The 72,089-nt window shown below is 31.2% G+C and overlaps 5 protein-coding genes across 5 annotated transcripts in view; 3 read left to right on the top strand and 2 right to left on the bottom strand.

The window, feature by feature from the left end:
• Window positions 1–49, bottom strand: part of LOC109359520 (homocysteine S-methyltransferase 1-like) — a 2,595-nt gene extending 2,546 nt beyond the window's left edge. The window contains exon 1 of the mRNA XM_019604217.1: window positions 1–49. This exon is cut by the window's left edge and continues 230 nt beyond it. The gene's annotated coding sequence lies outside the window, so the exon portion shown is untranslated.
• On the top strand, window positions 4,521–7,708 carry LOC109359079 (tetraketide alpha-pyrone reductase 2-like). Its single transcript, XM_019603597.1, has 6 exons — window positions 4,521–4,750; window positions 5,116–5,288; window positions 5,799–5,984; window positions 6,088–6,250; window positions 7,012–7,201; window positions 7,347–7,708. The coding sequence occupies exons 1-6, from the start codon at window positions 4,645–4,647 to the stop codon at window positions 7,486–7,488; spliced, it is 960 nt and encodes a 319-aa protein (XP_019459142.1). The 5' UTR covers window positions 4,521–4,644; the 3' UTR covers window positions 7,489–7,708.
• Window positions 10,901–13,082, top strand: LOC109360118 (zinc finger protein JAGGED-like). Its single transcript, XM_019604849.1, has 5 exons — window positions 10,901–10,981; window positions 11,094–11,185; window positions 11,686–11,820; window positions 12,114–12,201; window positions 12,570–13,082. Coding segments are annotated over exons 1-5 (729 nt in total). The 5' UTR covers window positions 10,901–10,979; the 3' UTR covers window positions 12,982–13,082.
• On the bottom strand, window positions 43,233–44,293 carry LOC109361212. The gene has a single exon (XM_019606587.1). The coding sequence runs from the start codon at window positions 44,227–44,229 to the stop codon at window positions 43,318–43,320; it is 912 nt and encodes a 303-aa protein (XP_019462132.1). The 5' UTR covers window positions 44,230–44,293; the 3' UTR covers window positions 43,233–43,317.
• LOC109359194 (endonuclease 2-like) lies at window positions 66,701–69,719 on the top strand. The gene is made up of 9 exons (XM_019603764.1): window positions 66,701–66,933; window positions 67,044–67,215; window positions 67,955–68,062; window positions 68,177–68,232; window positions 68,324–68,407; window positions 68,499–68,591; window positions 68,884–68,951; window positions 69,228–69,301; window positions 69,388–69,719. Exons 1-9 carry the CDS (start codon window positions 66,823–66,825, stop codon window positions 69,501–69,503), a joined length of 882 nt encoding a protein of 293 aa, XP_019459309.1. The 5' UTR covers window positions 66,701–66,822; the 3' UTR covers window positions 69,504–69,719.

The raw sequence follows: 72,089 nt of genomic DNA, 5'->3' as shown, positions 1-72,089 counted from the left end.
CAAGTTATACCGTTGTAGACTATGACAGTTGAAGTTGTGAATATGGACGAAATGACATTGAGATTCTTTTTGTAAGGATTGAATAAGATAGATATTGCCACATATTAGTTTATGGGTTAATCAATAAATATATTAATAGAAAAATAGTGTATAAATTTTATATGCTGTCATCAAATTATCTTTTCATCGTACTTAATTATTATTATCTTTTAAAAAATATAAATAAATGGTATATTGATTATGTGAAAAAAATTATACTAATAATATATAGATATTATACTCATATATTAATTAGGAAAAAGTAAAATATTAATGGACAATGAAAATAAAGGAGTAAGTTTTTAATTGGAAAATTGACCTGATTTTAGATGGTCCATTTTTGTTTTGAGCTATACATTTTTCTAAAAATATTGTCTAAAACTAATTATTGGGAAAGTATGGAGAGGAGAGTGTATAAAAAAGTAAAGACAAAGTCACTGTGATATGATCTTATTATCTCTTTAAATATTATAATAAGACATTATTATTCTTCAAGACACACAAAAATTATAACTTGTCTTTTCCTAATTATTATAAACACTTTTCCAAATAATTATGATAGGAAAATGCCAAATCAAGCTAAATGAAATTAATACAAATTTATAACTCGAATGTTGATACCTATAGGGCTTAAAGAATTCTTAATTATAACAAAAGAAAAAGAATTCTTAATTGGAATTAAAAGATTTCTTTTAATAAGATTCTGAAATATGTTTTTGAGTTATATTAATATATTAGCACTATTTAATTACTACATTTTTTAAATTTTTATATAAAGAAAAGTCATAAAAAACTACCATTCTCAAAATGAAGAATGGTTAAGGATGAATAATTTAATGAATATAATATCTATGTATTATTACCTTAAATAATTATTTAGTCAATATATCATTAATTAACACAATTTAAGATGCCTGTTTATTTAGTATGTTCCTATCTCCCTAGGGAGTAGGGAGTAATGAATGATGTATGAATAACATAAAAAACTATTATAGTGTGAGTATTTTTTGTTTTTTTTATATTTTATCATAATGTTCTATATTAGAAGTAATTAAAAAACAATATTTTTATAATAATTAATTAATAATATACCTCTAACTAATTAATAAAAAAGTATTTATAATAAAATGTAGCTGATCTCAATTAATTAATAAAAAATATTAACTATAAGTAATAATTAATAATATATCTCATGTAACTGATAATTTTTTTATATAAATAATGAGTAATGAACAAAGATTATTACAAATAAAAACATATTTTTAAGAATAATAATTAATTATAATATCACATAATAAATTCATAATAATGGAAAGTTAATAATAAAATTATCAACGATAAATATAAATAAAAAATAACAATTAATTTAAAACATGAATATCTTTTTTCAATAAGGAATTATCTTAAGGTTAAAAAAGATGATTATGTCTTTTATGAAATCTTGTTTTTTTAAGTTGAGAAACAATTGTGGTTATTACTTATTATTAATCTTCTATTTCTGCTCATATATAATAAATGCAATAATTTTTTTTAATAATAAGTTATCTTAATGATAAGAGGAGGGTCAAAACTCAAAACTCATTTCACACCTTTCTTTATTCCTGGATCTCATGAATGATTACAATCATCAGTATTATTTTTTTCATCTCTCTAAATGAGTAACTTCATAATGAATGTTGTCTACTTTTTAGCCTTTTATTATCTTTTATTATTAACTAGTGTGTATAGCCACTTCGTATCTGTTAGTGAATATGACATGATATTACATATTTCATTTTTATATTTCGTTTTTTAAAATTAAAATGTATTTGTTGTGTTCAGTGTGCTTTATATTATATTTTCTGTATGTTTATGATAATATTTAATTTAATAATTAATGTGTTGGTAGTCAGTAGCGGATATTGAACTAAAGTTTAGAGGAGACGACAATATTTAATTAAAATTAATCGAGTAACAATAAAATATATATAATTGTTTGAGAGTTTTAAAATAACATGTTAATTCTAAATAACATTTTAATAACTAAACATGTTAAATAATTATAATACACATTCATTTAAAGTGTTGTTTTTCGTTCTTTTAAGGATTTAAATCCATTGATGACTGAAATAGATATAAAAAAATTCGTTATTTCATGTAAATCTATCATTAGTATATTTTGTAATACATTCTACTTGTTACATTTCTTATGATAGGGGATTTGTAAAAGAATATACCATTTTTCTTTTAATAAATTAAACAAATTTAATATCTTAATAAAAATTTAAAAAACTCAAGGGGGCCCACCTGCCTCTGAGAAGCTCCGCCACTATTGGTGGTGGTAGCTTAAGATTATATGATTTTTTTGTAAAAATTAGATATTAATGACAAAACAGTTTTTGCTTTATATCGTATAAAATTATAAATAAAATAACAGTTTTTTTAATAGTATGGCTAAAGGAAAAATTGTCATAAGTTACTAATGACCTTAAGCCTTTGAGATATCATGATGTTGTGTCAGTTATGTTCTTTAAACTATTAAAATAACTAAACATTTTTTTATCAAATAACTACCAGATGAGTTAAGTGAAACTGGACAAAATTGCTTGATTTGTAAGTTGAAGAAATCTATGCGTAGGTTAAAGTAATGTCTCCTATAGTGGTGTAATCATTTTGATTCTTTTATGTTAAAGATTAGTTCTAAACCTTATGGATATAATTGATATGTCTATGTTAGAATATTGATGATGACACTTTTATCATTTATTATAATAAAATGACATTTTTATTCTTCAAACATGAATTCTTTGAGAGATAATCCTGGTTAGACTAATGGGACATCTCATTCTTTCGATAACTTCAAGTACCTAAGAATGAGAAGTTTAGTGGACTTTTTTTTATCCAGAGTAAGTGTAGAATTTAGAGTAGTGGACTTCAAGTAGGGTTGGCAATGAACCGAACCAATTCGATATTCGTTCGAAATTCGATTTGTTATTTAGCTCGATAAACTTGGATATAAATAAAAACTATTTTTTATGTTTATTATGACTCATACATTATTTTTTATTTATTGTTATTATATATATAAAGATAATTATATTTATATGTATAAAAAAAATTGTAGTATTTTTTGTAAAATTTTAATTAATATATTAGTTGTCCAAATGAACCAATTGAACTGAGCCGGTTCGAAATTCGATTTGTTATTTAGCTCGATAAACTTGGTTCATGAATCAAATGAGCCAAACTTGAGCTGGAAATTGAGCTCGTTAAATTAATAAACCAAACTCGGGTTTGATACCGAACCGAACTCGAGCTAAAAAAATAACTCGTATCGAACTCGAGTATAGTTTCGAGCCGAACCAATCCTTATCGAACTGAACCGAATTGAACTCTGGTTCAACTCGTTTCCGGCCCTAACTTCAAATATCGAAGAATGGGAATTGCTGAAAGTTTTAACACTTACAAATTTTGTGCAAAGGTTATTTCTTACATAGGAAGTTTCAATTTTTAGAATATAGATGTGTTATATTAAATGATACCTTAGATCTAAGGGTGGAAACAGGTCAGGCCAAGTCAGGCTTTGCCTTAAACAGGCCCAACCTATATAGCACAAAGGAGCCTGGGTCTGGCCTGTTAGCCTGTTTAAAAAAAATTTCAAAGCCTAGGAGCCTGTTTAAAAGCCTGGCCTGACCTGTTAGTCTGTTTAAACTTTAAAGGCCTATTATACTATATGCTCATGAAATAGGCTACCATGTCTACATTTTAATGGGCTTATAGGCTTATTTTTAGTTAGGCTCATCTAATTCTAATAATTAAATTATATTTTTATATACATTTTTATATTAATATTACACATATATAATAATATTGCTTATATTAAAATAGTATAATTTCAACATTCTTATATAATATAGCTAAATAGGCCGGTCTATTAGGCTTTATAGGCCTTTTAGGTGGCCTAAAACCTGGCCTGTTAAGCTAAATAGGCTTTTTAGAAAGCCTGAGTCTGACCTGTTCGTGAAAAAAGCCTGACTTGACCTAGCCTGTTATAGGCCAGGTAATAGGCCCCTGATAGGCGGCCTAGTCTGTTTCCACCCTTACTTAGATCATATCTTATATTAATGAAAAAATATCATATTAATTAAAAGTTTTCATTATTTATCTATTTTTATTTTATTATCATTAGTGCGAAATAAAATTTAAGATATGATTTCAATAACGGATCTTTCTTCTAAATTTTGACTGTTTTTGCGTTTTCCAATAACCATTCACAAAAATAAAATCTTTGTGGTCACTTATAAGTATAACCCTTTCTTGCAAATGGGCCTTACGACTCGGCCTGTCCTACATTCTATTGTATATTACTATATTTGTCTTTCTAATTTGCATATGTGGCCCTATTATGTGGTTAATCTTTGCTGTACAAAAACCATTTCTTAACGGAACCCACCCTACTTATCCTTAACAGCATTGTCCAACAATCTATGTATTCATTTCACGTGACTCACCTACTTTAAATTACAAGTGCAATCCTAGTCCTACATAAGAACAAACTTCAAAGTGACGGCTAGAAACCTGAAGAGTCTTGGACATATAACTAAGAAGTTGTAAAAAAAGATAGAGATGCCTGAATATTGTGTGACCGGAGGAACTGGATTCATAGCAGCTTACCTAGTGAAGGACTTACTAGAAAAGGGTCACACAGTGAGGACAACCGTCAGAAACCCAGGTATGTGGAAAATAATTCTCTAATAGAATAAAAGTAAGTATGATATATTTATATCTAAAGAATAAAAGTATAGTCTTCTTCTGTTTTTATATTGTTTTTGATATAGAGGTTCCGACTCTCTTTTCAATTCATATATGAAGAGTTGAAAATGGTTCTTTTGCAATTGGTCAAAGCTACAGCAAATCTTAACCATAAAAATGTTTTGTTGCAAGGTCAAGTGTTTATAGGAGAAATGATATAACGATTGCAAATAGTGAGATATAGGGAAGAGCTTTCTAATTCTAACATTTGATACTTTTGCTGCTAAAACTTGATTTGATATTAACTATTCTATATCTATGTTATTCTTGCAACAAAATTACCAGAGGATGTGGATAAGGTAGGTTTTCTCAGGGAATTAAATGGAGCAAAAGAGAGACTGAAGATTTTCAAAGCTGATTTATTGCTGGAAGGTAGCTTCAATGAGGCAGTGACTGGGGTTGATGGTGTCTTTCATACAGCATCCCCTGTAATTGTTCCTTATGATGAGAATGTTCAGGTTGGTGAGAATTCTTGTTTCATTTGAAAGAGTATTCGTTAGTAAAAAATGTTTTTCTTTATGCTCATTTTTTACAAGAGGATTTGTTGTACTAGGTTAGTGTGGTCGTGGTTTTTTACCCCTTGGATTAAAAAGAATTTTACAAGTAAATCTTGTGTTCAGTTTTTCTTGCTATCTTATTTGCTTCTCTTTATTTTCTAATTGATTTGATCATGTGCTTCAGCATATTCTTCATATCCTAAGACAAACAGTGCCTCACAAAATCGAGTTAAACCCACATAAGTAGTTAAGAATAAGGAAATTTGTTACTAGCCTTTGCTCTTTTTACAAAGCAAAGAAGTTAGTTTGTCTTTTTACTGAAGAATAAACAATTTACATGGCTAGTTTTGCCTCAAAATGTTAAAAAATTGTGCAGAAACCAGATTGCATTATGTTTTAACAAGCACATTTCTTTGTTTTTACATAGCACAATGATGAGGTACTTTCTTATGATTTGAAATTATGTGGCAGGCAACTTTAATTGATCCATGTATAAAAGGTACCCTGAATGTGCTCAACGCTTGTGTAAAAGCAAATGTGAAACGTGTGGTGCTCACCTCTTCTTGCTCTACAATAAGATACCGCGACGATGTGCAACAAGTTTCTCCTCTTAACGAGTCTCATTGGAGTGATCCAGAATACTGCAAACGCTACAATGTAATAACACATGCTACCATGCCATATGCTATATGAAACAATTTTACATTGAAATATCACCCTGTGTAGTTTAATACTCTATTAATCTATTGTCAATATGCAGTTGTGGTATGCATATGCAAAGACTGTAGCAGAGAGAGAGGCTTGGAAGATTGCTAAAGAAAGTAGAATGGATCTTGTGGTGGTTAATCCTTCTTTTGTTGTTGGTCCTTTGCTTGCACCACAGCCAACCAGCACATTGCTCTTGATATTAAGCATTGTCAAAGGTTAGGTTCCCATTATCTACACTAGAAATATTAGTTTGAAAATTTTGTCCAATGCAACTAAGATGCTCTTCATTTCCTTAAAGAAATGGGCATCTATATTTTGATTAAGGTATGAAGGTGGTAAATGTTTAACTAATTAACTTGATTAGTAAAGAGTAAGACAGATTTACCAACTGCAGCAACATCTCTATGCCCATTTTCTATTTCCCTCTTTTGTGCAAAAGACTTTTACCTCATATATTCAAGGGGAAGGGAATCACATTTTTTTTGGGTTGAAATCACATACTCATAGTGGTATTCCACTATGATCATATCTATATTTCAAAAGAGATTAATTTTCTATTGTCACTTGAAAACATATTTCATGCCTACCAAACAAATGTCAGTAATGTAAATTGTGTTAAAAAGTTAAATTTTGTGCAAATAAGTTTTTTGATAGCCATACATCTTCCCATGCACCATTGTATCATGAGGAATTATGTAAGGCCATATGTAATAAGAGATGAAAATGTAGACAATGAAAATATTTGATTTTTATACACGGTTATTGCATCATCAATCATTCATGTTTTATTAACATCGACTCTTCGGAGGAAAAAAAGTAATACAAATAAATGATAATATAATAATTGTATATAAACTGACAAAGTATAGACATTACACTTATGTAATAATTGAGTAGATAAATCTCTTGTACATTATTATATCAAAGTTGCTACCATACAAACTAATCAAATTTAGGGTGGCACATATTTTAACAGGCTTGAAAGGAGAATACCCAAACACAACAGTGGGCTTTGTACACATAGATGATGTGATAGTTGCTCACTTGCTGGCCATGGAAGAGCCCAAAGCATCTGGGAGGCTTATTTGTTCAAGTTCAGTAGCTCACTGGTCACACATCATAGAAATGCTTCGGGCCCAATATCCATCCTACCCATATGAAAACAAGTGAGTTAAATAAGGCCATTAATTATAATGTTAGTTATTTGCATTAAATTAAACAGCATAAATATTCAGGCCTAGCCAAGAGTCTTATGATGGTTTGAAATTCATTTGTGTTTAGTTTGCCTGAAGTTTGATCATGGTGTTACAGGTCCAGCATTCAGGAAGGAGATAACAACCCACACAGCATGGACACCACTAAAATTACTCAGTTGGGGTTTCCTCAATTCAAAACCCTTCAACAAATGTTTGATGACTGCATCAAAAGCTTTCAAGACAAGGGCTTCCTTTGACACACATTGTAATCTTATCACTGTTCATTTTGTTACAGGTGTCTTCATCATATAATCCCAAAATAAAGAGGCAATGAAGTGCTTAGCACATTAGTTTTTATCTATATTTTTTCGCTTTCTTTTTCAAAGAAGTTATTCTAACTGTGTTGTTGAGCTGATAAAAAAAATTGTGTTGTTAATTCTTGTCATAAGAGATTTAACTATACCCTATTTTATTGATTAAACCTTATATTATCTCCTATCTGATAACTTACTATGATGTGTTGAATGGGCTATGATAAGAGTTTAATATTAAAATATGAGGTTTAGATTGATTTCATAATTTATAAATAAAATTATTTAAATTTTACACTGTTAATTTTTTTTTAAGATCATAAGTCACCACCTCTTCTATTATTGAATTCTTTAGTACTAGAACAGATCCAGTATCATGTTCAACTAACTTCTAACTAACAACATGTCATAAATAGATGAAGACATTAAGTAATACCTATGTCATCATCATGGAATATGTTCCAATACTCCATGCCAGGTGGAGAGTATATGTTTAGTACTCCAAGCTTTGAAAGGAGTCCAACATAGGGCTTGAGTTGAGATAAGGATTTGGTGAATATGTTCACAACTGATTGGTAGAGAAATGGGATTAAAATGGCGACCTTTTGCAAAAAATAATGAAAGTACATAAAAGAAAATTACAGTGAAGGGAATAGGAAATTCATGACCCTTTTCTTAAGCAACAGTCCTATATATTTTTATATTCACCTTTAAAATAAATTACATGGACCCTGAGTTTTAATAAAATTACATGAACTAACCTTTATTTTTTTTTGCACTACATAAATTATCCCTAATTTATATATGTATGTTACAGTGATTACCCCTGCCGTTAGTTGGCCGTTAAATGGCAGTGTCATGTACATATCACATGTCATTTAATAAAATATTATGACAGAAATACTTTTTTTTGATTTCATATAAAACATATTTCAATATATTACTCACAACTTGTTTGATAAAATACTTGAAAGAATTATAATTGAATATATTGTTCTTAAAAAATCTCTACTGCCTGCACCCAACAATTAAATGATAATTCAACATAAAAGGAACCAGCAATAGTTCCTGCACCATTAGCAGCTGCAACAAATCCACTTGCTCCAAGTACCAAAAGTTGGAGTCATAGCATGAAGTCTTGCAGAAAACAATTTAGAAATGTTAATGATATTCATAGCACCCGTAATAGTCATGAAGGTATTCTTTACCTCTTCAAATTATTTTATAAGACAAATATTATTGCAAGAAGCACAAGAGGTATTTTTAATACGGACCCTCATCAATCAATTTTACTGTTAATGTATCTCTCATATGGTTCTATGTAGACTAAGAAAGAAATACCTACATTTTGCTATTTCCATATGCATATCTATCTTCTAAAAAATTAGTTGAACATTAGCATTCAAAAATCTTTCAAGGCTAAGTACCATGCCATCACCCATGTCCTTTGAGAATAATTAATTTATCATCAAAATTTTCTAATAGTAACTCAAGAACTGTGACAATAACATACATTATCCTTGAGTGATTTTGCAAAAAAAAGAAAATCATAATAGTAAATATATTAGACTTAAAAACAATTTTTTAAAGAGTTGGGGTATCAACGCAAAAACTGACTAAAAATTGTCAAATTCAACGTGGCAGTTGTTAAGAAATAGATAAAAAATAAAAACAGTGTAACAAGTAACAGCAGCAGCTAAAAACAAATTCACAAAGGTGCTGGAAATATAGACACATGATATGCATAAAGTTGTTGGTCTCATCCATACAAAAGATCAATATTAAAAGACACCAAGTTTGAGAAAGAGAATTTGTTGGGTTAAAAGAAAATAAGAGTTGTGTTGTTTGAAGAATAGGATAGTTTAGTATTTTACTCTTTCATTTTAACTTATAGTTAACCATGTTACATATAAGGGAGGTAAGTGTAAGTATGAAAAGATGGTTGATAGTATGTGTAGTTTCTTCAAAAATCAAGGTAATTTACTCTAAATTTTATTAATAGTGAAAATTTCAAAGTTTCAATCAATCGTGCAGAAAAGTAACTCATAGCAATCTCATCCGTAATTTTCTCCAAATCATAGTTTCTATTATCAAATTTAGTTTTGTTTCTTCTTGTTCACATTGATTGTTTTATGTTAGAGTTGTCATCGTTTTGATTGTCTATTTTCACAATTTTTTAATATCACAAAACTTTTTAAAAAATGACATAGTACATACTTAACCTAGTAATATATTTAGTAACAAATCCTTTTGTTGACTTTATTGTCGATAATTTTTAACACTCGTGAATTCCATGCGTTATATTTTCTTTACTTATTTTTTTTTTCTTGCATAGGACTTCTTTACTTAAAAAATGAAGAACATAACAAAAAAGTTAAGAATAGCCAAAGTTATTTATTTGTTCGATATAGTTATCCGATTAAAAAATATGTAAAATACCTATGAGATAGTGCAACTTCCAAAGAATAAAACAACATGTGGTGGGTTGCGTCTATCAACCTAGATTGCAAAAGCCCTAATGATAGATACTGAAAGCAACCCATCCTTGATGCAAGTCTAAGTTCCCTGGGTCGAATTTTACGCCTCAGCAGAAGGCATTCATCAATTTTTTGACCATACATGGCATCATTGGCATATCCTCAGACATGTGCCCCGTTTTGGAGCACAACAACCACACAAAATCTCCATGAACCTATGCCATGTCTTGGTTTCTTTTTAGGATATATAGATGTCATCTTTCATTCTTAAGGCAGCCTTTGATGCTTGTACATTACATTAGATTTCTATCCTATATGGGAAAAGCTTTTCTTTTAAGCTGTGAATTTATTGCTCTATTTTTTGTACTTTGTGACTTATAATTTGAACATTTGACCGCTTAAGGTCTAGGACAAAAGGGACCTATATAGAGCCAGATGTAGTGGTATATATAGAAGATAAATAGAGGCATTGATTACAAATGATAATACTAAATATAAAGGCATTTAATATAGATTTTTCTTATTTAAACATTTAGTATATTACATTCATATGATATTTTATTCAAATTTACATAAAATATATTTAATATATAATACTATCCAATTTTATTCACATAATAGTCCAATGTCTCACAGTCCATGCTAAACAAACATTATAATAAATTTCTATATGACAGTCTAAAACTATGAGCTCACAAATTTATAAAATGCTTTAGCTTTCACACGATGTCTCACTTCATATCCCAAACCAATCAGAATGTTTTATTTTATTATTTTTTGTTTTAAAATTTTTTATTTTATCGACGTGTTAATATATGATTGGCTTGAACAGAGAATGAGACACCGTTAGATACATGTGATCCGCATCCTCATCCAGCCTTATATATCTTCCCATCTGAAACAAACTATTGCCCACAACTACACCTTAAATTTATTTTTCTGTCTCTCGAGATCAATACCATGTAGGTCTTCCCCCACTCTACACCTTCAACCTGCTTCAGTGCTTCTTATTGATTATCTTATTCATGAAGTTCTAAGTCTTTAACACACACTCTTCTTTTCTTTCTTTTACAGGAGACAAGAAGGGAACCCATTTGATCTTAACAATATGCCTGATGAGTACTCTAGAGACACTAAACAACTTCTCCAAGCTAGCTCCTCATCCGGTAAACCTATTATTTTAACTAAAGATCATCCATTTTTATTACCCAAATGAAAAAGATGGTACCACACATATATTATAGTAAAAATTCAATGCAACATAGTTATTACATTATTTTCATTTTTTTACTGCCCATTTATACACCAAAATTTAAATTTTGATTCCATTCTTGACTATTTAGGTATGTTTGTGACTTTGTTTTTAAGGGCAATGAAGGTTTGACTCACTAGAATATATTTTATGTCTGCTAAGCTTTTCTCCTAAACCAAATAGATCAGTCAAGGTTTATCGTATTTTTGCACTAATTAAATATTTCCTAGTATCTTCTCCATCTTCAAACTTGAAAACAAAACATCATATGGATTAAGCAAAAGAAGAAGAGAAAAAAATAATATAAAATAAGTTAATTAAATTTATGTATGGATGATAATATGACATACATGGGTAATTGGGAAAGAAGGGGTCTCATGGAAGTTGCTTTATTTGGCTGCATTTCGTTGGCAGGGTGCAGCAGGAAAAAGAAAAGCGGCGTGAAAGATGGAAAAGACGATTGTGGAAAAGTCTACGAGTGTAGATTTTGTTCCCTCAAGTTCTGTAAATCTCAAGCACTTGGGGGACACATGAACCGCCACCGCCAAGGTTTATTAATTGCCTAGTCCTCTAACTTTTGTGTTCTTTTTCCTACCAAGTAACCCAACTCCACAAAATCTTCATAACATAATACCATAGTGGCTAAAGAATATTCCGTGAAAAGAAAAATAAAAGCATTGCATGGTTGTTAAACGATGTGACCAGAAGTCATTTCAATCACACAAAACTGTAGTATATTTGAAATTAGTGGCTTTGGCAAAATCCCTTTTTTGTTAATTATTTATTTCAATAAAAAGAACCCTTGCATATTTGATTCGAATTGTTGTGTGTTGGTTGTGCAGAAAGGGAAACAGAGACACTGAACCATGCTCGTCAGCTGGTCTTTCGTAACGATCATAACCTAACTACTCAAGTTGCCCCTCGCCTAGGGTATGCACCATTTACTCCCTTTTCTTAATCCTTTACCTTTTTATAAGTTTTTTTGATTTACTTTTCTGTTGAAATTAGTTCTTGTAATATTTTTTATTGTATCACTATAACATTATATGGAATGGTTCACCCTTAAAAAATAAACAATTTTTTTTTCTTTATGATAAGCAGCTAGGAGTTATCAACTTTTCATTTGGAGGTTGTTTTCGTTTTGGTGTTTCCTTTGCACCTTTTGATTGGATTTGTCTTTATTTTAATGGTGGGATTTTCAGTTATCCATTTTCATCTTTGTGTTATTATCAGTTTTATTTAGTTATATATACCACTTGAGAGAGTTGTTTTCAATACTTGTTGTTTTGGATATTCAGATGCTGTCAAACAGTTCCAACAGGAAGCTATCTTCCAACAAGTAACATGGGAGACCCAATAAAGCCTCTGAAATTACCAAAACACTTCTCTACTTCATCCTCAATCAACATTTCACCATCACCACCACCTCCACAACCATTCCACTCACACTACTCTCACCATTATTCTGTGAATGATTGCTATGTGGGACATGTCATGAGTAGCAGTAGCAGCCAGAAATATGGACACAACCTAGACTCTAGCTACACGTGCATTGGTGCACCAGTTGGACAAGCATTCCCAGGTGGTGGTAAGGACATGTCACTGCTAAATCAGGAGGAAAGGATGAATTGGGTAAGGAGCTATTCAGGGACAAAGAAATGTTTCAATCCTAATTCAGTGACCAATCGGTTTCACGATCATGGGTTCTAATGAAAGATTCTTTAAGTGATTGGTTGGTAGTCTTTTATATACTTAACAAAGTGACAAATGGGGGGACATAAAAGGGAGGAATATGAAAGAGGTTTTGGCTTGGTTTATCAACATGCTACAGTAATTTAGGACAGCTTTTGAGCTCATGGGCACTCAGCTACAATATGAAAGAGGGTGAGATTTGGACATGACTTTTTGTGTTGGTGTGTAGTGTGTAGTTAAGATATGAGCTTAAAATCTCTTGTCTCCCTTTATGCATTTTGTGAGTTCCTTTTTATATTCTTTTCCTACAAATATACCAAAAACTCAAACGCCTTGTCTTAGGAAACATTTAACATAAATCTTCAACAATATTTGACTTTTCTATTAAAGAAACTCTTTTAATTTTTCTATCTTGCTTATATGCACCAATACAAGACTATATCTAGCCACATACAATACTTCTTAGAGTCCCTTTAAAGCTAGAAGTAGGGCAGTCTTTAAGTCTTTGCACGGGAATGTGAGATAAAGAATTCAAATCTTCAAGTCGGTTTGAAATGTTTGTTTGGACAAAAAATTTAAGGTAACTTAGATCTATAACACTCATAAACCGCTCAACTTTCTATAACACTTTGATGCCCCAATTATTCAATCAAACAAGCCAAGTCCAACATCAGTCTAATTTTGATTTAGTTTCAGTTTGAGCCTAAGAGGCGGCAGATCTATCATCATTTTATTTATGATTTATGTTACTTTTCTATATTAATTCAAGTTATCACCAATGGTTTGTGTTGCCTTATAAATGGAATTTGGTACCATATTGAAAATCAAAAGCAAACATGTCCAAGTCTCACATAAGACAGTAAGGTAATGAATTTATGTTCTAGTCTTTCACTTTGAGATGTTTGTTTGTTTAAAATGGACAAGGCAATTTAGACTCAGAACTCAGGCTTATAAAATCACAAACTTTATTGTCGGTGCACTAGGCTCATAAATAATCAAATAAAAGTATAAAAATAAGTAAAAGAAAATAAGAATTTATTAAGAGGTTCAGTTAATTGTTTCTATATTCCTGAAAACATTATATTACTAAAAAAGTATTACAAGTTCTAACTTCTAATTGACTCAACTTTAACACAATATATAATATTATCTTTTCTCCATAACTATAGTACTAATAGACTTTATATATTACTATATTTCAAACATTTATATTGTTTACCAACTCAGCCAGTCCAACTAAAAATGGGACAATCCTTGGATCTTACACCTCCACCTGAAAAAAAAGGATTGGATATATTTTTTCTTGAGATTTTGTACGGTTTTCTGGTTTCTTTAGCTTTATATATAGTCACATTTTTTTAACTGAAGACATAATTAGGAGTCATACGGTGGTCTGATGTTGAAGAGAGTAGTCGTAAGGAATGGAGTGCAGGAGGTTGTGAGTTCGAGTCCCACCATCTCATTTTTATTTTTCTAAATCATAACTCACATTTATAACCACTTTTATTTTTCTAATCATCTCACTTTTGACATTTATGTTTTACATTTTTAATATATTTATTATTTGTCATTTTATATGTAATCTTAAGAAATTAGTTTTTTTTTTCTTTTTACTATATTTTTATTGTGCATACACAATTACTATCTATTTAGGATTTTATAAGCAATAAAATTAAAATTAAGTAAATTAATTTCGCATAAAAATAAATATAAATAAGGAAGAAGTTCAGTACATTTTATATATTTTAATATAGCATACTTTTAATTCATTTAAGGATGGAGGAGGAACTTGTAGTTTTTTATGGTTTTCTTCCCTTTCTTCATTTTCTTCACAAAACATGGAAGTAAAGTTTTTTGTGGGGGCCACACATGTTTTTTTATTTCCTTCATATTTTGTATTAGAATCAAATGATGAAAAATGATATTTTTCACTTATTTTTTCCTCTCCTTTTCTATAGAAGCAAACATAGCCTAAATGTTTGACCAAGACGTGCTCTTAAAGCATCCACAATGGTGCAACACATTTTTCATTCTTAAATGGACATCTTAGATTATTTTATATTTGTTTATATTTTTCAACAACTTAAACAACTCAAGCCAAAATCACTTCTAATAGTGCAACTCTATTTCCATTTTTGAATATACTCCACAAACCTATCACTCATTTATATTTGTTTCTCTTGTCACAAATTTTTCATTTTTTAATATGTTGACTCACAATTTTACAAATAATGTTTATTTAACTTATTGTTTCAAAATAAGAATAAAAACAGTTCATCTTCAATTATTAATTTTGATAAAAAAACAATTTTATTTCGTTAAGAATGGTTTTTTTGTTATCATTATAAATATTCTTATCGTCTTTCTCCATCTTATATACTACTTAAAATCCTGATATGTTTATACAGGGTCGCTCTAGCTAGCTAGCTAGTTGAAGTGATTAGATGGAATCCAAAGATCAATCAGTCACTTCAGGCGGCCCTAAGAGGGTACAGCCTTGAGTTTATTATAGGCCGAACCCATTTTTGGGCATGCCATTGGCATGAATGTGCAGATAGATATTAAGTTTCAGTTGTTTGAATGTCCAAGACACTGAAACATGATTGATAACTTTATAGGCATACTAGCTAGGGACCTAAGAGCTATACGACAGAGTAAGACACATTGAGATTGTTGATAATTAATCCTAGCACTTCTTAGCTATCATGTGATCTTGAGAGTTACTATAAATAGCTAGGTTTAGCTATGACCTGAGAGTACCTAATACTGCACGTTGAGCAGCCACTATGTTTCGAATCATATATCACTTAATTTGTCATGGTACTACATATTAGGCAACCCATTCCCTATTTTTTTGAATTACATTATGTCTCGTTAACATATGTTTAAAACATTGTTTAAGTATTTAAATCATCTATATTTGGCAATGAGCAGACCCTGGTGGATATATATTAAACTCAATTACTTAAGGTCCATAAACCTGCAGATTAGAGGTATAATAAAGCCAGTGAAAGTACTTTATGATTAAGGTAAAGTTGAATTCAGTAGAGTAACAAAGGAAAGCTTAACCTCGGTTTCGTTGTAAGAGAAAAAGAGGAAAGTAGTTAAGGAGAGAAGTTAAAGAGAATATGAATATCTCTCATCAGATTGAAAAGAAACTAAGAGATGAGAGAATTAAAAAAAAAATGAGTAGGAAATGAAAGGAAATGTGGAATCATAAAATCAAACTCTTTAAACATTCTCTATATTATATTATTATTTATTTAACAGACATTTATCACCATTATTTTTCTTTTATATTTTTTACTTCATAAATATTATTTAAATTTTAAGTAATGTGCTTTGAATCTATAAAATTTTAATTAGAAATAAAATATTTTGTTAATGTATGAGTATTTTTGTCACTCAAAAAATTATATCTACAATTTCTCTTCTCTTTCTATCATACCAAAGAATATAAAAATATACTCAATTTCTTAAATTTTTCTTTCTCACCTCTCTTTCTCCCTTTTTCTCTTCTCTTATTTTCTACTCTTCAACTCCAGAAAAAATTAAAAACAAAAAAATGGTATAGTTAAATGCATATTTGTAACGTAAGTATATTATTAGTTATCCAATAATCCACATGGCATTCGGCCAACAACAATCTATTGTACAAAAAAGGCCTTTTAATTTCTGTAACTAATCATTCCATAAGTATTGTTAACTTCTTGAAAAGAAATTAGTGTTTAGCTATCAACTACTAATGCCCAAACAAAAATAGAAGATTTGTATATCATAATCTCTTAAAAGGAAACCATACTTCTAAAAAAATAGTTATATCTTGTTTCTCAAACTATTTTTTGGAACATAAAATCAACTTCAACTAATGAATTTTGGAAATATCAAACATGAATAATCTGGAAAAAAATTGGAGTCTCAAAATATACTTTTGATGTCTATGACCTAAATTGACACTAGTTAAAATTTTGTTTAAAATTATAACTATTTTGATTCCCAAAATTTAATTTCCAACAGAAAAGAAAAATAAACCAAAAACAAATTGAATATTGACCATTGTAATTTTATGTCGATGTGATGGAGAATAATAATATGTTATTAATAATAATAAATAAAGTAGATTATAGTTAATAATTATTTGAAGGCATGATACAAATATTAGTATTTGAAAATCAATTTGAGAATTTTTTTAAAATAATCATTTTTTTTATTTTTATTGAACTATTGTTAGGAACTTAAAGTTAATTTCAACTAATGAAATTTTGAATATGTAAAACATGCCGAATAACTTGAAAAAAATCTTTTGGAATCTCATAATATATTTTTTACGCTTCGTAAGTATATTATCATATTCGATGAAGAAAAATGGCACCAATTAAACTTTTTATTTAAAATTATTTATATTTTGATTCGAAATTAAGTTTCCAAGTATAAAAGGAAAATAAACCAAAGATAATTTGAACATTCATCTCAATAATTTTATATAAAAGTAGGAAGAATAATAATACATTATTAGTAATAATAAGAAATTTTGGTTATAGCAGAGAAAAGTTAATAATTATTTGAAGATGTTATATACTTTTAATGCTTCCAAAGTACAATGTCATTTTCAATCATGGAAATTGATATAATTGTATTTTAATATATACTAATATATAAAGGAAAAATGCTATAACTACATTATCAATTAATTTCTAGTTCCATGTTTTGTGCTTGACATTTTTAATTTTTACAATAAAAACCACAAAAGCCCTCCACCCACTCTTACGGTCCATTTTTCTACACCCTCATCTCAATGAAAATTTCATATGGTTTCTCTTCAAATGCATATGGCTATCGATCACAACAATCCATTCTACTTTATCTAACAAGGTTGTCTTTTCATTTATTTGGGGTTATTATATATCAGCTTATATGCATATGAGAGGTGAATATATATATGAAATCATTGATTTTAGGCATTTGTTTGAGATAGATTTATTCTTATTGTTTATCTCGGTTATGTAATGTGTATATATTTTTTTTATAATTCTTTGACAACAAAACTGAATTCTTATTGTTCAACTTCTGGTTATTCTTTGCCTATATATCTACATTTTGGAGTAGACATGGCAAAACGGGCCGACCAGTCTGTGCCTGCAAATGCTCACAATAATTTAAGCGGGTGTGAGCATGCCCACATTGGCTTAACGGACAAAATCCAAAGTCATGCATGTTTTAAAACGGGCTAACGGGCTTGCAGACGGTCCGCGAGCGTTGTTGAATAATTAAAAAAATTTAAAAATTCATATAATAAATAAAATAAAGTAGTTGAAGATAAAAAAATTACAAAAACTTTGATATTTTATATGAAGTTGATCAAATCACATTATATTATAATTTTTTATGGATTAAAAATTACATTACATCATAACTTATTTGAAATTTTCTAAATTTTTCCTTAAATATTGTTTGTGGGCCGCCCGTATTGCCCAATGGAAATGCCCGCAGGCTTGGCGGGCAAAACGGGCAGGACGGAACGGGTAAATGGACAAAATTTATATGCTCTACCCGCAAAAAATGCGGGCTATGCGGGTGCGCCCGCAGACTATGCCCATTTTGTCATCTCTATTTTGGAGTCTCGATGTTGATATGAAAGACGGATTAAATCATATTTTTTTTCTTTTGGGATAATCTCATTGCAAATAATTATATGGTTACCATAAATTTCTAGTGTGCATGATGTCAAACATATCTACATGAACCAAATTATCAAATTGGATGTCACAAAAAAAAATGTAAAAGGATTGTTGAATTCATAAGGATTTGTTTGATACTAATCTTTCAACCAAAGATTATTATTCTAAGGTTTTGTTTGGGAGTGTGATTTTGGAGGAGAATAAAATGGAAGAGATAACTTTAGAAAATCTCCCATTTATTTGGGAGTTTGATGAAGGAGAGCGAAAGGTTCTGGAGGGTTTGAGAAACCCTCCAAAACCCTTCATGAATCTATTTTTATAGTTCCCCCAATTTGGATTTTTTCTAGAGATAGAATATAAAAATAACTAAATATTTTTAGTAAAATTATATAATTATACATTATTGTTCATTTCTCATTGTTAATTACATTTTTAAAGAAGAAATAAAAAATATTCTAACATTATCATTAATTTACTATCTTCATTTAAATTTCATACTCTCACCAAATAAGGAAGAAGATTGCTTTTCTTTCCCATTCCCTTCCTCCCATTCCTAGTTCTTTTATTCCCTCATTCTCTTTTCCTAGTAACTCCCAAATATAGCCTAAGTTGTTTTCAAAAGGGTTTTGTTTGGTTATTTGATTACACTACTATTACTACTTGATTAACTATTTAGACAAAAGATATTAGCATTGAACTTTACCACCCATTATCATTACACATATAATTCTAACAATATTAACTCTTTTAGCAATAACTCTTTCACACAAATGACATCAATACTACTAAAAACTAATAGTTAGTCAGTTTAGCTCTTGAAATAAAACTTTATCCCTGATATCTTTACATATAATGAAGATTTATGACTCAAAAAATATCTCTATTTCTAATAATTACATTTGTGAAATTGAGTTTTAATATAATATCTCAAATATACTGATCGATAATGTCATGGTCATATTAGTAACTTACTAAAATAACTCTATGTCTAGTAACCATAATAATAGGATACAGATATATGAACCGTTAATATATCTTTATGTCTAGCAACTATGTTAACAAGTTTAAGAGTTATGTAGTTATTGAATTAACTCTTTATGTCCGGTAATCAAAATAACAATATACACAAGATGATATATTTTTACAAATCTATATACAATAGTAATTAGTAAGTTACCTTGTATTCGAATGGGGCGATATTCTATTATCGTAGGGTTAAGAACACACATGTTCTTTGTGTATTTGTGTGGTTAAGAGCACACATTTTACTTGAGTATTTGTAACACCGTGTTTTTCAGAGCACGCTTAATACGTTTAATTAAGTAATTATTTGTTAATGAATTAATTATAGAAATTAATCAGTAATGTTTTAGGATAAACCTCGGTTGAATTTTAGTCTTGTATTATAATATTCTTGCTTACCTATTTTTTCAAGATTTTTGGAGAATAAAAGTTTCTGAGACGATTTCAGGTCGTCTTATCGAGTTTTCGCCCACTTTTTGAGTTCCATAACTCGGAATCGAATTCCGATTTTTCCCTTGGCTTCGAAATATTATATCTAGTAAAAAAAGACACCAAGTTTGTCTGTAACTCATATCTAGGTATTTTCACCTTGAAATTCAAGTTTCGACATTTCAGGCAAAAAACCTAAATCGGTAGATCGTATATTTCCATACAAAGTTACCCGGTAATAATCGGGAACGACTTCAATTACGAAATCATGTCGCATCAATCAAGTCGGAGTATTAATCACATCTTGGGAAAATGACTTCTCAAACAAGCAAAGTCAAAGCTTCCATAATCCCATAAATCACTCACCAAATCTCCTCACTCCACCAACATTAGACATATCACCTAAGCTAGCCTAAAGCTAGATTGCCTCTCATTAATTTTCAGGTTTGAGAGAGGGTGATGCTCTCCTGTAAATACCTCACCTCATCATCTCATTTTTACACTAGTTCTCCTAAAGAAAGTTAAGGTATTCTTTCTCTTTTTCTCTTCTCCAATTTTCTCCACATACACCATGAGAAAATCGTGATATCTTAGTATGTTATTCATGAAGTTGAGTTTATGTTTGTTTTCTCTAAATATTTTGTAAGTCACGACTAAAGGGGATGATAATGAAATCATATGAACCTTTGTGTAGTTTTTGACTTATGTAAAACTTAAAATTTCTTCCTTGTTCTTAGATGAAAAAACTATATCCTTGGACAAGGTTAGATGAGTTTATTTGCTTTAGAAATATTGGAAATTATTGTTAGTATTTGAATGTGTTTAAAGGAGGTGATTTGAGCATCAAAGGAACCTTTATTGTGTTTAAGAAAAGTTTATGTATATTCTTGAAAGTTCAAAATGTTTATGATTTTTGTTGAAACAATTTCATTTTTAAAAGGTATTATGTGTAAAAGGTTGTTTAGCATATATTATTCTTTGATTTACAAGTTAAAGTAATGATTTGGGATAAAAGATGATTTATTATATTCTTGACTTCATAAACTTAAAGTGTTATAAAGTTTTGGATAGTAAAGTAGTAAAAATGTTAACCTATGATTTATAGTTCATGACTATGAAATCAACATCTATTAACCCTTGAGGTTATCCTACAATTTGAAGGTGTTGATATGATCATAAAATTGGTTGTGTTTTCTTTAGTAGCATACTTTAAATGAGAAGATTGGCCTAAAAAGTCTTGACTTTATAAACCTAAAGTGTTATGAAGTCTTAGATAGAAAAATGATTTAAAAGTGTTGATCTTGGTTAATTTAGCTTACTTTAAAGTGGTAAGATTGACTTATAAAGTATTGATTTTGTTTAAGTTAGCTTACTTTAAAATGGTAAGTCTAGCTTAATAATCTTACTTAAAAAGGTTAATCTTAATAAAAATGTTTTACTTGCAAAAGATAAGTTTTATGAATAGTTATCATTACCGAAAAAATGTAATGAATTGGAAATACATGTCTAGAAAAGTTTTGTCTAAGAACAGACGTGGTATTTAAGTGTGTCTTTACGACCCACCTCTCTTTCCTGGGAACTAACCTGGTGTTTATCCATAGATTATGACATAATTCTATTATAAGTTTTGTTAAAACTTTACTTTAGAAAGTGTCGTTGTGTTGTAAGACTTTCAATGATAAATGATGATTCAAGAAATATATAACCTTGAATCGGATGGATGAAATCGATTAAGTTCATTTTAGATCAGTAGTTTTATTTTCGCGTAAAATGTTATTTCGTAAGAATAATAAGTATCAAAGTGACCTAATTAGCATTATTTTGATTTTGGCGTGATGAAGAGTTCGAGAAGAGACCAAGCGAATTAAGCTCACCTGGAATCGAAGAAACAATCTGCATAACACACTCAGGTGAGGGAGAAAACATCGTGACATAATGGTGTCCGAATATGCTTCAGGACCTGCAAACTTCCTTACAAGTTTGAAGTTGTCTTGGGTATTAAGAAAGCTTGTATTTAATCTGTTGTTTGTTTTGTTTGGTTTAAGTACAACAATATTTCTTATGTCGAATTATGTTAGGTTATGTTTATGTATGAAGATGCCATGATTATTCATGTTTAATATTGCTCGAATAGCTGTTCTAAGAATTATATGTATGAGATAATTGTTAAATTCAAGGCTTTCAAATATGTGTTATAAATGAGAAAAAATTTCATTGAGAAAAGAAATTTAACTAAGTTTCAGGCTTTTCTCGCATGAGCAAGACAGCTCTCGCTTGAGCGAGAAGTGTCCAAAGAAAACGGGTTTTATTCCTTGGGCGAGACAGCTCTCGCTTGAGTCACATGTGCCTTATAAAAATGGTGATTCCCTCGCTTGAGCAAGACATCTCTCACTTGAGCGAGAAGGCTCCATACAGAAGAGACTTCTTAAGTCGTCTGAACGATAACTCTCACATGTGCGAGAGTCTAATGTAATTTTTGCCATCAAGAATTCTTTCACTTCCAATCTGCCATCAAGAATCCATTCACTTCCAATCCTATTCAATAAAACCTAAAACACTTTTATTGGAGATAATGTTCTTTCAATAAGTAAATATTGTAAAGATGAATGATTATTTGAAACTCTTGGAAACGATACAAAGAAGAGTTGTCATATCTAAAGTGATGTATGTAAAGAATTGCATGGTTAAGGACGAGGCCCACGAGTATTATATTATGCCTAGTAGCGAGATCGTCTGACCGTAAGAGGCTTGGCTTGAGAACCATCCAGGGTGATTCAGCGATAGTTCGTAGTGGTGCTAAGAAGTATTATATGCCCATGCAGCGAGATCGTCTGACCATAAGAGGCTTGACTTGAGTGCTATTTAGGGTGATTCAACGATGATTCATAGTGGTGTTGAGGTTTATTCTATGTGGTTTAAATGTTAAGATTGAGTCCCACTAGAAGCATTCCCGATGGGAGATGTCTTAGGATGGGCAAATCATTATAAAAGATGGATTAAAAGATTTAATTTGCTAATTTCGGTTAGTGTGCATATTCATTGTAAATAATGAAGTAGTGAAGAGGAAATTTACGGGAGACGAACTAGCCCCGAGATGTTGAGAGGGACGGCGATAGCGGTGATTCGTCAGCAAAGTCTTGAGGGAGAGTCTAGGTAAGATGAGTCTCGTGTATTCCTGGATGAGGTATTTTGTTGGATCAGACAGTGCTCACAACGCAAACTAGATGATCTCTGACAACCCCTCTTTGCAATCACGATCGATGAGAGGGATGCCCAGAAAGTGTTTGATACGACATCATCCTGAAATGGACAGTTCTGTTGGAACAGATCGGCCATATATATATCCTTACGAGGAATAAGTTTTGGTGCGATCAGATCGGCTTGTTATGAAACGTGCACTCTCGATTATTTCCGAATAGTTATTGGGAGGATAATGATGTAAGGATGGTGGACATGTGCATATCATGCATGCATGGTATTTATAGATATTGATTCCAAAATCATAATTTTTATATTTCTTTCATCATTAATACGTACGTGTATGATCATATGTATATCTGATAAGTGCCAAACATACCAAAATTTCATTCACTTTTATGGCACTTATCTTACGCATAATTGAGAAAAACTAACTTAAAACAATACATTTTGGATAAAATATCACAATCTTGTATATTTGTGTTTGTATTTCTTTTTATATGTTTCGTAGGATTTAGAAAGAAAAAGAAAATAGAATAAAGACTCATGGTCCAAGAAGAACAATAAGTCAAACTCAAGGTGCTCAAGCAGGTAACTTAGCGTGGACCAAGCTATGTTGAGCTGACCTGGACACCAGCCTGGCATGGTCAGACCCAGCCTGTCTCAGTCAAACCAACCTGGCACAGACCAAGTTGCTCAAGCAGGCAGCTTAGCGGACCTACTTGACCGCTCAGCCTAGCACCAGACAAAGCCTGACACGGTCAGAACACAAGCTTGGCACGGTCAGACACAAGCATGGCACACGCCCAAGCTGCTCAAGTAGGCAGCTCAACGGTACCACATGTATGCTAAGCGGTGAACCAGACACCTGACCAGGTCAGCAAGCACCAAGCCACGTCTCAGTCAGCATGGTCAAAACTGCTCAAGCAGGCAGCTTAGCGGTGCCACATGTGTGCTCATCGATGTGCACCCATAATTGACTTAGCCATCAAGAAACCATGAAGTCATGCATGAACTCACTTCAATTAGCCCACCATAGGCTTTTCTGGAGTAGCTCACCATAGTTGGTCCCATAGCTCACAATTAGCCTTGGTGAATCAAGCTTAATGAGTTGACCAAGCTACTTAACCAAGTGACCAAACTCATGCTGAAGGGTTTGGTCAACTGTTGAGCGGTGCAAACAAGTAGCTCAGCGATGGCAAGGAACTCTATAAATAGGAAGGCATTTCCTTCATTAAAAGACACTTTATTTTCACAAGCCAAAAAAATCAAGAATTTTTCCCTAGAGTAGAAACACAATTCTCTCTTCTTATTTCTTAGTTCATAGGAAGTTCTTTTTAAGTAAGTTTTATAGTTTTTAGTTTATAATTCAAGAGGAGAAGGCAAATGAGATGCAAAAATTCATTTTGTAATCTCATTTGGATGGATGGCTCATGCTCCTAACAATTTCATTTGAAAGTTTATTATGTATTTCTTCTACTTCTTCTTTTATTCTAAATTTGAATTTTAATCATTCAAGTTGGTGATTTGGTTAATTTTATTTGTTTGAGAAGTTCTTAATGCTCTTTTTATATTGATCACCTAAAAGTCGATTTCAAGTCATGAAAATTTACTTGTCTCAAACACTTAACAAATAAACTAAGAAGTAGTTGTACCACTTAGTTTATTTGTCAAGTTAAGCATGATTTTCTTAAGATCTTATATTCATTACTACTTCAATATTAGAGTAACCAAGATTAGGGTGTGACAACCTAGTCTCTTTGTGGACGTAATATTGTTTAGTAGTGAATATAAGTGATCATCATTCTACCATTTTCGGACATACACTAAAAGAAGGATTTCAGACCTTGGTGTTTGGAGTTAATCAAAGTAAAACAAAAGAACTTGTCTAAGTAGTTCAAATACATAAGAAGTTGAGAAATACTTTCATCATGCAAAATGATATTGTCTCCTCAAGAATTTATTAATATTTAGTTTATGTTTCTTGTTAAGTGTTTATGTGCATATCAAATCAAATAAAAAATAACCAAAATATGTTCACTCATTATTTGTGCATTGACATATTCATATGATTCGTTCTATTAGACGATTCCTTATGGTTCGACATAACCCTATACTATACTACAATTGAATCTTGAAAGATGTGTAAATTGTAAAATAGTAAAGTGTTATCAATAAATTTATTTGTTGAAACACCTTTTAATATACAAAAGTGATGAAACTAACTTACTAACTTTTATTTATTTTTATTTACATTCCGCAATTTATTTATTCTTTAATACCAACCTTCCTTAAGGAAGAAGTTTGGTTTGTTAATAAAAGGAACCCGAAAGGGAGTAAATAAATAAAAGTTACTTAACTTTATTATTCTTTTGTTCTTTATTTATTTATTTGTTTCTAATAACTAACTATTCATCATTTTTTTACATTACAATACCATTAAACCAGTGTTGGAATTTATTCCACAAAACCGAGATGGTATTCAAATGAACTTAATAATTATGTAATAGGGGATTGCTTCGATACCATTATACCGACGTTAGAATCTATTCTATCAATGTCGGGATGGGGCAAAGAAAGAATAACTTATTCACATGATTATTAGAAGTAAGTTGTAACTGGAATATTCTTGAAACTATTATACCGGCGTTGGCATTTATTTCAACAAAGTCGAGATGGTGAACAAAGAATAAAATCGAGTTCACTTACTTAACCAAATAAAGAAAACACACCGAAGAGAACTACTCCTTTCAACAAATTGGCGCAGCTGCTAGAGACAATTTGTTGAGGGCGAAAACCTCTCAAATAATTCTTTCAACAATATATGTACTTGTTCTTTGTCTTTGGGTGATATTCTGTGTAATTTCACGACGTCAATGATACGTTTTTCATTAGATGTTTTACTTTCTCTCTCTTTCTTTTTGGTGTACTCGTATACATCCATGTTTAGATGGATAGATCGGTGATGATCAAGGGCTACCGTTTATCTGTCCCACGAGGGGGCATGGAACGTTGAAGGAAATAGATACACCTACACTAGTCCTTGCAACCTGGAATTGGATCTCGTATGTGATGGCTCTGTGTTGCATCTCCTACTACATTACACAGTCCGGGAATCATCGTTCACCCTACGAGAGCGAAGGTCCGTACCTTCCGGTCCATCTGCACTAGTTGAGGCACGAGGCAGATCGAAGGTTGTGAGGGCCCAGAAAGTGTTTGATACGACATCATCCTGAAATGGACAGTTCTGTTGGAACAGATCGGCCATATATATATCCTTACGAGGAATAAGTTTTGGTGCGATCAGATCGGCTTGTTATGAAACGTGCACTCTCGATTATTTCCGAATAGTTATTGGGAGGATAATGATGTAAGGATGGTGGACATGTGCATATCATGCATGCATGGTATTTATAGATATTGATTCCAAAATCATAATTTTTATATTTCTTTCATCATTAATACGTACGTGTATGATCATATGTATATCTGATAAGTGCCAAACATACCAAAATTTCATTCACTTTTATGGCACTTATCTTACGCATAATTGAGAAAAACTAACTTAAAACAATACATTTTGGATAAAATATCACAATCTTGTATATTTGTGTTTGTATTTCTTTTTATATGTTTCGTAGGATTTAGAAAGAAAAAGAAAATAGAATAAAGACTCATGGTCCAAGAAGAACAATAAGTCAAACTCAAGGTGCTCAAGCAGGTAACTTAGCGTGGACCAAGCTATGTTGAGCTGACCTGGACACCAGCCTGGCATGGTCAGACCCAGCCTGTCTCAGTCAAACCAACCTGGCACAGACCAAGTTGCTCAAGCAGGCAGCTTAGCGGACCTACTTGACCGCTCAGCCTAGCACCAGACAAAGCCTGACACGGTCAGAACACAAGCTTGGCACGGTCAGACACAAGCATGGCACACGCCCAAGCTGCTCAAGTAGGCAGCTCAACGGTACCACATGTATGCTAAGCGGTGAACCAGACACCTGACCAGGTCAGCAAGCACCAAGCCACGTCTCAGTCAGCATGGTCAAAACTGCTCAAGCAGGCAGCTTAGCGGTGCCACATGTGTGCTCATCGATGTGCACCCATAATTGACTTAGCCATCAAGAAACCATGAAGTCATGCATGAACTCACTTCAATTAGCCCACCATAGGCTTTTCTGGAGTAGCTCACCATAGTTGGTCCCATAGCTCACAATTAGCCTTGGTGAATCAAGCTTAATGAGTTGACCAAGCTACTTAACCAAGTGACCAAACTCATGCTGAAGGGTTTGGTCAACTGTTGAGCGGTGCAAACAAGTAGCTCAGCGATGGCAAGGAACTCTATAAATAGGAAGGCATTTCCTTCATTAAAAGACACTTTATTTTCACAAGCCAAAAAAATCAAGAATTTTTCCCTAGAGTAGAAACACAATTCTCTCTTCTTATTTCTTAGTTCATAGGAAGTTCTTTTTAAGTAAGTTTTATAGTTTTTAGTTTATAATTCAAGAGGAGAAGGCAAATGAGATGCAAAAATTCATTTTGTAATCTCATTTGGATGGATGGCTCATGCTCCTAACAATTTCATTTGAAAGTTTATTATGTATTTCTTCTACTTCTTCTTTTATTCTAAATTTGAATTTTAATCATTCAAGTTGGTGATTTGGTTAATTTTATTTGTTTGAGAAGTTCTTAATGCTCTTTTTATATTGATCACCTAAAAGTCGATTTCAAGTCATGAAAATTTACTTGTCTCAAACACTTAACAAATAAACTAAGAAGTAGTTGTACCACTTAGTTTATTTGTCAAGTTAAGCATGATTTTCTTAAGATCTTATATTCATTACTACTTCAATATTAGAGTAACCAAGATTAGGGTGTGACAACCTAGTCTCTTTGTGGACGTAATATTGTTTAGTAGTGAATATAAGTGATCATCATTCTACCATTTTCGGACATACACTAAAAGAAGGATTTCAGACCTTGGTGTTTGGAGTTAATCAAAGTAAAACAAAAGAACTTGTCTAAGTAGTTCAAATACATAAGAAGTTGAGAAATACTTTCATCATGCAAAATGATATTGTCTCCTCAAGAATTTATTAATATTTAGTTTATGTTTCTTGTTAAGTGTTTATGTGCATATCAAATCAAATAAAAAATAACCAAAATATGTTCACTCATTATTTGTGCATTGACATATTCATATGATTCATTCTATTAGGCAATTCCTTGTGGTTCGACATAACTCTATACTATACTACAATTGAATCTTGAAAGATGTGTAAATTGTAAAATAGTAAAGTGTTATCAATAAATTTATTTGTTGAAACACCTTTTAATATACAAAAGTGATGAAACTAACTTACTAACTTTTATTTATTTTTATTTACATTCCGCAATTTATTTATTCTTTAATACCAACCTTCCTTAAGGAAGAAATTTGGTTTGTTAATAAAAGGAACCCGAAAGGGAGTAAATAAATAAAAGTTACTTAACTTTATTATTCTTTTGTTCTTTATTTATTTATTTGTTTCTAATAACTAACTATTCATCATTTTTTTACATTACAATACCATTAAACCAGTGTTGGAATTTATTCCACAAAACCGAGATGGTATTCAAATGAACTTAATAATTATGTAATAGGGGATTGCTTCGATACCATTATACCGACGTTAGAATCTATTCTATCAATGTCGGGATGGGGCAAAGAAAGAATAACTTATTCACATGATTATTAGAAGTAAGTTGTAACTGGAATATTCTTGAAACTATTATACCGGCGTTGGCATTTATTTCAACAAAGTCGAGATGGTGAACAAAGAATAAAATCGAGTTCACTTACTTAACCAAATAAAGAAAACACACCGAAGAGAACTACTCCTTTCAACAAATTGGCGCAGCTGCTAGAGACAATTTGTTGAGGGCGAAAACCTCTCAAATAATTCTTTCAACAATATATGTACTTGTTCTTTGTCTTTGGGTGATATTCTGTGTAATTTCACGACGTCAATGATACGTTTTTCATTAGATGTTTTACTTTCTCTCTCTTTCTTTTTGGTGTACTCGTATACATCCATGTTTAGATGGATAGATCGGTGATGATCAAGGGCTACCGTTTATCTGTCCCACGAGGGGGCATGGAACGTTGAAGGAAATAGATACACCTACACTAGTCCTTGCAACCTGGAATTGGATCTCGTATGTGATGGCTCTGTGTTGCATCTCCTACTACATTACACAGTCCGGGAATCATCGTTCACCCTACGAGAGCGAAGGTCCGTACCTTCCGGTCCATCTGCACTAGTTGAGGCACGAGGCAGATCGAAGGTTGTGAGGACCTGGCCCCAACCAGGATTCTCATCTACTGACTCAATGCCAAGAGGGACAGAAGGAGCAGACATGACTACTTCATCGGGGTCTAGGGGTACACCCCGGACCCTTTAGTGGATTGGGCAGTAGATGAGGTGGTGGAGGACGAGGATGATAACTGTGTAGAGTTAATTTGCATAGAGGATTCGGTGGAGGTTATAGAGATCTCTTCAAACTTGGAGATCGAGGAATATCCGAGTGAGGTTTCCAGTGCACCACTGGTCTTGAAGCTCCTTTCTTTCTTTTGATAAGGAGCATGTGTAGGGTACTTTTATAATGTCAACGCCCCCGATATTATTTTATTTTTATTTGTATTTTTAGTCTTTGTCAGGTGCGAAGAATAGACTATGCCTTGTATTTTGTAAATCATGATGTACGTATTACAAATTCAATAATTGATTAATGAGAAGTATTCATAAAAGAATTGTGTTTCGTTCAATTACATTTTAAGTATTAAAAAATTATTTCCGCAAAGGTTTGAAAATGTGATGTCTTGAAAGAGAATAGATAAAATGGAAAACAATGATTTGTAAGTTATATATTACATAAAATAAAAAGAAAAAAGAAAATTTAGTCATTTTTCCAAGAGACTAAATATAGTAATTATGAAATGATTTTCAGTGCATTAGAATATTCATATGGTTGAGAACAAACATCTTACATGTACATTCACATGGTTAAGAACACACATGTTACTCTTGTATTCTCATTGTTAAGAACACGAACACATATGTTACTCGTTTATTCACATAGTTAATAATACACATGTTACTCGTGTATTCACATAATTAAGAACACATATATTACTCATACACTCACATGAGACATTACTCATACATTCACATGAGACATAGTGGTTTTGACCCATTTTTAAAAGTACGTAAGTATCAATCTTGTTAAAACGTATGAGTGACATTGATAATGACATAGACATAAGCAAATGTCATGGAAAGTAACATCAAATGACAAAAATATCATAATGGTTTACATATGTAAAAAAGTAAATGGAAATGTAATTGAAAGTTTAATCAGTCATGGAAAGGGAATAGTCTAGAGTGAGAATTTAAAAAATAAATAAAATCTTTAAATTGGAACAATGATAATTTAAATCAATAATTGTTTTAATTCAAAAATGATAATTAAAATAATATATGATAATTAACGCATTCCCTCTATAGTATATATATTCGATTGACTAATAAATAATATAAGAAGTTATGTTGTTCATTCTTAATATACGTGTATACATAAAGAACTTGTTTATGTTTGTGATATTATTTCTGTTTATTTCTTGATTTTTTTTTATATTTAGGATATTATTTATTATTAGAATATAATTTATTTTATTTATAGGATATTATTTTAAACATAACACTGAAAATGTACGAACAATAGTAAAAAATGAACATAAGAACATTTTAATTAAATATTTAGATTTTTTCAAAATAAAAGAGACATTAATTGTTTAATATAGGTGTACATGCTGAGAACTTGTTTATTTAGGTGATATTAGTTCTAACATTTTCTAAATGTAACTGATTTATCATTTCTTTTTATTATAATAATTATTTCCTTTTAGTCTTTAATATAATTAGTTTAATATTTTCTATTTTTAAAAAATTATATGAAAGATGATGTTGGAATTAGTTAGTTAGTTTTTTTCAAAATATATGAGGCTTCAATCATTTAGTATGACAACTTTAAAAATAATATTTTAATAGATATGAATAATAAATGGTGATGAAAATAGAAACGGTTTAATGAAAATAGGGACCTTAATTACTTAAAATTAAAACTGCTAAAATATTTTAATAGATAGTAATAGAAATATATGAACAATAGTATTATATGAAAATGTAAATAAGAGCATTGTAATTAAATGCTTAGATTTTTTTCAATATTTAGGATTACAATAACTAAAATAATTTTTAATAGAAAACAATGGAAATAACTTAGGATTATTTAGGTCTTAATTCTTCAAAATGCAATGGATGGTGGAACGATAAAGATAACATGAGAATGGTGAGATGAAAAAGGATAAGTGAAATAAAACTCAATAACTTGGTGACTAGATGAGATTGTCTCATCACAATATTACACAAAAGATAAATTATATAGAAGATGTATTTAATAATAAGTTATGTGTGGACTTTAATATGTTCCACCGGAAAGACAAATTATATTAAATTGGAAAGTAGAATTTAAAGTGACTATGCAAACATATTAGATGTGATCATGTTCTTGATAATAAAGAACATATATTGATGATCCATGATATATAAACTTTAAAGTTAACTTGGATCATGTTCTCGAGTACGTGTTACTATCGTAGGCATGTAACTAAAATCACAACCAAATCTTAAAATAGCACTAAAGAAATAGAATAAATGAACATTTATCTTTTATCAAAATCATACACATGCAAATTCAAAAAACACGACACCATTTATATGACTTGAGGAAACCTAAGTTGATATAGATAATTTTTTATAATTAAATAAGATAAAAAATTCTTAATCATACAACCTTTTAACAATGAAAAATATTAATAAAAAAATTATAACTAAATGCCAATGAATCTTACAGCATTGTGAAAAGCTAAAATCAGCTTTTGAGTATGAGAGAACTTCAGCATTACATAAGAACCCATACTCCACCATGACGCCTTACATCCTTAAGAATCAAGATCAAACGATTAATAGCGTATATTGTTTGAAAATTTTCAATCAAATTATTGTAAAAGTCCCAGCAAATATGAACAATTATAGTTAAAGTAAGTATATTGGACTTGAGAAAACCATCATGTTGTTAAATTTTTAGGGTTTGATTATTCTTAAGATGAGATCCTTGTAAATCAAACGCTAAAAACTGATTATTGGAAGTACAAATCTACAAAATAATAAAATCGATGAGAACATATATACAAAATAAACAAATCAATGAAAAATAAACAACAAAATCAATAAAAATATATATTTTAAAGAACACATTTATAAAATAAACAAATCAATGAAAGGTGAGAACAAATCTATAAAATAAGAATATATCTATAAAATAAACAAAAAATTCAACGAAAAATATACACTTTAATTTTTCAAGATTTTTGGAGAATAAAAGTTTCTGAGACGATTTCAGGTCGTCTTATCGAGTTTTCGCCCACTTTTTGAGTTCCATAACTCGGAATCGAATTCCGATTTTTCCCTTGGCTTCGAAATATTATATCTAGTAAAAAAAGACACCAAGTTTGTCTGTAACTCATATCTAGGTATTTTCACCTTGAAATTCAAGTTTCGACATTTCAGGCAAAAAACCTAAATCGGTAGATCGTATATTTCCATACAAAGTTACCCGGTAATAATCGGGAACGACTTCAATTACGAAATCATGTCGCATCAATCAAGTCGGAGTATTAATCACATCTTGGGAAAATGACTTCTCAAACAAGCAAAGTCAAAGCTTCCATAATCCCATAAATCACTCACCAAATCTCCTCACTCCACCATCATTAGACATATCACCTAAGCTAGCCTAAAGCTAGATTGCCTCTCATTAATTTTCAGGTTTGAGAGAGGGTGATGCTCTCCTGTAAATACCTCACCTCATCATCTCATTTTTACACTAGTTCTCCTAAAGAAAGTTAAGGTATTCTTTCTCTTTTTCTCTTCTCCAATTTTCTCCACATACACCATGAGAAAATCGTGATATCTTAGTATGTTATTCATGAAGTTGAGTTTATGTTTGTTTTCTCTAAATATTTTGTAAGTCATGACTAAAGGGGATGATAATGAAATCATATGAACCTTTGTGTAGTTTTTGACTTATGTAAAACTTAAAATTTCTTCCTTGTTCTTAGATGAAAAAACTATATCCTTGGACAAGGTTAGATGAGTTTATTTGCTTTAGAAATATTGGAAATTATTGTTAGTATTTGAATGTGTTTAAAGGAGGTGATTTGAGCATCAAAGGAACCTTTATTGTGTTTAAGAAAAGTTTATGTATATTCTTGAAAGTTCAAAATGTTTATGATTTTTGTTGAAACAATTTCATTTTTAAAAGGTATTATGTGTAAAAGGTTGTTTAGCATATATTATTCTTTGATTTACAAGTTAAAGTAATGATTTGGGATAAAAGATGATTTATTATATTCTTGACTTCATAAACTTAAAGTGTTATAAAGTTTTGGATAGTAAAGTAGTAAAAATGTTAACCTATGATTTATAGTTCATGACTATGAAATCAACATCTATTAACCCTTGAGGTTATCCTACAATTTGAAGGTGTTGATATGATCATAAAATTGGTTGTGTTTTCTTTAGTAGCATACTTTAAATGAGGAGATTGACCTAAAAAGTCTTAACTTTATAAACCTAAAGTGTTATGAAGTCTTAGATAGAAAAATGATTTAAAAGTGTTGATCTTGGTTAATTTAGCTTACTTTAAAGTGGTAAGATTGACTTATAAAGTATTGATTTTGTTTAAGTTAGCTTACTTTAAAATGGTAAGTCTAGCTTAATAATCTTACTTTAAAAAGTTAATCTTAATAAAAATGTTTTACTTGCAAAAGATAAGTTTTATGAATAGTTATCATTACCGAAAAAATGTAATGAATTGGAAATACATGTCTAGAAAAGTTTTGTCTAAGAACAGACGTGGTATTTAAGTGTGTCTTTACGACCCACCTCTCTTTCCTGGGAACTAACCTGGTGTTTATCCATAGATTATGACATAATTCTATTATAAGTTTTGTTAAAACTTTACTTTAGAAAGTGTCGTTGTGTTGTAAGACTTTCAATGATAAATGATGATTCAAGAAATATATAACCTTGAATCGGATGGATGAAATCGATTAAGTTCATTTTAGATCAGTAGTTTTATTTTCGCGTAAAATGTTATTTCGTAAGAATAATAAGTATCAAAGTGACCTAATTAGCATTATTTTGATTTTGGCGTGATGAAGAGTTCGAGAAGAGACCAAGCGAATTAAGCTCACCTGGAATCGAAGAAACAATCTGCATAACACACTCAGGTGAGGGAGAAAACATCGTGACATAATGGTGTCCGAATATGCTTCAGGACCTGCAAACTTCCTTACAAGTTTGAAGTTGTCTTGGGTATTAAGAAAGCTTGTATTTAATCTGTTGTTTGTTTTGTTTGGTTTAAGTACAACAATATTTCTTATGTCGAATTATGTTAGGTTATGTTTATGTATGAAGATGCCATGATTATTCATGTTTAATATTGCTCGAATAGCTGTTCTAAGAATTATATGTATGAGATAATTGTTAAATTCAAGGCTTTCAAATATGTGTTATAAATGAGAAAAAATTTCATTGAGAAAAGAAATTTAACTAAGTTTCAGGCTTTTCTCGCATGAGCAAGACAGCTCTCGCTTGAGCGAGAAGTGTCCAAAGAAAACGGGTTTTATTCCTTGGGCGAGACAGCTCTCGCTTGAGTCACATGTGCCTTATAAAAATGGTGATTCCCTCGCTTGAGCAAGACATCTCTCACTTGAGCGAGAAGGCTCCATACAGAAGAGACTTCTTAAGTCGTCTGAACGATAACTCTCACATGTGCGAGAGTCTAATGTAATTTTTGCCATCAAGAATTCTTTCACTTCCAATCTTATTCAATAAAACCTAAAACACTTTTATTGGAGATAATGTTCTTTCAATAAGTAAATATTGTAAAGATGAATGATTATTTGAAACTCTTGGAAACGATACAAAGAAGAGTTGTCATATCTAAAGTGATGTATGTAAAGAATTGCATGGTTAAGGACGAGGCCCACGAGTATTATATTATGCCTAGTAGCGAGATCGTCTGACCGTAAGAGGCTTGGCTTGAGAACCATCCAGGGTGATTCAGCGATAGTTCGTAGTGGTGCTAAGAAGTATTATATGCCCATGCAGCGAGATCGTCTGACCATAAGAGGCTTGACTTGAGTGCTATTTAGGGTGATTCAACGATGATTCATAGTGGTGTTGAGGTTTATTCTATGTGGTTTAAATGTTAAGATTGAGTCCCACTAGAAGCATTCCCGATGGGAGATGTCTTAGGATGGGCAAATCATTATAAAAGATGGATTAAAAGATTTAATTTGCTAATTTCGGTTAGTGTGCATATTCATTGTAAATAATGAAGTAGTGAAGAGGAAATTTACGGGAGACGAACTAGCCCCGAGATGTTGAGAGGGACGGCGATAGCGGTGATTCGTCAGCAAAGTCTTGAGGGAGAGTCTAGGTAAGATGAGTCTCGTGTATTCCTGGATGAGGTATTTTGTTGGATCAGACAGTGCTCACAACGCAAACTAGATGATCTCTGACAACCCCTCTTTGCAATCACGATCGATGAGAGGGATGCCCAGAAAGTGTTTGATACGACATCATCCTGAAATGGACAGTTCTGTTGGAACAGATCGGCCATATATATATCCTTACGAGGAATAAGTTTTGGTGCGATCAGATCGGCTTGTTATGAAACGTGCACTCTCGATTATTTCCGAATAGTTATTGGGAGGATAATGATGTAAGGATGGTGGACATGTGCATATCATGCATGCATGGTATTTATAGATATTGATTCCAAAATCATAATTTTTATATTTCTTTCATCATTAATACGTACGTGTATGATCATATGTATATCTGATAAGTGCCAAACATACCAAAATTTCATTCACTTTTATGGCACTTATCTTACGCATAATTGAGAAAAACTAACTTAAAACAATACATTTTGGATAAAATATCACAATCTTGTATATTTGTGTTTGTATTTCTTTTTATATGTTTCGTAGGATTTAGAAAGAAAAAGAAAATAGAATAAAGACTCATGGTCCAAGAAGAACAATAAGTCAAACTCAAGGTGCTCAAGCAGGTAACTTAGCGTGGACCAAGCTATGTTGAGCTGACCTGGACACCAGCCTGGCATGGTCAGACCCAGCCTGTCTCAGTCAAACCAACCTGGCACAGACCAAGTTGCTCAAGCAGGCAGCTTAGCGGACCTACTTGACCGCTCAGCCTAGCACCAGACAAAGCCTGACACGGTCAGAACACAAGCTTGGCACGGTCAGACACAAGCATGGCACACGCCCAAGCTGCTCAAGTAGGCAGCTCAACGGTACCACATGTATGCTAAGCGGTGAACCAGACACCTGACCAGGTCAGCAAGCACCAAGCCACGTCTCAGTCAGCATGGTCAAAACTGCTCAAGCAGGCAGCTTAGCGGTGCCACATGTGTGCTCATCGATGTGCACCCATAATTGACTTAGCCATCAAGAAACCATGAAGTCATGCATGAACTCACTTCAATTAGCCCACCATAGGCTTTTCTGGAGTAGCTCACCATAGTTGGTCCCATAGCTCACAATTAGCCTTGGTGAATCAAGCTTAATGAGTTGACCAAGCTACTTAACCAAGTGACCAAACTCATGCTGAAGGGTTTGGTCAACTGTTGAGCGGTGCAAACAAGTAGCTCAGCGATGGCAAGGAACTCTATAAATAGGAAGGCATTTCCTTCATTAAAAGACACTTTATTTTCACAAGCCAAAAAAATCAAGAATTTTTCCCTAGAGTAGAAACACAATTCTCTCTTCTTATTTCTTAGTTCATAGGAAGTTCTTTTTAAGTAAGTTTTATAGTTTTTAGTTTATAATTCAAGAGGAGAAGGCAAATGAGATGCAAAAATTCATTTTGTAATCTCATTTGGATGGATGGCTCATGCTCCTAACAATTTCATTTGAAAGTTTATTATGTATTTCTTCTACTTCTTCTTTTATTCTAAATTTGAATTTTAATCATTCAAGTTGGTGCTTTGGTTAATTTTATTTGTTTGAGAAGTTCTTAATGCTCTTTTTATATTGATCACCTAAAAGTCGATTTCAAGTCATGAAAATTTACTTGTCTCAAACACTTAACAAATAAACTAAGAAGTAGTTGTACCACTTAGTTTATTTGTCAAGTTAAGCATGATTTTCTTAAGATCTTATATTCATTACTACTTCAATATTAGAGTAACCAAGATTAGGGTGTGACAACCTAGTCTCTTTGTGGACGTAATATTGTTTAGTAGTGAATATAAGTGATCATCATTCTACCATTTTCGGACATACACTAAAAGAAGGATTTCAGACCTTAACCAAAATATGTTCACTCATTATTTGTGCATTGACATATTCATATGATTCATTCTATTAGGCAATTCCTTGTGGTTCGACATAACTCTATACTATACTACAATTGAATCTTGAAAGATGTGTAAATTGTAAAATAGTAAAGTGTTATCAATAAATTTATTTGTTGAAACACCTTTTAATATACAAAAGTGATGAAACTAACTTACTAACTTTTATTTATTTTTATTTACATTCCGCAATTTATTTATTCTTTAATACCAACCTTCCTTAAGGAAGAAATTTGGTTTGTTAATAAAAGGAACCCGAAAGGGAGTAAATAAATAAAAGTTACTTAACTTTATTATTCTTTTGTTCTTTATTTATTTATTTGTTTCTAATAACTAACTATTCATCATTTTTTTACATTACAATACCATTAAACCAGTGTTGGAATTTATTCCACAAAACCGAGATGGTATTCAAATGAACTTAATAATTATGTAATAGGGGATTGCTTCGATACCATTATACCGACGTTAGAATCTATTCTATCAATGTCGGGATGGGGCAAAGAAAGAATAACTTATTCACATGATTATTAGAAGTAAGTTGTAACTGGAATATTCTTGAAACTATTATACCGGCGTTGGCATTTATTTCAACAAAGTCGAGATGGTGAACAAAGAATAAAATCGAGTTCACTTACTTAACCAAATAAAGAAAACACACCGAAGAGAACTACTCCTTTCAACAAATTGGCGCAGCTGCTAGAGACAATTTGTTGAGGGCGAAAACCTCTCAAATAATTCTTTCAACAATATATGTACTTGTTCTTTGTCTTTGGGTGATATTCTGTGTAATTTCACGACGTCAATGATACGTTTTTCATTAGATGTTTTACTTTCTCTCTCTTTCTTTTTGGTGTACTCGTATACATCCATGTTTAGATGGATAGATCGGTGATGATCAAGGGCTACCGTTTATCTGTCCCACGAGGGGGCATGGAACGTTGAAGGAAATAGATACACCTACACTAGTCCTTGCAACCTGGAATTGGATCTCGTATGTGATGGCTCTGTGTTGCATCTCCTACTACATTACACAGTCCGGGAATCATCGTTCACCCTACGAGAGCGAAGGTCCGTACCTTCCGGTCCATCTGCACTAGTTGAGGCACGAGGCAGATCGAAGGTTGTGAGGACCTGGCCCCAACCAGGATTCTCATCTACTGACTCAATGCCAAGAGGGACAGAAGGAGCAGACATGACTACTTCATCGGGGTCTAGGGGTACACCCCGGACCCTTTAGTGGATTGGGCAGTAGATGAGGTGGTGGAGGACGAGGATGATAACTGTGTAGAGTTAATTTGCATAGAGGATTCGGTGGAGGTTATAGAGATCTCTTCAAACTTGGAGATCGAGGAATATCCGAGTGAGGTTTCCAGTGCACCACTGGTCTTGAAGCTCCTTTCTTTCTTTTGATAAGGAGCATGTGTAGGGTACTTTTATAATGTCAACGCCCCCGATATTATTTTATTTTTATTTGTATTTTTAGTCTTTGTCAGGTGCGAAGAATAGACTATGCCTTGTATTTTGTAAATCATGATGTACGTATTACAAATTCAATAATTGATTAATGAGAAGTATTCATAAAAGAATTGTGTTTCGTTCAATTACATTTTAAGTATTAAAAAATTATTTCCGCAAAGGTTTGAAAATGTGATGTCTTGAAAGAGAATAGATAAAATGGAAAACAATGATTTGTAAGTTATATATTACATAAAATAAAAAGAAAAAAGAAAATTTAGTCATTTTTCCAAGAGACTAAATATAGTAATTATGAAATGATTTTCAGTGCATTAGAATATTCATATGGTTGAGAACAAACATCTTACATGTACATTCACATGGTTAAGAACACACATGTTACTCTTGTATTCTCATTGTTAAGAACACGAACACATATGTTACTCGTTTATTCACATAGTTAATAATACACATGTTACTCGTGTATTCACATAATTAAGAACACATATATTACTCATACACTCACATGAGACATTACTCATACATTCACATGAGACATAGTGGTTTTGACCCATTTTTAAAAGTACGTAAGTATCAATCTTGTTAAAACGTATGAGTGACATTGATAATGACATAGACATAAGCAAATGTCATGGAAAGTAACATCAAATGACAAAAATATCATAATGGTTTACATATGTAAAAAAGTAAATGGAAATGTAATTGAAAGTTTAATCAGTCATGGAAAGGGAATAGTCTAGAGTGAGAATTTAAAAAATAAATAAAATCTTTAAATTGGAACAATGATAATTTAAATCAATAATTGTTTTAATTCAAAAATGATAATTAAAATAATATATGATAATTAACGCATTCCCTCTATAGTATATATATTCGATTGACTAATAAATAATATAAGAAGTTATGTTGTTCATTCTTAATATACGTGTATACATAAAGAACTTGTTTATGTTTGTGATATTATTTCTGTTTATTTCTTGATTTTTTTTTATATTTAGGATATTATTTATTATTAGAATATAATTTATTTTATTTATAGGATATTATTTTAAACATAACACTGAAAATGTACGAACAATAGTAAAAAATGAACATAAGAACATTTTAATTAAATATTTAGATTTTTTCAAAATAAAAGAGACATTAATTGTTTAATATAGGTGTACATGCTGAGAACTTGTTTATTTAGGTGATATTAGTTCTAACATTTTCTAAATGTAACTGATTTATCATTTCTTTTTATTATAATAATTATTTCCTTTTAGTCTTTAATATAATTAGTTTAATATTTTCTATTTTTAAAAAATTATATGAAAGATGATGTTGGAATTAGTTAGTTAGTTTTTTTCAAAATATATGAGGCTTCAATCATTTAGTATGACAACTTTAAAAATAATATTTTAATAGATATGAATAATAAATGGTGATGAAAATAGAAACGGTTTAATGAAAATAGGGACCTTAATTACTTAAAATTAAAACTGCTAAAATATTTTAATAGATAGTAATAGAAATATATGAACAATAGTATTATATGAAAATGTAAATAAGAGCATTGTAATTAAATGCTTAGATTTTTTTCAATATTTAGGATTACAATAACTAAAATAATTTTTAATAGAAAACAATGGAAATAACTTAGGATTATTTAGGTCTTAATTCTTCAAAATGCAATGGATGGTGGAACGATAAAGATAACATGAGAATGGTGAGATGAAAAAGGATAAGTGAAATAAAACTCAATAACTTGGTGACTAGATGAGATTGTCTCATCACAATATTACACAAAAGATAAATTATATAGAAGATGTATTTAATAATAAGTTATGTGTGGACTTTAATATGTTCCACCGGAAAGACAAATTATATTAAATTGGAAAGTAGAATTTAAAGTGACTATGCAAACATATTAGATGTGATCATGTTCTTGATAATAAAGAACATATATTGATGATCCATGATATATAAACTTTAAAGTTAACTTGGATCATGTTCTCGAGTACGTGTTACTATCGTAGGCATGTAACTAAAATCACAACCAAATCTTAAAATAGCACTAAAGAAATAGAATAAATGAACATTTATCTTTTATCAAAATCATACACATGCAAATTCAAAAAACACGACACCATTTATATGACTTGAGGAAACCTAAGTTGATATAGATAATTTTTTATAATTAAATAAGATAAAAAATTCTTAATCATACAACCTTTTAACAATGAAAAATATTAATAAAAAAATTATAACTAAATGCCAATGAATCTTACAGCATTGTGAAAAGCTAAAATCAGCTTTTGAGTATGAGAGAACTTCAGCATTACATAAGAACCCATACTCCACCATGACGCCTTACATCCTTAAGAATCAAGATCAAACGATTAATAGCGTATATTGTTTGAAAATTTTCAATCAAATTATTGTAAAAGTCCCAGCAAATATGAACAATTATAGTTAAAGTAAGTATATTGGACTTGAGAAAACCATCATGTTGTTAAATTTTTAGGGTTTGATTATTCTTAAGATGAGATCCTTGTAAATCAAACGCTAAAAACTGATTATTGGAAGTACAAATCTACAAAATAATAAAATCGATGAGAACATATATACAAAATAAACAAATCAATGAAAAATAAACAACAAAATCAATAAAAATATATATTTTAAAGAACACATTTATAAAATAAACAAATCAATGAAAGGTGAGAACAAATCTATAAAATAAGAATATATCTATAAAATAAACAAAAAATTCAACGAAAAATATACACTTTAACACAAAATAAGAACAAATTTACAATGATAAAGATTAGTAGTGAAATTCAGAAGTCATCATATTAGGTTTAACAAAGATGACTACATATATTTTTTGTGATGATGGTGCAGTAAATCCGACGAAGAAAGTATTTTCGATTGTAACTACCAGAGAGAAGAAGAAAGAGATATGAAATGGAGAATAGAGAATAAGAGAAATAGAGAAAAAAGTGGATGTGAAAAGGGTTTCAAACCCTCTTCATTATCTGTTTTGAATTTGAAACAAAGAAGAAAATGGAATATGAAACAAAGTTGAGAGGAAAAACTAGATATGAAAAGAGAATCAATTCTTATTTGTTATCTTTTATTAATATTATTATAGTTGACATTTATGAGTTATCTTAAAACAATTAGTAATAATGTTTTTTATATGCCATGTGACACTATACATTAATCAATGGTGTTTTAAGGGGGAAATTTTGTACCGTATCCGAGGCTCATGTGGCAAGGAGTTTTTGTTGTTGTATAGATTAGAAATGAGAGTATGATAAATTGGTAAAGTGAGAATTTCAAGATTTCTCCATAAATTTTCATTACAAATCATATAAAAATGATAAACCTTAAAGTAATCATTATCACATAAACAGCTCGAATTAAAGTATATAAAATTAGTACATGTAATAACTAAAAAATGAAAAAGAAAGAAAATTCTCAACTGTAGAATCTACTCAATATTTGAATATGGAAGAACATTAATTTATGTAGCAATAGAAGAAGACTATTTTTGCTATTTTGTAAACATCTTTCCTGTCCTACCAAGTCCGTGTATAATAACTTTTCATTTTTTTTGAAAATAATACTTAAGTGATGCACTTCAAAACATTTTTTCTCACATTTCAGACCCCAACCTATTATGTCATTGTTTGATTAAATTCCAAATATTAATATATTGTTAAATATTTTTGATGTGATTAAGACAGAATATATTGGTTATGAAGTAGAGTTTTAAATATTATGGTTGAATTAGTTAAATATAATTTTAATTTTGAATATGAGCCCTCTAGAATAAGAGAAATAAACTGATATGAATTGATTGACAAGCTAGTATATAACCAGAATTAATTTATTCATATACAAAAATAAATGTTAAAAAAATAATACAACGAAACATATTTTTTAGAAAATCTAGAAAATGGCTTAATTAATTTTTATTAAATATTCCTCGCCAAGCAGAAATCGCAATAAATCAAGTTGGATGCAACAGTGACTGTTCTTCGCCATAAGACTCGTTAGCGTCCGCATCCCACCAAATATCCGCATCAGATTCCGTTACGTTACCTAACGGCGTTCTCACGTTTCTCATATCACCAACCATAACACTGTAACGTCCGTTATCTCTGACATAAACTTTCTGGACACCGCCAGATTCCACGCGCACTGTTTTTCCAATGTTTGTTCCCCACTCCGCCACAACCGACGGTTTCCGGCATCGGAGGCGCGTGTCCCACACCTCCACCGCCAGATTACCACACGCGCCTTCTCCAGCAGATAGAACCACCGACGGAGACGAAGTCAAAATCGCCGGCGATTTACAGCGTTGAGTGACCGGTTCCTCGTAATCATCGAAATCTAAACCCAGACCGAATCCTATGCTGTCCCATAACTTAACAACGCTTTTACTGTTAGCGATTTCTGAAAAGGAAAAAATATCACCTATGTTACGACGTCGTTTATGAGTACCGCTTTCATTTTGAAACTCATCATCATCAGAACCACTAACTGTAAAATAAAAGCCAGGAGATGATGCAGATGCTGATGACTCATCATTTTCTTCGTCTTCTTCGAACTCTGATGACGTGGCATCATCGTCATCGTTGGAGAAGTCATAATCATCATCATCATCTGAATCTTCATAATCGTCGAGGTAAGGAATTGAAGGAAGAGAAGTAGCAGCTTTATTGCGGAACCTGATGATAAAAATGGTGACTTTATTGATGAAGGTGCCGAAAGTGGCGACAAGAGCGAGAATAACAGCACCCCATTTGCACAAATTGTAGGCGATGGAATTGGAAAGTGGAGAGATTATTTGAGAAGGGTTGTGAAGAGAATTGAGACCTAATTGGAGGTCGTTGAGCCTGTCGATCAATGGAACTTCCATGTTTATGGATGAAAGGGTTTGTAATTGGGAAGGTGAAGAAGAAAGGGAAGAGAGGAAAATGTTTGGAAAGTGAGAGTGATTTATAGGGAAAAGAGAAAGAATAGAAATGATAATGGATGAGTTACAACAATGATAAAATACAACAACTATTTTGTTTGTAGTAAAGAAAGACAGCGACAACTGTATTATTTTATTATTTATTTATGATTTTCTAATGTTTGCTAGAATATAACGAAAATTTACTATTGGGCAGTATTCAAAACTAGATGTGTCAAGATGGAGGGGTCTGATTGAGCCAGCATGCTAAATTCCCAAAATTCATAAAGCTTTGATATTGTATTATATTTTTTTTCGAATCTATTTTTAGCCCAGAACATTGGGACTATAACAAATATAGAGTTTATCAAATTTGAATAAAAATAGAATAATATATGTACTATAAATATTTGTAAATTAGAATAGTATTATAAAGTGAAATATTTGCATAATATCTTTTGAAGTACAATAACAAAATCGTGTATCAAATTAAATGAGGAAAACATATTAAAACACATAGATGTTAATTTTTCTTTTTTAATTGTGTCTTTAATTAGATTTAATTTTTACAACAAAAACATAATAAAAATAATATATTTTACAACAAAAATAAAAGATAACATGATTACTTACCATAAAGAACTTTGTATAACTTATTCTAACTCTTACCTGTTCATAATGAATGTGTTGATAATGAACATATAAATGATATTTATACATAAAGTAAAGAACAATGATCATACATTACGATGATGATTATACTTTGACACATATAATTCCTTTTGTACTTCATAGTGTCAAAAAGGTTATATATTAAATTAAGGTCACAAATTATATTGTGTTCGAAAATGATAGTTCAACATAAACGATAGATTTATTAAATGAGTTATGCTAATATAAAATATAAAGTATTATATCTATAAGATTGGTTGAATTGAACATAACAAATGTATTAAATATGAAATGTATATTTTTTATAAATAGAATAAATATGTTAAATCTTAAATAAATATTTTTTAATATTATTTGTGGTAGCTCACAACCCAGAGCATGTTTAGGTTGTAATTTAATATACATAATTTGTATTAGTACTTTTTAGTCCCGTCAAGTTTAGCCTAAACTTTATACAAGGTAACTCGAATCACATCTAGATAGCCTATTTTAACAACTCTTTTGAAAAGTACCAAAAAAACAAAATAAAAATATTACATCACTATTAAAATTATCTTTTTGATAAGATAGAAAACAAGCAACTAAAACAATTTTGCAATCAAATAAATTAGTTTCCCATAAAGTTTTTTTATTGAAAAGCAAAATGATATCTATTAGTGTAAGAGTTATTTACATTATCACTAGACTACTTTTATATATAAGTAATATAAATAAATGGTAAATAATATAATAAATATATATAAATCTTTACACTAATAGCGCATAAAAATTATACTTTTAAGTAAATCTTGTTAAAAAAGTTAATGTACAACATTGTGTAATAATATTTTAGATTTTCTTTATAAAAAAAGTTGCCAAAATTTGATTAAAAAAGTTCATTTTCTTTAGACTCTTTTTACAATAGACTAAATACATTGAATAAGAATAAATTCACTATTAACTTAATTTCATAAAATTCACATTTTAAACGCAACAAATCATTAAAGAATTTATCTTAAAACCCATAAGTTTATTCCTCTTTTAAAAAATGTCCATACTTTATTTACCAAAAAATTGAAATAATTTGATACCCACCCAATATATTAATCCATTTTTAAATGTTAAATAAAAGTTTTCCAAACGAGAAAGGGTGGGTGGGAGAGAATAATATTTCCACGCAAGAGTAAAGAGAGCAGGCTTTTATGAAGACCAAATGATAAAAGATTAGGATGGCTGAGTCACCCTTAAGCCGAAAAAACTAAAAGTGTAACCACATGGGATCCACTCAATGGACCAGGTTGAGTCTGGAATCTGGAATTTGGTATGGGAAAAAACTTGCATGAAGACACATAAAACTTGTCACATTTAAAAACAATTGTATTTAAGTTTTTTGGTATTATAATTTATGATTGAATTTTAATTAAAATTAATTTTTAATATGTTGGCAAGATTTTGTTGATTGTTTTCGTATAGGTCTCTTAACACTTATCCATTAGAGTATTGAAACGTGCTAACAGCTCATTGCTCCGTCCGTGTCTTGTTTTCTTTTGTGGTGGTGGTGGTCTGTTTCTTAATTGTGTCCCCTTCTGCAGTGTTTTGTGGTCGTGGTTGTGTGTTGGCCGTCTCTGAAATTGACTTGGACGGCGGCTTTTAAGGGTATTAATTGTTCCCAAAATTCTGACCTTGAAGTAATTGACTAGGACTTGGATTAAGACTACTTTGAGGAAGAAAAATGGAAAAAAAAGTAACAAATAATAAAATTTGATGGGCTCCGGTACAAATATTGGTAAAACTCCTAAATCTGGTTTTGTTGATGGTCAAACTTAAAAAAAAAGAAATAAAAAATGAATAAAATTGCATTTTTCAAATAAAGTAAAATAGTGAAAGTGTATCTAAGGCCTAAGCCTATTGTTTATTAAGTTTTGATGCTGAGTGTTTAGGAGGGATATTCATACTTCAAAATAGGTGTGTAGGTTTTATTCATTTCAATTTAATTACTGCTTACTTGTTTTATTTATTAAAATCTCACTACACGTCAAATTATATTTCATAACATATTGTTTATTTCATTATTTATTTAAAAAATTAACATCCAGACTTCAAAATTTTAAAGTACATCATATATGTAATTACATAATATAAACTAAAACAAGTCATACACATAAATTTGACAAAAGACTAATACAATAAAGATAAAATAACCAAAATAATTCAACACTAACCGGATTGGAATAATAAAACTAATTCAATAATAACTCAACTGAAATAATGATAATATTACAGAATAATGAAATTATTTTTTTAAACATGTAGCTTAGTCCAACAATTCCTAAATATCTAGAACCTCAAACTAAAACGATCTTTAATGCTTCACTAAAAAAAGAACTTAATTGATGTTTTTTTGGTTCATTTTGATATTTTTAACAATATTTTATTATTACTTAATTCAATTTTAAATAAAATAAAATAGGCATGACTTGAGCTTGAAAGGGAAATCACACTTATATTTACTTAAACAGAAAAATAGAAGATCAAACGGTAAAGTTAATCAAATGATGATAAAAATAGTGATAACATGGAGAGAGAAAAGGAAATCAGTATGATTTTCTTATTGAAGAGTGAAGAGAGGTAGACAAAAAGAGAAATAGAGTTTAAAAGTGGCTTGCATGTGCATAATGAAACAGAAAAATCAGAATATCATACCTATAAAGTTAGTCGACTCATGATAAAAAAATGATAACATGCAGAAAAAAGGAAAATAAATTTGATTTTCTGATTGAAGAGTGAAGATATTGTATAGAGAAAGAGAATGTAAAAAATGACTTATTTGTGCTTCATGTAACTGAAAAATGAGAAAATCATACATGTGAAATTAATTGATTGATGATGAAAAGAAAGATGAAATGTAGAAAAAAAAGAAAATGTATTTGATTTTCTCAATGAGCGAAAAAAGTATAAAGGAACTTTTGAGAAAAAGATGGGAAGTTAGAAAAAAAGTGTGCATAAAGTTTTCATCAGTTACATGTTCACCTGTAGGTTCTAGAAGCTCTAATTTTTTAGGACAAAAACATATCTTGTAGATCTAGGTGTCAAATTTTGAAAGTATATTATTTTAAAGAGAAAACATGTATGAAATATTAACTTATGAGGTTTATACATTATCATTGTATCTTGCATCATTCATATTTAATTAATATTTACTTTCTAAATAAAGTAATCCAAATGAATAATGAATACTGTAATAATTGTGTATAATTTTTTTTTGCACTAAATATTATATTCATTTTTATAATAACATCAACCATTCAATTTATAATAAAATATAGAAGACAGTAGATAATACAAATCCTAGATTGTATTAATCTTCTTTTTCCTTTCAAATCCAAATTCTCTCTCACAATCCCTTTCACCCTTACCCTCACCTTATATTTAATATATATTTTTGGTTTGCGATTTTATTGAAGATTTTAAAAATTTCAACTTCTTATTTAAGTCACCAATATAGAATTCTAGAAAAAATGCATATTTAAGAAATTAAAATTTCAACTTTTTCTATTACACCTTCGTGACTTAAAAAATTATCAAATTCTTCCCTCAAATCTTGATGAGATATATTACAATTAACGGCCCATGATAATGTGACATGATGGACACGTCAACGTCAAGTGACTCCATCGGACATTCTGTCCATACAATTTTCTACCCATTCCTTGCAAATGGATGATACATGTTGATGATACACAGGTATGTAAGAACAATTTGTAATCAGAGATAGGCTAAGGCTGTGGCCAATAAAATCTTACCCATAAAGTACTAGTAATAATATAATTTTATTTTCGTAACGAAAGTCATATATTATTCATATAACTTTTAAATATTAATATCATATTTTCAAAAATAATGCTTTAAGCCTCCAAATGTCTATGCGAACAACGTGGTTTGTTTTGTACTGCTCCTTCTTGTTCCCGGGTTACTTGATATTATGCAATGAAGCAATAACACATTAATACGTTAATTTGTACTGATTTGGCCACGTTATTTATCTTAGTATATGCCAAAAATCTAGAAAGTTAGACAAAATAACTTTCTCTTCTATCAAACGGCAAAGCAAAAGAAAGACACGCTTCAACGAATCAAAATTGAGACAATTCTCACGCAGGAGGACCTTACTAAAACGTGTAATACGCTCTCTCTTTACTTTTTATTTGATATCAACACTCTTAAACACCAAAATACATTAAGTACTAGTTTATATTACTTTATGTGACATCCAATATTATTGTTCAGAAAATACTTCATGATTAAATTTAATTGTATTTTTTTCCAATTAATGACACATAGAATAACATAATATATGGAACATCATATGTACTTTCATAAACACAATATCCGAAACTGCCTTGCAAATCAATATCCTGTGTTCTTATGAAATAGTCCATTAGAGGATGAAATTGAAAAAAATGGAAGATTAAATTGGTTTTTTGTTAGAAACCCAAATTGAAATTTAAAAATAATTTCAAAGACTAAATTAAGACTTCCTTTTTTTAGATAACCAAATTAAAATATAAAATAAAGGATCAAACTATTAGTTTGACCTTTTTTTCTTCAATTTTCTTTTATATACATAAAACATGGGCTGATCAAGTGAAAGGTTGGGAGCTTAGTATATCAATCATTTATGCTAACCATAATAATTCAATCATTTACGCTAATGCTTGGTGAAACTTATAGATAAGAATCTGATGTTCCTTTGTGATAAATTATTGATTAGTCTATCAAATTTGTGTGGCTATAACATGCTTCTTTAACACTTTATCTAATATCTTTATTATTGTAAAATGCATGCTCTATATAGACTAAATTTGTTGAATATGCATCTCAAAGTATTATTGTAAAATGCATACCTTATCTATTATTGATGGAATGGTGGGGTGATATGTGATAAAAATATATCACTCAAGTTTAAGATAGAGTTTTATTGCACAATTATAACACTTACAATATTAAATGAGAAAGATGTTGAGCGATAAAATATCATGAGGAAAATAATTTCATGTAACATATATGAGAATGTTGTATTAGATGTAGTCATATTAAACAATATATAATTATAAATGAATACATAATAGAGAAAATTGGAGTAACTACTATTATAGAAAATATAGTAAATCATACCTTAAGTTGTTAAATTGTGAATATGAGAAGAAGAGAGGAAGAGTTGATTAGATAATTACTCAAGAAGAAGCATCTTAAAAGCTTTATTTTTGGTTATTTTGTAACTTTCCTTTTTGGGTAATTTTTGGTTGTTAATTTTGTTTTTCGGTTTGGCAGTTTTTCCTCTTTTAGAAAGTTTCTGTTTTTCTTCTTCTTTTCTGTTTGGGATCAGTATGTATATAAACTGGTTCTGTTTTGATGTAATTAATTAATTCAAGTAAGATCAGTAAAGAGTATGAGGTATATTCATTGAGTGGTGCCTAGTTTTTCTTATTCCCTATTTCTTCTCCTACAAATCTCATTGCCATTGTGGTTTCCTTATCTTTCTTCTGCTCCTTCTCACTGTTTGCTGCAATCATGGATATGCCATCTTTTTAAGATGGTATCAGAGCTATAAAGCTCTGCTGCGACTCTATCACCTGCATATTTGTACCTAATCTCATCTTGATTCTAAACCTTTCCTTTCACGAAAAATTCTTGATGGCTACTAATGTCTTAAGCGATCCATCAAGCCCTTACTTCATACACCCTAATGAGAACCCTGGATCAGCTCTCGTATCAGTTCCTCTAAAAGGAGGAAACTACCATTCTTGGTCAAAGGTTGTGGCTTTGGCCCTGAAAACCAAGAATAAGCTCCAATTCATAGATGGTGAATTGCCAAAACCTCTTAATGATGATCCCTTGTTTGCTACTTGGGATAGATGCAACACATTGGTTCTGTCATGGATCAATCAATCTCTGGATCCATCCATAGCAGAGAGCGTTCTTTGGCTAGAGACAACATTTGAAGTGTGGAGTGATTTGAAGGAAAGATACTATCAAGGAGATATCTTTCGCATATGTGATGTTCAAGAGGATCTTTACAGATTAAGACAAGGTAATCTCTCAATTGATGCCTACTACACTCAATTGAAGTGCCTTTGGCAAGAATTGGACAATTTTAGACCCATTCCTTGCTGTATGTGTGAATTCAAGTGCAAGAGCACTGTGGTTCCTATTGTGAAAGCCTATAGGGAAAATGACTATGTCATAAGATTCTTGAAGGGATTGAATGAGCAATACTCAGCAGTAAAATCCCAAATCATGCTTATGGAACCTCTCTCGGGCATCAACAAGGCATTCTCTCTACTTGTTCAACAAGAAAGGCAATTGAACAACCCTTGTGATGAATCCAGGGTGTTAACCAGCAATACAGATGAAGTATATGGCAGAGGAAGAGCTAGAGGAAGAGGATTCAGAGGGACTACATCAGGAAGAGGAAGAAGCTATTCAGGAAGAGGAACAAAAATATGCACATACTGCAACAAGACAGGGCATACAATAGATGTATGCTACAAGAAACATGGATATCCTCCTAGTTTCAAAACAAACAACAATGTGAACCATATTATGAGTAATGAAGATGATGGAATCAACAACAACACTGATGCTGAACAAAATTCAGATGATCCAGGAACAATGCCATTCACTATGGACCAACAACAAGCCATATTGGCTCTAATAAAGCAACAACAAACAAACTCTCAACCTTTGCACATCACCAACCAGATCAGTTCCAATCCAACAGGTACTTCACACACTATAAATAACTTATCAATATCAAAAGACTGGATACTTGACACTGGGGCAACAGATCATGTTTGCTACTCAATGTCAAACTTCCAATCTTTCAAAAGAATACCTCATAACCATGTGAAACTGCCTAATGGGAGTGATGTTACTGCAACCATTGCTGGAACTGTTCTATTTTCAAATAACTTGTACCTATCCAATGTTCTTTTCATTCCTTGTTTCAAATTTAACATTATATCTGTTTCCAAGCTAACTGTGTCTCTTAACTGTGAGTTGATTTTCTCAAAAATGAAATGTGTAATTCAGGAACAGAATACCTTGAGGATGATTGGTGCAACTGAGATTAGGGGAGGATTATACATTGTCAATAACAATAGTTTGATTAGTAGTGTCCCTCATGTAAATCAGTTTAATACTTACAAGAATGATGTATGGCATAAGAGGCTAGGACATTTATCCCATGCCAAGTTAGTGAATATGCAAAAACAGTTTCCTTTCATTCAAATAAAACCTTCTATTGATCCCTGTGAAACTTGTTTATATGCTAAACAGAAGAAACTCCCCTTTCAGCATAGCACATCTGAATCTTTAAATGTCTTTGATCTTGTTCATGTTGATATATGGGGTCCTTTATTTGTTCCTTCTATAGGTGGTCATAGATACTTTATAACTATTGTTGATGATAAGTCAAGGCATACTTGGATTTATCTTATGAAACTTAAATCTGAAGCCTCTAGCCTGCTAAAAGGATTTGTCAACTTTGTAGAAACCCAATTCAGTATCAAAACCAAATGCATTAGGACTGATAATGGCCTTGAGTTTAGGATGACTGACTTCTATGCCTTAAAAGAAATCACACATGAGACAACTTGTGTTGAAACTCCCCAACAAAATGGGATAGTTGAGAGAAAGCATCAACACATATTAGGGGTAGCTAGATCCCTTCTTTTTCAATCATCTCTTCCTAAATATTTTTGGAACTTTGCTGTTAATCATGCTGTATTTTTGATTAATAGACAACCTAGCCCTTACCTAGACCAAAGATCACCATATCAAATCCTGTTCAAACATGACCCCAACTTAATGAACATCAGAGTTTTTGGATGTTTGTGCTTTGCTGCAACTCTTACTAGTCATAGGAAGAAACTTGACCCTAGATCTAGAAGATGTATCTTTCTTGGTTTTAAGGCCGGCACAAAAGGATATATAGTTTTTGACATAAAGAATAGGGAAACTTTTGTGTCTAGGAATGTAATCTTTTATGAACATGTTTTCCCTTTCATTTTTGATAGTGTAAGTAGTGAGGACAAAAGTGAATTATCTCTGCCTACCTCCCCTTATACGCCTTGTGACCATTTCCTTGATTACCCTATTCATTATGATGCCATAAGTAATGGAAACAATGCCAATAATACTGAAATATTGCAGCCTGAGGTTGAGATTGATAATGATCAAAATACTCATGCTACTGATGATAATAATTCTACTGATATTCAGGACAATAACACTGATCCTGTTAACAATGAACCTAACCACAGTCTTAGGAGATCCACTAGAGTTAAGGGGCCTCCATCTCATTTACAAGATTATCACTGCTTACTGTCTTTGAAGGATTCTGCCACTAGTGTGCAGAGGACTAAACATCCAATCTCAGACTACATGTCTTACAATGCTCTCTCCAACAACTTTAGACACTTTATTCTAAACATCAATGCTCACACTGAGCCTTACTCATATGAAGAGGCTATAAAACATGAGCATTGGAAGACTGCTATAGATTGTGAGCTGAAGGCTCTCGACAATAATCAAACTTGGATCCTTACCAAACTCCCTGAAGATAAAAAGCTTATAGGGTGTAAATGGATCTTCAAAGTTAAACATAATTCTGATGGAACCATAAACAAATACAAGGCTAGACTAGTTGCTAAGGGTTACAACCAAACTGCAGGTCTAGACTATTTTGAAACATTTAGCCATGTTGTCAAAATGACAACAATTAGGACTTTACTTGCTATATGTGCTATTAAAAACTGGCACATCCACCAAATGGATGTCAACACAGCCTTCTTGCATGGAGACTTGCTGGAAGAAGTTTACATGAAGCCCCCTCTGGGTTTATGTGTGCAAGATCCAAGCTTGGTTTGCAAGTTACAGAAATCCCTATATGGATTAAAGCAAGCTAGCAGGCAGTGGAATGCAAAGCTTACCTGCATCTTGACAAAATTCAGGTACACTCAATCTAAAGCTGACTATTCTTTATTTACCAAATCTGTCAATAACAATTTCACTGCTATTCTTGTATATGTTGATGACTTAATGGTTGCAGGGAATAATTTGAAGGAAATCACTCAGCTAAAGTCATTTATGAACAAACAATTCAGCATTAAGGATTTGGGAGAATTAAGGTACTTTCTTGGAATAGAGGTGGCTAGATCATCAAAGGGCATCAACATATGTCAAAGAAAATACACATTGGATATGATGAATGACACATGCCTTCTTGGTTCTAAGCCCTGCTCAACACCTATGGATCCAAACACCAAACTGTTTGGAAACTGTGGTCATCTCCTAACTGACCCTTGGAAATATAGAAGGTTAATTGGAAGGCTAATCTATCTTACACACCCCAGACCAGATATTTCTTATTCAGTAAGTCACCTAAGTCAATTTCTGGCCAAACCTACTGATGCACATTATGAAGCTGGATTGAGGATTGTAAAATATCTCAAGCATGACCTTGGAAAAGGGCTCTTTTATCCAACTCAGAATACAACAAAACTGACTGGTTTCAGTGACTCAGATTGGGGCACTTGTGTTGATACTAGAAGATTTATCACAGGGTTTTGTTTTCTCATTGGAAATGCCTTGATTTCATAGAAAAGCAAAAGACAGAAAATTGTGTCTAGATCCTCTGCAGAAGCAGAGTATCGTGCTTTGGCTTTGGCTGGATGTGAGGCAAGATGGTTCAGTTACTTACTGCCTGATTTGCAGATTGATCATGTCACTCCCATTATGCTCTATTGTGACAATCAATCTGCTCTTCACATTGCTGCCAATCCCGCTTTCCATGAAAGAACAAAGCATATCGAAATTGATTGTCATTCAATTCGAGAAAGAGTTCAAGATGGAGAGGTTCATCTTCTTCCTATTTCTACAGAAAATCAGTTGGCAGATTGTTTAACCAAAGCTCTTCATAAAGGGGTTTTTAATCGTCTCATTGGCAAGCTTGGAATGTCTAATATCCATGGTCCAGCTTGTGGAGGCGTGTTAAATTGTGAATATGAGAAGAAGAGAGGAAGAGTTGATCAGATAATTACTCAAGAAGATGCATCTTAAAAGCTTTATTTTTGGTTATTTTGTAACTTTCCTTTTTGGGTAATTTTTGGTTGTTAATTCTGTTTTTCGGTTTAGCAATTTTTCCTCTTTTGGAAAGTTTCTGTTTTTCTTCTTCTTTTCTGTTTGGGATCAGTGTGTATATAAACTGGTTCTGTTTTGATGTAATTAATTAATTCAAGTAAGATCAGTAAAGAGTATGAGTTATATTCATTGAGTGGTGCCTAATTTTTCTTATTCCCTCTTTCTTCTCCTACAAATCTCATTGCCATTGTGGTTTCCTTACTGTTTGCTGCAATCATGGATATGCCATCTTTTTAAGATAAGTGGTTGGACATGAACATATTTGAATGAGACGGGTAGAAATCCCCTATGAAAATATAGTAAATCAACTATAAGCTACTTCAATTTGTAGAGGAGAAGAATAAGAATAAAAATATAGATAAATTATTACAAAACCTAAAGATTAATAATTTATCAGTAAATATAATAAAACATACATTATAACATTATTCGATGCATGTAATTAAACTCATTTATTAAGTTAAAAGCTTGATTATTTTATATATGCATTTGGAAGGGGCTTGTGAATGGGCTATAAAAGTGTTCGTGTAAATTCAAACTTAAACGTAAGATATAAGAATTATGGAGGTCATTAATTCTTATCTTTCTTTTACCCTTAATTTCTCACTATTAATTCCATGAAAATGTGCTACACATAGAATTTAAATCTTCTATACTATTCTCCCATGTTTAACCTAATATCACTAATAAGAATTTAATAAATATGTATTAAATAAAAATAAATTAATTTTTAAATTTAACATTATTACATCTTATCATACCTGATTAGTTGGTTTGAGACTAAGAAATAAAGATTTTTTACCACAAATGGTTTTTTGTTAAAGCATATGATTACTTTCTGGCACGTTTGCCAATAAACACTTTGCGTTTAGCTCAAGCAGGACTGCAAGATCTGGAACATATTCTTGGCACACAATAAGCGTCCGATATGTAATTTTTTTAAAACTAAAATTCTTGCATTATTTGCATATATAATTTATAATAAAATATTATGAGATTTCCCTTAATAGGAAAAACTTGGCTGGTGTTTTTGTTACAACACTGTACTCTCCATAAGTTACCCTCTCTATGTTTCAACCATCTTAAGGTTCAGTGAGTAATCCTGAAAGGTTACAAATCTATATGTACAGTCTCCCGATACATTGTACTTGCATGTATTTTATATAGCACTTTGGGTTACTGTAATTTTGGACAAAACCGATGTTTCATTTATTAGCTTATTTTCTTTTGTTCAATTTGGTTTTTCAACTTTTTTTTTGCTCTAATTACTCAACTTTATATATATTACCATGTTAGTTCTAAAAGATTTCATGGATGTGGAAACTGTCATTTGAATTAGAGAAGCAGAGAAGGAAAAATGCTCTAATGGCAGTTATGAATCATTGAATGAATAGTGCTGAGTTTTGTTGCTTCTATATGAAGCCCAATCTCATCCCTATTTGGTAATTAGGCTCCATTTAGTTGTACAAAAGAAATTAAGAAAAGAATAGTTGAGAAAGAAACAGAAAAGAGAAAGAGATTTTAGATAAAAAAGAGATAAGAAAAAGACCTCTTTAACCCTTTTCCATTTTCTCTATACACGAGAGGAGAAACAAAATATGAGATTCACTGCACTTCATATATTCTTCTCTAAACCAAAAGAGATAAAAAAACTATTTCTCCTTTAGCTTCTCCTCTCTTTCTATTATATTAAATGAGACATTAGGCTCCATTTGATTGAAAAGAGAAGATAAGAACAGAGAAATATGTAAGAAAAATATTGAAAAGAGAGAAATAAATAAGAAATATAGTAGAGTTATGTGTTGTTTGATTTTAGATAAAAAGAAGATAAAGAGAGGAGAAACATTTCTCTAAAACTTCTCGAATAGAAGTATGTTATCTCAGAATGTTGCAAATCTTATCACACACCAATCAAAACATGCAATTTTAATTAAAAATTTAAAAAGTTATTATTATTTTTTGTTTTTGATTTACTATCATTAGTGTGAGACATAATTTAGGATATAATTTAAGACAATTGATCTTCATTTCATTTTCTCTCCACATGAGAAAAAAAACAAAATAGATGAATCTCGCTCCACTTTTTCTTCTCTCTTCCCATACTCTCCTCAAATTAAAGGAGAGAAAGAAAACATTTCTCTTTATGTTCTCTCCCCTCCTTCTCCTTCACTCTTATTTTTATTGTTCCAAATGGAGCATTAATGTGTTGGCTAGGAAAAATAATTAACTACCTTTTCCACTAAACACATGCCAAATTGGATAAACAATTAGCAATAAAATACATAAACAATTACCAATAAAATACTCCACATGCATATGCAATCGTTCATCTTTCAATCCTTCATTCTTTCACTGTAGTATCATTATTATTGCTCAATAAGTTCATTCATTAACCTTTTTGATATATGTGTCTTTCTTATCTTGTGACATGTGGAATTGTGTCACATGTTCGGTCTATTCAAGAGCTTCTACATGAGCAAGAATAATAAAGAGACCAGTATTATAAAAATAAAAGAAAAAAAAATATAAATAAGATATTTTTATGCTTTTTTATATATAATGAAATAATATTTTTATTATTGAAAAAAGTTTAAAATTTATGTACTGATGGTGTAAAATTTTTTACATTGTTGACACATTATTCATTATTGATTTATATTATTTTTGTTTGAGAGTCAATAGTAGTTAATAAATTAATGATGATGATCTATTGACAGTGTATACATGTTAAATCGTATTGAAAATATAATAAAAAACAATTACTAATTCCTATTAGATGATGTTACCTTGAAAGGCATGTTCAATAATTGACGTTATTCAATAGCTTTCTATTTCTTTGTTGTTACTTTAATACCAAATAGTAATTATCTTATAATTTCCTTCTAAAAAAACAGCCCATACTCAGGATGATATATGGTTATCTATACTCAGGATGATAATGATTTCATATGTTATTAGCAGAAATTGCAAGTATGCATGAAGTTAATTCATTTTTTCATATTTATTATTGATGATAAAAATAATCATATAAAAGGTTTTTATTCTTGTTGAAGTAGTTCTTTTGATTCAATGTGCCTAAAAAGAAGGATGACAAACCCAAATTCATCTATCTCGACCCAACTTTAATATCATGTTAATTTTAAAAAATAACGTAACTTATATTTAGGGTTGACTAATCCAATCTATATTCACCTATAAATCTAGATCTATCATTCATTTGATAATTAATATAGGAGAACTTGTCCAATCTATAGAGAACCTTATATCGGTATATGTATATAGTATTATATTGAGTAAATTACACTGACACCCCTGAGTTTTAGTGAAATTACACAAATCACTCGGACTTTTTTAAAACCTACACAAATCCCTTAATTATATATACATTATACTGACTATCCTTGTAAGATAGATAAGTGTAATTTCTTAAATAAAAAATGGTGACGAGTGTAATTAAGTCAAACAAAATACGATATATTGTGAAGACAAGTCCAAATAGTATAAGAATCAGTATTTATTCTTTATTTTGGTTAGTTACAATATAATACGATAGTAATTTAAACATCTTCTTAGACTTATTGGTGTAGTTTGTAACGAATAAAAATTAATGAATATACATCAAATTTATAATATTTGGACTTGTCTCCACAATATAACATATTTTGTTTGATTTAATTACACTCGTCACTATTTTTGTTTAAGAAATTACACTTATATCTCTTACAAGGGTAGTCAGTGTAATATATATATAAATATGGGTGGTTTGAGTAGGTTTTAAAAATATCTGAGTGATTTATATAATTTCACTAAAACTCAGGGTATCAATATAATTAACTCTATTATATTCAATGGGATGATATGGACGTCACACTTCCAAGTTTTGCATTGATTTTGATTGGCTTATTTTATGGAGGTATATTTATTTTTTATAGCGAATCTTTTTAAAGAGCTGACCTTTATGTTTAACTCATTTATGACTTGGCTGGTGCTGCGAAGATTTGATAATTTATACGAGCCTATAGTCTATAGGTTGAAACCTTATAACCAGTGTTGTTAGAACCGGACGGTCCAATCGGTTTGACCGCTGACCGGACTTGAAAACGGCTCTGGTTTGCCGTCTTAACCGAATGAGAGTTGGATCGCTTTGAACCAGAAAAAATCCGGTCTGACCATGTTAAACCTGGTTAAACCTGATTAACCCGGGAAGTAAACCGGACGGTTCACTTAAAAATAAAAAAAAATGGGACAATGTTCTAATATTTTGTTTTACTAGGTCCAAAAAAAAATAAAGAGGTATTATTTCAATATAATTATACATAATAATTAATTATATAAGTTATAACATTAAGCATACGTATGCTTTTTACACTAAATTCCTTTTTACACTAAAGTCTAAAAGTTTTGGAGTTTAATGGAAAAACAATAATGTCTTTTAACATTAAGTTGACGGACTCATTTATGAGGAAACATAAGTGCTTTTTTAATGACACATAAGTATGTGATAATACTATTAAGGAAATTTAACTAGTTTATTTGATTAAATGTAGGTTAGAAGCAGTGTTGTTGGAACCGGACCGGACCGGACGGTCCGACTGCTGACCGGACTTGAAAACGACTCTAGTTTGCCGTCTTAACTGAATGAGAGTTGGACCGCTTTGAATCGGAAAAAATCCAGTCCGACCATATTAAACCCGGTTAAACCGGATTAACCTGGGAAGTAAACCGGACGGCTCACTTAAAAATGGGACAATGTTCTAATATTTTGTTTTACTACGGCCCAAAAAAGATAAAGAGGTATTATTTCAATATAATTATACATAATTATTAACTATATAAAGTTTTACATTTATATATAACTATATATTTATAAATAAAAATTATTAATTATGTACGAAATCACCCGGTCAGACCGGACGGTTTAACCGTTTAAACCGGTTAAACCTAATATGGGACTTCTGCCGGTTTGACGTCCGGCTCAGGTTTCACAACACTGGTTAGAAGTACTTAGTTAATTCTAAATGCCATTTCTAAAAGTTAGTTTTGTTAGTTGTGTATATGCTTATTATAAATAGCATATGCATTGTATTAGTTGAATAATATGAACTTTTGTTGAATTTCAACAAACACCTCTCTCATATTAATTCCTTCTTATCCCTGCATTAAATCTCTTCTTCATTCTCTACAATCATCTTCTTCTCTTTCACGTGTGAGTTATAGTGAGGAAAGTGTTTCAACTTTCTCTTCAACAAATTGGTATCAACAACACAAGTGAGATCAATGACCTTTTTTTCTTTTACCATTTCTCTTTCTTATTTCTTTCTTCACTCAATGGGACATTCCAAAACAAGTTTCCCAACTAGCTTACATGTTCTTGATGGCAAGAATTAGAATAAGTGAAGCATTCAAATGAAGGCAATCACGGGGTTCTAGGAGATTGCAGAAATTGTTGAAAACAAATACCCACAACTTGATGAAGATTTCACATAACCACAAAGGTTGATATACAAAGAGAACAAGAGGAAGAACTGCAAAGCCATGTGTCTTCTTCATCAGTGTGTTTATGAGGCAAACTTTGAGACGATTCCAGCAACATAATATTCACAAGAAGCATGGCAGATCTTAGAAAAGTGCAACAAATGGGTAGAACAATTGAAGAAGGTTAGACTCTAAACCGTGAGACACCAATATGAGTTGATGCAAATGGAGTTGAATCAAGTAGTTGTTCAATTCTTCAATAGAGTCATTTGTCATACAAATCCGATGAAGGCATGTGGTGAGACAATTGTTGATCAGACAATTATAGAAAATATTTTGAGAACTTTGACCCCAAACTTTGATTATATAGTTGTGGCTATTGAAGAATTAAAGAAACTTGAAGAGTTGAATCTGGAAGATCTTCAAGGTTCCCTCGAGGCTCATGAGCAAAGACTCATAGAGAGGTCCACAGAAAAGGTCAATCAAGCCTTGCAGGCTCAGACTTACAAGAAATGAAGGCACTATAGCAAAAGTGGAGACAAAAACTGAGGTAGGGGGAGACTATAAAGGCAAGAGCACAAATCTTGGATATCAAGAAAGATCAGACCAAGACCAGCCCACAAGCTTCACAGAAAGAGGAGACACTGGTGCTTGGAGAGGTGGAAGGAGGAAAATAGATAGAAAAAGAATCAAGTGCTTCAACTGTAACAAAGTTGGGCACTTCCCTTCTGAATGTCAAGCTCAGCCAAAGAAGCTTGATTTTCATAGCAAACAACATCATGATGATGCACATATGGTAAATGAAGAGAATAATTATGTGGATGATGAAGCATCAATTTCGTTGATGATGACAACTAGTCAAGGGAACAATAATGAAGAAATATGGTATATGGATTTAGGCTGCTCTAATCACAGGACATACCATAGAGATTGGCTTGTCAATTTTGACTATAGCAAGAAAAACAAGGCGAGGTTTGCTAACAATAGAACAATTCAGGTTGAAAGGGTTTGAGATGTTGTGATCAAGAAAAGGGACAACAAAAATGCAATGATCTCTGAGGTATTCTTTGGGCCTAATACGAGTCACAACTTGATTAGCCTTGGGCAATTATTAGAAAAAGGCTTTTCAGTGAATATGCAGACTGGCCAACTTGAGGTCTTTGATTCAACAAAGAGTAAAATCATGAAAGCCCTCCTCACACAGAACATAACTTTTTAGGCGAGCCTCAATATAGTTGAATCTCAATGCCTTAACACTGAAATCCTGACTAATGATGTGTGGTTATGGCACATGAGACTTGGTCATCTCAACTTCAAAGACCTTAGTCTCATGAAGACCAAAGAAATGGTTCATGGTCTGCCTCCAATTTAAGTACCTAAGAAGATTTGTGACAATTGCTTGATCAACAAACAACCCAAATCCTCATTCAGCAAACTCAATACATCAAGAGCCAATAGTTTGCTGCATATTGTATACTCTAATGTATGTAGCCCATTTGAGGTGCCTTCACTAGGTGGAAACAAATATTTTGTCACATTTGTAGATGATTTCAGTTAGAAGATTTGACTCTACTTGATTAAAGTCAAGAGTGATGTGTTCATGATCTTCAAATCCTTCAAGTGTATGGTTGAAAAACAAACAGAGAAGTCAATCAAGATTTTGAGGACTGATGGATGAAGTGAGTTCACTTATAAAGAGTTTGAGTTGTTTTGCACTGAGAATGGAATAACACATGAGGTCACTGCACACTATACCCCTCAGCATAATGGCATTGTTGAGAGGAGGAATAAAACCATTTTAAATATGGTTAGGAGCATGCTAAAGACAAGAAGCTTACCACATGGTTTTTAGGGTGAGGCTGCAACAACAACATCTCATGTGTTGAATCACTGTCCAACTAAGAAGTTGGAATCTAAGGTACCTGAAGAAGTCTAGTTAGGGAGAAAATCTTTACTCAAGCACTTTAGGATTTTTGGGTCACTAAAGAAGAAGGAAACTAGATGATAAGAGTGAACTTATGATATTTGTTGGATATCACTCCACTGGATCCTATAAGCTACTTAATCCTATGACTCATTAAGTCATTTTCAGCAACGATGTACAATTCAATGAGTCACGTACTTAGAAAGAAAAGGGAACAAGCACATAGTAAGTCCAGATTCCATTGGAATGGAATCCAAGTGAACTCACCACTAAATCCATAGACTCAAGTGATGTTTAGCCTCAATTAGAGGCTGCAACTAATACATTTGAGTCAAATAGACCTACTAGAATGAGAAACATACCCGCCAGACTCAAAAACTGCTAAATATGACCAGATGATGTAATAACAAATGAATGAGAGTTAGTTTAGTATATTGCACTATTTGCAGATACTGAACCAATTATAGTTGATGAAGCTGTAAGCAATAGTGTATATAAGGAAGCTATGCAAGAGGAATTTAAGTCTATCACTAAAAAGAAGACCTGGGAACTAGTGCAACTACCAGATGGTCAACAACATATTGCTGTAAGATGGGTATTCAAGATAAAACTAAAACCAGATGGATCCATTGCCAAGCACAAAGCAAGGCTTGTGGCAAAATGGTTCATGCAAAAGGAAGAAGTGGACTTATCTGAGGTATTTGATCTTGTTGCAAGGTTGGAAATAATCAGATTGGTAGTGGCTCTAGCAACCAAAAATAACTGAGAATTATGACAGTTTTATGTGAAATTAGCTTTCCTTAATGGACTTCTTGAGGAGAAGGTTTATGTAAGGCAGCCCCCATGATTTGTGATCAGAGGTAATGAGGATAAAGGAAGGCTCTATATGGGCTAAGGCAAGCTCTAAGAGCATGGAATAGAAGAACTGATGCATTCTTCTCAAATTCACGATTCAGAAAGTGGGATATGGAGCATGGTGTGTATGTGAAGTCTACAAATAATAACAATATCCTCATCATTTGTCTATATGTTGATGATATTCTAATCACTAGTAGTAATTCAGATGGAGTTGAGATGGTGAAGCAGAGTTTGAAATCAAAATTTGAAATGTCTAATTTGGGAAGGTTGTCTTACTTCCTTGGCATAGAGTTTAAGCAAGTTGATGGAGGAATGTTTATGCACCAAAAGAAATGCACACAAGATGAGCTAAAGAAGTTTAATATGGTCAATTGCAACTCTGCAGAAACACCATCAGAATCTAATCTAAAGTTGGATAAAGATGATCATGAGCCTGCAGTGGATGACATTTTAATCAGGCATATTGTTGGTTGCTTGAGATTCATCTATCACACAAGACTAGAAATCTCATCCAATGATGGATTGGTAAGTAGATTTATGAGCAATCCAAAGAAAACATAACTTGTGGCGACTAAGAGGATCCTAAGGTATCTAAGTGGCACTTTGGATTTTGGAGTATTGTTCTCAAATAAATCACTAAAGTACAGACTGTAACTCAATGCTTACTCGAGTCAAATTGGGAAGGGGATTTGCTTGAGAGGAAAAGCACCATGGGTTATGTCTTCTTGGCGTGTGGATCTCCAATCTCATGGTGCTCAAAGAAACAAGAAATCATGACCTTGTCTAATTGTGAAGTTGTGTATGTTTCAGCTTGTCATGCTGTCTGTCAAGCCTTGTGGATGAACTTACTACTTAAAGAAATGAAGATTGGTTTTGAAGGCAGCATAGAGCTTTCAGTTGACAATAAGTGATCTACCAATCTTGAAAAGAACCTAGTGGCATGTGGAAGAAGCAAACACATAGAGAGAAAATATCACTTCCTTTACAAATTGCTGATATAATAACTAAGTCGTTAAGGGTTGATAGACTTAGAGATTTGAGAAGATTATTGAGTGTTATATGTTTATAATAAGTTTTAGAATTAAGAGGGAGTGTTAGAAGTAATTAGTTAATTCTAATGCCATTTGTAAAAGTTAGTTTTGTTAGTTGTGTATATGCTTACTATAAATAGCTTATACATTTAATTAGTTGAATAATAAGAACCTTTGTTGAATTTCAACAAACACCTCTCTCATATTGATTCCTTCTTATCCCTGTACCAAATCTCTTCTTCCTTCTCTGTAATCATCTTCTTCTCTTTCGTGTGCGAGTTACATGAGGAGAGTCTTTCAACTTTCTCTCCAACAATTTAACTAGTTTATTTGATTAAATGTAAGTTCTTTGTCGATGTTTAACAAAAGAGGTTATTATAATACGTTAAAAACTTATAAGTTCTTATTTAAAAAGTTATTTGAGTTAAGTTATGAATTATTTCACAATGTAGGTATTAGGTAACTTTATAAAATAATTTTAATCAATTAGTGTTGGATATTTCAAGTGTGAATGAAGAAATCTCATATTGGGCCAAAATAGTCGAGTTAAAGAGCATATAAGTGGATGGACCCATAGACCTAATGTCTTAAGGTTTTGAGTCAAGATGTGGTGTCAAATCCACTTATATGCTTCTTTCACTTAGCTCATGGAAGAAAGTTGTAACTCATGAATGAAAGTTGTAACCCATGGATGAAGATCTCCCAACAAGTAGTATTAGAGTTGATTGTTCGACGGCTGAACAGAGTATTGAAGTGACAAGTGGTCGATAGATGATCCACGTGGGATCCTTGTGTCGAAAGTCTTCCTGACGATATGTCAAAGTGACATGTTCTGTTGATGAAATGATAAGCCAACGACGGTGCAAGTGGGTAGAGAGCTGAGCTCTAGCATATTCAATACTCGAATGAGAATTCACACTTGAAGGGGAGATGTTGGGTATTCCAAGTGTGAAATGAAGAAGTCTCACATTGGGCAAAAGTGGATGAGTTAAAGAGCATATAAGTGGATGAACTCATAAATCTAATGCCTGAAGATTTTGGGTCAAGATGTGGTGTCAAATCCACTTATATACAATAATATTAATGTCCTTTCTATTTATGCTAATATTATATTTTTACCCTTAAAAAAATTCCCTCCTGTTCTTGAATGCATGTGGATAGTAGAGATGTTTTTTTCCATTTGGTTAATGAAGAGAAATGAGAATATTCCTTTGGACAGTGGATATCCTTTTTCTATTACTTACTTCTGACTTGTAGCACGTTTCACGTTTGGTTTTATACTAGCATATCCCACAAATGTGATATGGTTAAAAGCATATGAGAAGTGTTGGACTAATTTTGAAGCTCCCCAAATGTGAATCCAAACATGCATGAAAATAGTTTTACGAATGTAAGCTTTCAAACATTATTTTATCTAGTAATGTTTATTTTGTCTAATTAGAATTAAACTACGCATATTATTTCATGTGCTATTCTTATACATCAACTAATACTTTTTATTTAAAAAGTTGCAAATACTTTCTCTTAACGAAATACTTCATACAAAGTTCCTTTACCACCGCTATGAATAATAACTTAAGAATATTGGTGTAATTCACCAATTCGTATAAGACGAAATGCGCTAGATGTAAATTTTTTAAAAAGGTCAATTTAATTGTTCTACAAATTAGTTTTTCTCCCTATCTACTTGGTTTAAGAAAGGACTCTTCTTATTTTCCTATTCATGATTAACCCTCACGTATTAATCGCTAAACTCCTTCCTAGACTAGAGTGATTCCATAAACCAATCTTCAATAAATTCTAAAAATATTTGATTTATTACATGCTATTCTTTTATTCATTAAAAATAAAAATGTTTGATTTAATTTTGTTATACAAACATAATTAAGAAAATAAATTCCAAATTTAAATTTAAAAAAAAATAAAATAACTAAGTTTAATTTTAAAAATCTTAGTTAATTAAAAAAATTATAATAGTACACTAAATTTAAAATATTAAAGCAATGCATGGGCAACTTGTGTTTGGAATATATAGATTTTATTTGATCAATAGTGTCCCAATTTTCCGGTTGGCCACATGAACAATCTAAGGGACGTTAGCAAATGTTTCCCTTACTTGTCTTCAACAACTATCACAGCACAATTATTTCTTAAAAAAATTCTTCTTTTTAACATTTTCTGGCAAGAACCAAGGGTATGGGGACATATGTAATGAAATAATAAATATTGAGATTAGAATATCACTCACGCATTCCATACTCTAAAGGCCAAAAATACAAATATCACATTGCCTGCTTTCTAGGTTGGACTTAAAATATGAAAAAACAGATCAACTTCACATCCAATTATTTTGCATATAAAATCATAGCAAGGTTCATTATTTTCATATTTGTTTAGATCTAAGATTTTAAAACCATGAGTTGTTACAAAATTCAGCTAGTAGCACTAGTCTCATTCATGCTTTTGTTTTCAAATACTCAAGGGTGGGGACAAGATGGTCATGCCATAGTTTGCAAGATTGCTCAGGTTAGTTAATTATATTTCTCTCTTTTTTCAATCATTCTATATATCATTTTGGTGTGAGTTTGAGTGTGCTAGTGTCACATTCTTTTTTTTTTTCATTTTCTTTTGAATAGGCTCGCCTTAGTGATAAAACTGCTGAGGCTGTGAAAAAGTTATTGCCAAAATCTGCAGAAGATTTAGCTAGCAAATGTTCTTGGGCTGATAATTTGAGAGTAGTGTTTCCTTGGTCATCTGCTTTGCACTTTGCTGATACTCCTCAGAATGTTTGTAGTTACCAGAACAACAGTAAGTTTCTTTCTCATTTGTAATATAGTATATTTTAACTCTTTTATTTTTATTTTTATACCAATAGAAATGAAATATCATAATGATGAAATAAATAATAGTATTTTAGTATCTTATGTTAACTTTTAAAATATCATGCCATACCATAGTATGGTTTTTAAAGGACAAACCTTACATTCTATTTTTGTGGTGTAACATATGACATAGCTATTACCCATGCCATGAACTTTTTTCTCTCTCTCTATATATATATATAATATTAGGTAGTTATTTAAAAGCAAACCCCACAAATATAGAGAACAACATAGAGTTTTGTCTTTTCTCACCCACGCTATTTTGACATTTTGTATATGACATAATCTTGGAAAAATTATACAGATCATACTCAACATGTTTAATAGTTATAAGAGAAAAATTAAGATTTCTTCTGTTTTTGATCACCAGCACATCTGGTTTGTCAATTGTAGTTAAGATTATGAAACCTGTATAGAGACCCTGAACCATCAGATAGAATTTGCACAAATTTCTAACGAGTTACTATCTCAATTCATGATCTAACGGCCTATGCTTATCAATTTATTGATCAGACATCCAGTGAACATAAAATGTTTGGAGAAAAATAGAATAACTTGACTTATAAACAAAATATAGTGTTTAGAATATTAAAAAAATCAGATTGTGTGGATCTCAAGTATTCATAATGTGAAGTGTAGTATTGACAAATTGTCTAAACATTCAGGGGATTGTGTTGATCACAAAACTGGACTTAAGGGAAGATGTGTTGTGGGAGCAATTACCAATTACACCAATCAGCTACTTGACTATGGCAGTGACACTAAACCTAAATGTAAATCCTTGGTTTAAGACTCATAACTTTAATTGTACCCCATGATTTTTCTAATATTTTTTCGACTCTAACAAATCTTGTTTGGATATGGCAATTGTAACATGAAAATATTAGATAACCTTACTCAAGCTCTTATGTTCCTATCACATTTTATGGGAGACATTCATCAGGTATGCATAAAATCCAAATCACTCATATCATTTGAATGTTCAATGTGATTAATTTTATTATGATGGCTTTCTGTGCATGCTTAATATGCAGCCTCTACATTGTGGCTTTACCTCAGACAGGGGAGGGAATGATATTGAGGTCCATTGGTACAGAAGGAAGCAAAATCTCCATCATGTGAGTCTAATTCTTAAATTCACCAATAATACAAGTATACAACAATATAATCTATCTCACAATGTGATATCTATTTGTGTATCATATACAGATTTGGGATACTAGCATAATTGAGACCCAACTTGAAAGATTCTATGATTCTGACCTTGGAGAATTCATCTATGCTATTCAGAAAAATATTACGGTATCTTTGTTGTGTTTCAATTTGGATTGATAGAGTGTTATATATGATATACTTAGTTTCATTCTATTTGAATTTATCATTAATTTATATTTGTCTTGTTATTTATTATTTGAGTTGTTATTGTCTCATCATTTGTAATGATTTTTGCTTATATAATAAATTATTTGGACTTACTTATATTTGAGTTTGATGAATATTTACCTCAACAAACATCTACATGCTGCATCTTCTTAGCTGGAATTGCTTATTGAAGTTTAATGTTTACTTCATTTTTGTTGCTGTGAATAAACAGAAAGTATGGGGTGATCAAGTAGAAGAATGGGAGAATTGCAGTTCCAGTGACATACCATGCCCAAAAATGTATGACTATATATATAGTAACGCTCTTTCTTTGACTACTACTACACCTCATAGAATATTTTTTTCTTATGAAATATATGTTTATTTTCTGATATTATATTTTTGATGCCTCACTATTATTATTTTTTTGTATCAAAAAACTCTTTAGCATGTACAATCATTATTACTCACATGCTCCTTAGTAAGAACCTATAGCTAGAAAAATTCTGGCACCTTCAACTTTTATGTGTATATATTTTAAAGATGTACATGCTTAAGTGAGGTTAATTATTTTAGATATGCATCTGAAAGTGTCGAAGATGCCTGTAAATATGCATATAAAGATGCTCCTGAAGGTTCAGTACTAGAAGGTAAGCAACTATAAATATTATGGTACTGTGATTCATTCCTTTTAATCATTTTTTTCCTGACTATACTATGAAAACTTTTTCTGCAGATGATTACTTCCTGTCACGTTTACCAATTGTTAATCTGAGGTTAGCACAAGGAGGAGTTAGATTGGCTGCTACTCTTAATCGTATTTTTGACAGTCAAACTATGATGTCTGTATAATTTAGTTAGATTAAAATGTGAGGTTACATGTTTGAGAGAACCATTTTAGGAGGCAATAATGATGAGGGATTTGGATAGTTTGGGAGAAATTATAGGTTCAAAGTTCCATGCTTTCATTGTACCAAATAAAAGAGACTAGAGATCCTGCATTTTTTCCTATTGTCATACCTGTAGTAGTACCATTATTCTGTTGAATAAGGTACCTTTTTTCATTGATTTCCTAGCAATGATGGAATGTTATTCATACAAGTTATTAATATTTCTTATGCTCTAAATCCTAAGAAATAAAAGAGCCAAAAAGAAGAGTGGTCTTTGCAGTAGTAGTAGGTGAGGTAGTGAGCCATCTTTTGATTTCGGATTAGAGTGCATTCATCAGGAAATTGTAGGAGAACAAATTTCCCATCATGGATCAAATTGATGAGAAGTCACCCATAAAATGTAGATGGCATATGGTGTGCTTGTTTAATTTTTTTAAAGAGTTATCTCATCAAGATACTTTCAAGAAGTGCTTTTTGTAGTATAGTTTATGTAAATCAGAAGTTATTTTGCATTTAGATACCATTATAAACAATATATAATTTATAATTATAAACAATAAATATTTATAATTATAAACAATGTATTTATGCTAGTTTCTATTTTTTGGGCTACATGTGTTAGTTTCTATTGAGTGTACATAACATCAGTACATAATATATGTATTCTTCATACATGTATGATGTATGTATCATTTCGGTCTATATACAAAAGCAGACAATCATTCAAGTCATAACTTTTTACAATACAATATGTTCTTAATGGAAGTATCACTAGAAAAATGGTCAACTTAGAAAAATAATTATATCCAGAAGCAAATGGAAATTTCATTAGAAAAAAGGTCAAAAACTGTTCACAGTAGGTTGTTTGGTGCAATGTACATAGCAGGTATTATTGCACAAAAAACATTATTTTATATAAAAAATTAATCATAACCAGAGAAACTTATATAATCTCACAAAACAAGTTGTGTCCCATCCGGTCCAATAAACAAGTGCCAATACTTTTTAAGTTTTTGTTTTGCCACTATATCTCTAGTACGAGAATTAAATTTGTTATTAAAATACATTTATTTACTCAAACAATTTAAATGAGAAGAGAATATAATTTAGGCTTTGTTTGGTTTAGAGAAGAAAATGAGATGAGAGAAGATAAAAACGAAAGAAATGAGAAAATGAGTTAATCGTAAGGTTGTTTGGTAGGAAAGAAATATGAAAGAATTAGAAAGGAGAGAAAATGCATTTTTACGAAAAGGACAATTTTACCCTTTAAATAATAATGAGTATTTGATAAAGTTAAGGGTATTATTGTAAATGCCAAAAAAACCTTCATTTATCATTTCTTCTCACATTGGAGAAGAAACTAAAAGTTGGTGGGTCTCACCACTTTTATTTTCTTTCTCTCCATATTCTCTCATACTAAATGAAAGAAAGATTCTCTTTCTCCTACAACTCTTTCTTTCCTTTCTCTTTCTTTCCAAATTCTCTCCAACCAAATAGAAGTTTAGTTTAATTAAATATTAACAGTTTTGGTAAACTACGTACATAAATAAATATTAACAAATTTAATAATATTTTGAAATCTTATAAAAAAGAGGATAGTTCTTTACTAAAATGAGTAGTAAAGCAGGACAAACTTACTCTGTTTGTATAGTTTGATTCTAAAATTACGGTAGTAGTGTAACTTTATGATTATTTACTAAAGTCCTATGTAAATCGCCTACCCCATTGCTGATTTGTACTTTTTTTCCTCCCGTGCCCACCAAAATCAGCACTGGAAGTGGAGTTTTTTATTTATTTATTAAAGTCCTATGTAAATCAGCAGCTATAGTGGAGTTTTCCACTTTTTTTATATTTTATATTACATTGGCAAAATCACATACTCAAAGGAGTTTTGAGTTGTTTTAATTTTTTTTCCTACCAAAGAACTCGGCAATGTTGTAGGAGTTTTATGTTCATTTTTTATATCCTACCTAAATCGCCCATGCATAAGGAGTTTTCAGTTTGTTTTAAATTTTTTTCCTACCAAAGAACTCGGCAATGATGCATAGGAGTTTTATGTTCATTTTTTTATGGCCTAGGAAGTTTCAGTGTTTTTATTATTTTTTTACGATTTCGAATTATAAGATTTTATTAATATTTTTATTAATTATATATTCGAAAATGAATTTATGGGAAATTTCGGTAAAGAATTAGACGAAACTCTAGTTGAGTTTTAGTCTTGAAATTTTATTTCCTATTTTATGGTAAATTTTGGTAATTTTCGGAGACAGTCGGTTCTGAACCACTGTCGGGGCTGAAATCCACCAGGTACGGCTCAAAAAGTGATTTTTGAGTTCTGTAACTCGGAATCGAATTCCGATTGCACTGTTGCCTTCTTAATTTCATTTCGAGTCGATATAGACCCTGAGTACACCCATACCTACTTTCTAAATATTTTTCACTCGGAATGCCGAAATCCGAAATTGTAATCGGATATTACGATCGGACGATTTATAATATCCGATCGGGTATTAGCCGATAATCCTCGAGCACGATTATCGCGCGTATC

This window comes from Lupinus angustifolius, chromosome LG11, assembly GCF_001865875.1.
Source record: "Lupinus angustifolius cultivar Tanjil chromosome LG11, LupAngTanjil_v1.0, whole genome shotgun sequence".
Taxonomy (NCBI): domain Eukaryota; kingdom Viridiplantae; phylum Streptophyta; class Magnoliopsida; order Fabales; family Fabaceae; genus Lupinus; species Lupinus angustifolius.
This window is presented reverse-complemented; position numbering and strand designations above follow the sequence as displayed.

What these genes read in the sequence shown, in the direction of transcription:
- LOC109359079 (XM_019603597.1), top strand. Translation starts at nt 4,645, where the DNA reads ATGCCTGAATATTGTGTGACCGGAGGAACTGGATTCATAGCAGCTTAC. An exon ending in GACAACCGTCAGAAACCCAG is followed by an intron (nt 4,751 to 5,115) that starts GTATGTGGAAAA and finishes CAAAATTACCAG; the next exon opens with AGGATGTGGATAAGGTAGGT. An exon ending in GATATTAAGCATTGTCAAAG is followed by an intron (nt 6,251 to 7,011) that starts GTTAGGTTCCCA and finishes ATATTTTAACAG; the next exon opens with GCTTGAAAGGAGAATACCCA.
- LOC109360118 (XM_019604849.1), top strand. An exon ending in CATGAACCGCCACCGCCAAG is followed by an intron (nt 11,821 to 12,113) that starts GTTTATTAATTG and finishes TTGGTTGTGCAG; the next exon opens with AAAGGGAAACAGAGACACTG. An exon ending in CAAGTTGCCCCTCGCCTAGG is followed by an intron (nt 12,202 to 12,569) that starts GTATGCACCATT and finishes TTGGATATTCAG; the next exon opens with ATGCTGTCAAACAGTTCCAA.
- LOC109361212 (XM_019606587.1), bottom strand. Translation starts at nt 44,229, where the DNA reads ATGGAAGTTCCATTGATCGACAGGCTCAACGACCTCCAATTAGGTCTC.
- LOC109359194 (XM_019603764.1), top strand. Translation starts at nt 66,823, where the DNA reads ATGAGTTGTTACAAAATTCAGCTAGTAGCACTAGTCTCATTCATGCTT. An exon ending in GGAAGCAAAATCTCCATCAT is followed by an intron (nt 68,408 to 68,498) that starts GTGAGTCTAATT and finishes TATCATATACAG; the next exon opens with ATTTGGGATACTAGCATAAT. An exon ending in TGAAGGTTCAGTACTAGAAG is followed by an intron (nt 69,302 to 69,387) that starts GTAAGCAACTAT and finishes CTTTTTCTGCAG; the next exon opens with ATGATTACTTCCTGTCACGT.